General features: G+C 46.5%; 3 protein-coding genes across 5 annotated transcripts in view; all 3 read right to left on the minus strand.

The window, feature by feature from the left end:
* Positions 1 to 380: 380 nt before the first annotated feature.
* Kcnd1 (potassium voltage-gated channel subfamily D member 1) lies at positions 381 to 13,284 on the minus strand. The gene is given in 7 exon segments (XM_032890295.1): positions 381 to 607; positions 610 to 734; positions 4,569 to 4,819; positions 5,521 to 5,619; positions 5,711 to 5,794; positions 5,893 to 6,055; positions 12,018 to 13,284. Coding segments are annotated over 7 exon segments (1,950 nt in total). The 5' UTR covers positions 13,139 to 13,284; the 3' UTR covers positions 381 to 500.
* A 3,134-nt stretch (positions 13,285 to 16,418) lies between these two features.
* On the minus strand, positions 16,419 to 45,415 carry Gripap1 (GRIP1 associated protein 1). 3 transcript variants are annotated; one of them, XM_032889721.1, is made up of 26 exons: positions 45,334 to 45,415; positions 43,271 to 43,337; positions 43,090 to 43,151; positions 41,204 to 41,230; positions 40,394 to 40,501; positions 36,198 to 36,336; positions 34,979 to 35,163; positions 34,736 to 34,783; positions 34,091 to 34,122; positions 33,949 to 33,996; positions 33,710 to 33,809; positions 31,758 to 31,835; positions 31,452 to 31,544; positions 30,535 to 30,669; positions 26,329 to 26,424; positions 25,857 to 26,069; positions 25,605 to 25,718; positions 24,536 to 24,613; positions 24,338 to 24,433; positions 24,151 to 24,207; positions 23,964 to 24,063; positions 22,118 to 22,248; positions 18,861 to 18,983; positions 18,609 to 18,702; positions 17,644 to 17,798; positions 16,419 to 16,986 (listed from the first exon to the last, which is right to left on the minus strand). In XM_032889721.1, the coding sequence occupies exons 1-26, from the start codon at positions 45,373 to 45,375 to the stop codon at positions 16,894 to 16,896; spliced, it is 2,514 nt and encodes an 837-aa protein (XP_032745612.1). In that variant the 5' UTR covers positions 45,376 to 45,415; the 3' UTR covers positions 16,419 to 16,893. The 3 variants fall into 3 exon arrangements, with proteins under 3 accessions (XP_032745612.1, XP_032745614.1, XP_032745615.1); XM_032889723.1 differs by lacking the exon at positions 31,452 to 31,544; XM_032889724.1 differs by lacking the exons at positions 40,394 to 40,501; positions 41,204 to 41,230.
* Positions 45,416 to 61,283: 15,868 nt separating this feature from the next.
* The window catches only part of Tfe3 (transcription factor binding to IGHM enhancer 3), a 12,526-nt gene continuing 3,166 nt past the window's right edge, over positions 61,284 to 70,643 (minus strand). The window contains 9 exon segments of the mRNA XM_032890034.1: positions 61,284 to 62,568; positions 63,904 to 64,051; positions 65,360 to 65,396; positions 65,399 to 65,434; positions 65,604 to 65,660; positions 67,040 to 67,157; positions 68,599 to 68,703; positions 68,908 to 69,153; positions 69,680 to 69,980. Coding sequence (XP_032745925.1) covers positions 62,128 to 62,568; positions 63,904 to 64,051; positions 65,360 to 65,396; positions 65,399 to 65,434; positions 65,604 to 65,660; positions 67,040 to 67,157; positions 68,599 to 68,703; positions 68,908 to 69,153; positions 69,680 to 69,980 — 1,489 coding nt within the window. The 3' untranslated portion in view covers positions 61,284 to 62,127.

Here is a 70,643-nt window from a genome sequence, read left to right on the forward strand (position 1 = left end):
CCAAATCTGGGAAATGCTGGGCCTGAAAAGGACAAAACCTTGCCCCCTAGAGGCTAAATTAGAGTTGAGGGTTCTCTTCCCTGAACCCCCAAACCTGCGCAACACAACCAAAGAGAAGAGAAACTCTCAACTCTTGTCAGACCAGACCTCAAATGTCAGACTATAGAAAGCTTTAACCTGCCTCGGAGGGCCCAAGGGAAGAGGCATGCAAGAGGCCAGCTAGCAGAGAGAGGCCAGTCCCAGCATGCTGGGGCAAGGAGGCCAGGGACCTATGGAGTCCCATGCTTCAAGCTCCCACAAGAAAAGCTGTCTGAACCGAGGGACGTTCCTCGTTCCCTACTTCCCAATCAGATGGGCCATTCTATGAAACTCCATTGCATAGTTCTTGTCTGGGGGCATAAGGAGTTCCTGGGTCTGTCCCTCTTTGCCTCCCCAAAATATGGCTTTGGAAAGGAGTTCCCAAGAATAAAGAAGGCCCTCTGAATGGGCAGGCCCATTCCTCACAGGGAAGAGATCTTGACAGTCTCAGGGAGGAGGCACGGAGTAGCCAAGCTGGAGTTCCTGAGGGTGGTGTTAGCCGTGCCACCACTGCCACCGCCACCAGGGAGGAAGGTTGACTCTCATCTGGCGTGTTGGCAGGAGGGGTGGGGATACTGATGATGGCAGCCACGAAGTCCCGGCTCTCACAGTTCAGGTCAAGGCTGTCATGGGGCTTGGCATTGAGGCTTGAGCGGCTGTGAACAGGGGTGGGGAAGATAGGATACTCTTAAAAAGCCAGCTGGGTAATTACCATACAGTCTTCAGTCATTAAGCGCCTACTGGGTCCCTTGCACTGTGCTGCAAATTCTCTCTGCATCCTCAGTTATGGCAAGGGACATGGATTCTCGTGTCATTTGGTCTTAGGTTCAAATCACGATCATTACATCCCTCTTTAATTGTAGCATGGAAATAAAAAATGTTCCTCAGATAAAATAATAAATGAGACAAGGTGCCTCAACACAGTATGCACACACACAGTTTTGTGTGATGCTGAAGACTAAATCCAGAGCCTTGTCATGTTTGTCTATGTATATGTGCATTCCTGGTACACAAGGGAAGTCAGGACAGGGCATCAGATCACTGAAACTGGTGTGAGGGGATGTTATAGGTGCCAGGAATTGAACCCAGATCCTCTGCAAGAGCGTAAGTACTATGTATTTGTTTTGTTTCTTCCAGATAGGGTTTCTCTATGTAGCCTTGGCTGTTTTGGGGCCAGCTTCATAGACCAAGCTGGAACTCACAGAGATCACCTGCCTCTGCCTCTCAAGCGCTGGGATGAAAAGCATACGCCACCACTGCCCTGCCCAATAAGTACTCTTCAAGCACAGAGCCATCTCCACAGTCCCTCTTGTCATCTTTAACAATGCCAAAATTACTGCAAGAGTCTATACTAGCAAAAGGTAATGGTGGTGCCCACCAGAAATTCTGCCACTCGAGAGGTTAAGGCAGACAGATCCTGAGTCTGAGGCCATCTTTCGGCCACATAGTGAGACTCTATTTCAAAACAAACCAACCAAACAAAAAGTTTAAAAGTCTATGCTAGCCAGGCAGTGGTGGCATGTGCCTTTAATCCCAGCACTCTGGGGGCAGTGGCATGTGGATCTTTAAATTTAAGGCCAGCCTGGTCTACAGAGTAAGGTCCAGGATAGCCAAGGTTACATATAGAGAAACCCTGTGTGTTGGGGTGGGGGGAACAATGTGTGGAGAATGTCGACACTAAGAATAAAACTGAGTTCTCATTCCTTCCTGATTGTCTACTTTCCTGTTTGTCCCCCACTTTCTATTCTGTGAATAGTAGTTTCCTTGCCAGACTCCTGGTGTACTGAGGCCTCTGGACATTTGCATTGGCTAAACACTATCTGGAAAGTTCTTCTTGTAGTTACATGTATGTATGTATGTATGTATGTATGTATGTATGTAGTATGTATGGCTCACTCCCTTGCCTCCTTCAGACATGGACTCAGACACCATCTTAGAAAAGCTTTGCTTTTCTTTAAAAAAATTTTTAAGAATTATTTTGTGGGACTAGAGAGATGGCTTAGCGTTTAAGAGTACTGGCTGCTCTTCTGGAAGTCCTGAGTTCAATTCCCAGCAACCACATGGTGGCTCACCACCACCTGTAATGGGGTCCAATGCCCGAAGACAGCTACTGTGTACTTGCATACATAAAATAAATAAATCTCAAAAAAAAAGAATTATTTTGTGAATGGAAACTTTTAGTTTCTTTGGAAAGTTAGTCAAATGATGTTTTCCTGAGGCAGACACAAGTGAAAGGACATAGCAATCATGTGAGAGGACCTGTGAGGAAGGAGTATAAATATGACCCCACAGACAGTGGGAGACCAGCACTGAGCATTGGTTTGGTTTGCTTCAACTCCCTATTCTTCTCTAACAACATGCAGGTATTGGTTCATTTTAAGAGCACTGAGCTCAACTTGTGGTAATGCCTCCATTGAGAGAAACTTGAAAAGAACTGCTTGTGAGGTTCCTGGAGCCAGGTTATTTACTCCCCGAGCCCTTGCCTCTCAGGCCAGTTGGCGAGTCTGGTGGTTTCTTCAGGCTTGACCTGTAGCTGCTGGTTCGTGCCTGGTGTCTGCCTGCCTATAGGACTGGTCTGCAGCTGCTGAGTTGTACTTGGTGTTTGCTACGTGACTGAACTGGTGAGAAAGAAGATTAAGCACACCTCTGCTTGGTTGTGGGCTAGAGGAAATGTTGAACCCGTATTAAAAGTAAGTTGTGGGGTTGGGGATTTGGCTCAGTGGTAGAGAGCTTGCCTAGTAAGCGCAAGGCCCTGGGTTCGGTCCCCAGCTCCGAAAAAAAAAGAATAGAAAAAAAAAAGTAAGTTGCAAAAAATTTATGCCTACAATTTTGTTTTATTTCATGTGCATAAGTATTTTGTCTGCATGTACCACATGCATGCCTAGTTCTATGGAGGTCAGAAGAAGTCATCAGATCCCATGGGACTGGAGGTAGAGGTGGTTGAGGACCACCATGTATGGGTTCTGGGAATCAAACTTGGGTCCTCTTCAAGAGCAACAACCGCTCTTAGCCACTGCGCCATCTTGCTAGCCCCAGAAAAGCTTCTCTTGACTACACTACTACAACTGCATCTGACTACACATTGTTCAGTGACAGAGTATCCAACCTTTGTGAGGCCCTAGGTTCCATTCCCAGTACTAAAAATGGTATTTATTTTTTGAAATAGGCCTCACTATATAGCTCCGGCTGAACTTGAACTCACAGATATCAGGGTATATTTGCCTCCTGAGTACTGGGAATAAAGGTTTGTGCCACTACACTCAGCCTGGAAAGAATTTTTTTAAAGAGAAAACCTGAGGCTAGAGGAATGGCTCAGTGGTTGAGTACTGATCTAACAGAGGACCCACACTTGGCTCTTGGCACCCACATCGAGTAGCTCACAACCTCCTGAAACTAGAGCACCTGGGGAATCTAAGCCTAGGGCTTCCATGGGCAACTGCACTCCCATGCACATGCCCACACTGAGATAGTAATTCAAAATAAATCTAGAACTAACCCCCGTACCATCCTCTGCTCAGTATTCTTTGGCCTTTGTTCCTGATTTCCTTTTCTTTTTTCAAAATATTTTTTAAAGATATATGTATTTTATGTATGTGAGTACACTGTAGCTGTCCTCACACACCAGAAGAGGGGCATAGGATCCCATTACAGATGGTTGTGAGCCACCATGTGGTTGCTGGGATTTGAACTCAGGACCTCTGTAAGAAGAGAGCAGTCAGTGCTCTTTAGTGATTTTTTTTTTTTTTTTTTGGTTCTTTTTTTTTTTTTTTTTTTCGGAGCTGGGGACCAACCCAGGGCCTTGCGCTTCCCTAGGCAAGCGCCTACCACTGAGCTAAATCCCCTAACCCGAGCAGTCAGTGCTCTTAACCACTGAGCCATCTCTCCAGCCCCCGATTTCCTTTTCATTGTGCTGCCACAAATGTCTGACCCATTATGCAGTCTGGATTTGTTTGTCAATTGCCTTTTCCTATTAGAATGTAAGTTTCAGGACACAAGAATCCACCCTCTGTCCTAATGTGTGTGTGTGTGTGTGTGTGTGTGTGTGTGTGTGTGTGTGTGTGTGTGTGTGTTGGGGAGATAAAACCTAAAGGCTTCCACCATACCTAAGCAACATTCTATCACTGACTGACATCCCCAGTTCAAGTGATTCTCCTGCTGTAGCTTCCTGGATGGTTAGGGCTATGTCCTTATTGCTACTCCATCTAAAGTACCTAAAAGAATGAAGGGCAGATGGCAGTAATGTTTGCATTCTAGCACTCGATGGCTGAAGCAGAATTATCATGAGTTTGAGGCCAACTTGGTCTTAAACAAAGCAAGACCCTGTATTATAAAATTTTGAAAAAATGAAGCGTTCCCAAGACAAACTAAAGGTCCTTCTTGTATAGAGGAATTTGGGGTTGGACTTAACTTGCTAAGCCTACACTCACAATCTCAAACCCACAATCCAAATTCTTCCCAACGGTGGTCAAACAGGTGAGCCAGGTACTTACCTCTGAGGGGCAGGGCTCCTCCGAAGACCCGCTAGTGTGTCTAGCTCCTGCATGCTGCCACGGCTGACAGAGGCAGTAGAGTTGGCAAGGCGGATGGCTCTGCGCTCGACCCTTCTAGAGCAGCAGGATGAAAACAGGCTCCCAGGCCCCATTGGCTGGGATGATACTGAGGTACTGCGGCTGGTGCGACCACCCAGTGAGACAGCTCCAAGGGCCTCACTGAAAGTGAGCTCATCTGTGAACTCATGACACTGTGGGCAGAAGGGAAGCAGGAATCACAGAGTAAGTACCCTATGTCATGTACAACTCCCAGGTCTTTGCTTAAGAAAAGTCACTCCTTCCTGCTTCCTTGCCCATCCTAGAAGTTGCTTTTTGTTCTTTGTTTTGTTTTGCTTTGGTCTGGTTTGGTTTGAGACAAGGTGCAGCCTATGTAGCCTTGGCTGGCCTGAGATTCACTATGTAGACCAGGCTGGCCTGGAACTCAGAGAGATACAGAGATCATCTGCCTCTGCCATAAGACTTAACCTCTTGGGCTGGAGAGATGGCTCAGTGGTTAGGAGCATTGACTGTTCTTCTAGAGGTCCTGAGTTCAAATGCCAGCAACCACATGGTGGCTCACAACCATCTGTAATGGGATCTGATGCCCTCTTCTGGTGTGTCTGAGAACAGCTACAGTGTGTACTCATACAAATAAAATTTAAAAGATTTTTTTTTGGTTCTTTTTTCGAGCTGGGACCCGAACCCAGGCCTTAAGCTTGCTAGGCAAGCGGCTCTACCACTGAGCTAAATCCCCAACCCCTAAAAGATATTTTGAAAAAAAAAGATTCAGCCTCTTAAAGTATCATGTGATCTCTACGATTGAGTGCTACGGCTTCCATGTCAATGAGGTTGGTGTCAGGTGGACCTCCCCCACCCCACCCCACTACCAATGCAGCCTCCTGTTTGGCCTCACCGTAGTCTTCTCCAAACAATGCAGCAGATGGTGATGCTGTTGTTCGAAAGCAGAGCGGCTCCTAACACACAGCATCTGTCCCTCCCCACTGCCACTGTCCTGGAACAGACAGAGTAGAGAACAGGTGATGAGCCCCTTCCCCTCCTATCCCTGCTCACCCTCCCCACTCCCAGTAAAGGCCCATTCCCACCTCAAGGCCCCCATTTTGCTTATACTGCAAGAAGGCGTTGGTGGTACCACTCTTTGCCAACCGGATTCTTGCCAGGCGTACCTTCTACAGAGAGGAGACAAAAGGTCAGATAGGTGAGCCCAGGAGCAAGCCAGGCTTGGGTCGTCAGGAATGGCAGTGCTCAGAAGGAGAGACACAGTTACCTGCTGTGCTCGGCGCTTGTCAGCACGCTGGTTCTGGTGGTATATGCGGCTGAAGTTAGACACAATGACTGGTACAGGCAAGGCAATGACCAAGACACCACTAAGTGAGCAGATGGACCCAAAAATTTTGCCTGCGATGGTGCTAGGCACCATGTCGCCATACCTGGGAAAGACAGAAAGCACGTCAAGGTTAGAAGAGGTGTTTGGTACCCCCATTCCACCCACCCACTCCTGCCACCTACCTACCCCTGCCACCCACCCATTCCTACCACCCACCTCCCTGCCACCCCACCCACTCCTGAAGGTATCTCAATACACGTTGTAAGCACATACTTGAACTTTTTACAACTTCAGCTGCTTTCTTTCTCTCTCTCTTCCTTCCTTCCCTTCTTTCTTCCTTCCTTCCCTTCTTTCTTTCTATCCTCCTTTCTTTTAAAGTTTTATTGTATGTGAATGAGTGTGTGCCTATATGTACATATGTGTGTCACATGGATGCTGGCCGGGTACCTGACTAGGCCAGAAGTGAGTGTCAGATTCACTGCAACTGAACTTAATATGGTTGGGAGCCACTATGGAGGTACTGGAAAGGAAAACTGGGTCCTATGTAAGAGAAGTGTTTTTAAACATGAAGCTATCTTTCCAGCCCTAATTTCAGTTTCTTTCTTTTTAAAGATTTATTTATTTGTATGCATGTGAGTGTTTTCATATATATATATATATATATATATATATATATATATATATATATATCACCTTGATTGGATGCCCATGGAGGCCAGAAGAGGGTGTCATATCCTCTGGAACTGGGGCTACAGACAGTTGTAATGATCACGTGAAAGTCCTGGAATTTGAACCCAGGTTCTTTGAAAAAGCAGCAGGAGCTCTTAACCTCTGAGCCAATTTACTTAACCCCAGCTTGAGTTTGTTACACTAAAAAAATTGGAGAATTAGCATTTAGGAATTCCACAACAAAGGACAAAATGTGGAGAAAGACCTCTCTAGTGCCTTGCAGTAGAGGTCAAATGAGAGAGAAGCAGGGCTGCCTTCAGTTTCTATATCTGCTGTCCCTATGTAAGCTATGCATTGGGCATCACTGTCAGCTGGAAATCTACTAATACTAAGCAGAAAGGAAAACAAGAAATGAAGACTGGGGAGAGTCCCACCAACACAGGTCAGATAAGAGGCTCTGTATTCCAGGAGTAGTCCCTACATTTTCTAGAAAGGAGCTTTTCTTTTTATTTTATTTTTTACTCTTTTTCAGACAGGGTCTCTCTGGTCTTTGCTGTTCTGGAATTCTCTTTGTAGACCAGGCTCACTTCAAACTCGGAGATCCATTTAACCCTGCTTCCCGAGTACTGGGACTCTTAAAGGACTGTGCCACCACTGTCCGGCTTTCTCTTGGTAGATAGGTTGGCCTTGAGCTCACAGAGATCTGCCTGTTCCTATCTCCTGAGAGGAAGGACCGTTCCTCCCAGGAGAAGCCTTGAAAGAGCCTCAAAACTCCCCTGCCTTCCTCCAAGCCACCCCTCTCTGATGGAGGTAGAGCAGAAGCAACTGACTTGTTTTTGTAAAGAGGAAAAAATTGCTCTTTCTTAGCCTTTTGAGTTGTGTATAGTGTTGCTGTTGTCATTGTTTTGTTGGGCAGTGTCTCACATATCCCAGGCAGACCTCAAACTTACTATGTATCTGAGGATAGCCTTGAACTTCTGATCCTTTTGCTTCTACCTCCCAAATTCTGGGATTATAGGAATCCTGCTGGATTCACGCGGTGTTGGGAGATTGAACCCAGAGCTTTATAGGTGCGAGGCAAGCACTCTATCAGTTGAGCTTTCTCTTTATGTCCAGAGCTTTTCATTTGATCTAAGCATTCAGGACTCTGTTCCAAGGCCTCCATGACGTGAGCATTTCCAGCTATGTGATAAGTCACCTTGGACTAAGCCTCACTTCCGAGCCATGAGCTATCACATACTATCACAGTTGTTCTGAGGTCTGCATGTGGCAAAAGGCATCAAGATATCTACTGCCAACTCAACTGGTAGGACTCAAGATTCACTGATTTGATCCAATCATGAACTTCCAACCAAAATTAATCACTCCTTTGAGAAACTTTTTGTTTCTATTAAAGGCACTGATCAAATTCAGTCATTCATTCTAGGGATAGTGAATAGCAACAGCCTACATAATTCTAGTGATGGGAAGAATTTAGAGAAGAATCACAGCATCTGCTCTGCACAGTATCTTTATAAACACTGTAAGGAGGCTGGGTGAATGGCTCAGTCGGTAAAATACTAGCTGTGCATGCAAGTGTAAGGACCCGAGTTCAAATCTCCAGAATTCATGAAAAACACTGTATCATCAGTGGCATGGGCCTATAATCCCAGCCCTGGAGGGCAAAGATCAGCATAGCCCTGGAATTCACTGCTCAGCCAATCTAGCTAAGTGGATGAGCCTCTGTCTCAACAAGAGACCCATCTCAAAATATAAAAGTGGCAGACTGTGGTGGCGCGCACCTTTAGTCTGAGCACTTGGGAGGCAGAGGCATATGGATCTCTGTGAGTTTAAGACCAGCATGGTTGGGGTTGGGGATTTAGCTCAGTGGTAGAGCGCTTGTCTAGCAAGCGCAAGGCCCTGGGTTCGGCTCCCAGCTCCAGGAAAAAAAGAAAAAAAAAAAAAAAAAAGACCAGCATGGTCTTCTATATAACAAGTTCCAGGCCAGTTAAGGTCACACAGTTGAAAGCATGTGTTGTCAAAAATACATACCAACAGAGGCCAACAAGAAGTCCCAGCTGCAAAGAGCTTGCTTACCTTGCAAGGTTGACAACCTGATTTAAATCCCTGGAGTCCAGGTAAAGGTAGAAGGAGAGAACCAACTCTAAGAAGTTGTCTTCTGATCTCCACATACATGCTATTACATGTACATATGGCTGACACTCATACACCCTACATACTTACAATAATAACTTAAAAATACATACAGAGTGAAGGTACACATGCACACACAAATGTGCGCGCGCGCACACACACACACACACACACACACACACGGGTGCACACACATCATGACAGAGAGGAAGCTGTGAACTGTGGTACAAGCCTAGAATCCTGTTGAGAAGGATTAAAAATTTATATATAACTCTTTACATATTCTTAAAAATAGGGTCATGCTATGTAGCCTCTCTGGTGTGGAACTTGCCTCCCAGCACTTGAGAGACAGAGGCAAGAAAAGGATTCACATAAATCTGAAGCCAGTTTGGTGTACAAATGGAGATTCTGCCACAAAACTAAACACTATTTATGAGAGCTGGGACAGAGCCTGTGGATACTGTGGTGACATCTTGGGTTTAGGCTCCAATAATGGCCTCCCCTGCCAAAAAAAAAAAAAAAAAAATGAGCATGGCGAGATGGCTGGTTCCATTCACTGCATCTCTCTGAACTGTTTCCTCTCAGGGATTGGCAGTAAAAATTAATATGGATTTAGCCAGGTGGGTTCCCTGGGCCTGGAATCCCAGTACACAGGAAGCAGAGGCAGGAGGATGGTGAGGTTAAGGGCAGCTTGGCCTTCTCAGGAAGAATCTATCTCAAGGAAGAGAAAAGTAATGCTAAAAATAACTTCTGGAAAACATCAAGAATCACAAAGTCCCAGAGGCAATGCTTGCACAGCAGACGATTCTAGAAGGCTGACAGACTTGACATGAATCCTCAAAAAAAAAAAAAAAAAAAGTGATAGGAAACTGTGTATCCTGTGCCAGAAGTATTCAGAGAACTCACATGGTATCACTGAATCCTCCCCTAGTGATCGCTTCCCCCTTACAAAGGGGAACCTAACACGGTGCTTTGTGCCTACAATCCAAGTAGAGTTAGGCTGATGTAGGAAGACTGCTTTTGAGTCTGAAACCACTTTGGACTAAAAGGCAAGCCTGGGCTACATAATGTAACACCATCTCAAAGAGAAGGAGAAGGAACCTGAAAAATAAATTGCCAGGCAAGGGCACTTTTAAAAAAAAAAGAGGCTGGAGAGATGGATCAGTGGTTAAGAGCACTGACTGCTCTTCCAGAGGTCATGAGATTCAATTTTGCAACCATGGTGGCTCACAACCATCTGAGATGGTAATGAGATCTGGTGCCCTCTTCTGGCCTGCAGTCACATATGCAGGCAGAATGCTGTACATAAAATAAATAAATAAATCTAAAAAAAAAGAGAGAGAGAGACAGAGAAGGAAACTGGGACCCTCAGGAAGTAGGAAGAGAAAGAGTGACAAAGGTCCTAAACTCTAACCCAGAAATATCAAGGTATGATTAGTGCTGAGAATAATTCAAAACTTTAAATATAACTCCTTACACATTTTTAAAGATAGGGTCATGCTATATAACCTCACTGATCTGGAACTTGCTCTGTACTCCAGGCTAGCCTCAAATTGACAGCGATCTGCGTGCCTCTGACACTTAAATGCTGGGATCAAAGATATACCACCACACCTTCTGGCTTGTCTCATTTAATTTTAAGATGTATTTATTTTATAGCTATGATGAGTACACTGTAGTTGTCTTCAGACACACCAGAAGAGGACATCAGATCCCATTACAGATGGTTGTGAGCCACCATGTGGTTGTGGGATTTGAACTCAGGACCTCTGCAGGAGCAATCAGTGCTCTTAACTACTGAGCCATCTCTCCAACCCTAATTTATTCTTTTTAAGACGGGATCTTACTGTATAGTTTCAGCAGTAGAACTCAATATGTAAACCAGGCTAGCCTTGAACTCACAGAGCCCCCCACCTGCCTCTGCTCCTGGGGTGTTGGGACTATAGGTGTGTTCCACTAACCAAGTTAAATTTTATTTTTTTTAAAGATTTATTTATTTATTCTATATAAGTACATTGTCGCTGTCTTCAGACACACCAGAAGAGGGCATCAGATCTCATTACAGATGGTTGTGAGCCACCATGTGGTTGCTGGGATTTGAACTCAGGACCTCTGGGAGAGCAGTTAGTGGTCTTAACCGCTGAGCCATCTCTCCTGCCCCTAAATTTTATTTTTTAATATTGATTTATTTCACTTTACATGCCTGAGTGTTCTGCCTGCCTGCACAAGTGTGTACCACAGGCATTCAGTGTCGAAGGAGGTCAGAATTCAATTGGAACTGGAATTTCAGATGGTTGTTAGTTGCTATGTGGGTGCTGGGAACCAAACCAAGTTTTCTTAACCAGTGAGTCATCTCTACAGCCCCTTAAATTTTATTTTAAGAGATTTATTTTGCCAGACTTGGAGGCAACATACATTTAATGCCAGCACTTTGGAGACAGAGGCAGGCAGATTTCTATGAGTTCAAGACCAGGCTTGTCTATATAACAAGTCCCAGGCCAGCCAAGGGTGCATAGAGAAATTCTATCTCAAAAAAACTACAAACTAAAAAAAAGATGATTTATTCTTATTATTTTCTCTTATGTATATTATGTAGCTGTGTGCAGATATGTGCACAAGTGCGCAGATGCCTAGAAGGCCAAAGACATCAGATCCTCAGGAACTGGAATTACAGGCAGTTGTGAGCCATCTAACTTGGGTACTGGGAACAAAATTTGGATCTCTTGGAAGCAATGTATACTACCATGCCAATTCTCTAAAGCCAGCTCTCTGAATGGTCACGGATTACCAAACTAGAGCTCAAAAGGGGATCAGGAGACAACCATGCTGCTATGTATCTGTGATCCCAGCCACTTGGAAAGTGGAGGCAGGAGGATAATATGTTTGACTATACATAGCATGACAAACTTGTCACAAAAATGGGGTGGTAGAAGCTGGGTGGTGGTGGTGCTTGCCTTTAATCCCAGCCCTTGGGAGACAAAGGCAGGCCGATCTGTGAGTTTAAGGCCAGCCTGGTCTACAGAGATAGTTCCAGGAGAGCCAGGGCTACACAGAGAAACCCCATGTAGAAAATCAACAGTAACAAAACAAAATCCAAAGCAAACAAAAAGAGGGGTGGCAGGCAGAGGCAGAGCATGTGTTTTGTAGGGATGATGTCCATCACCATAGAAGCATTGAGTTCTGGCTCTAGCCTTCCTAATGTACCTTCCTAATGTTCCAGAAAGGGTATGTTGGCCAGCTCCCAGCTCAAGGTCTATACTTACCCAAGTGTGGTCATGGTGACAATGGTATACCAGAAGGCAGCAGGGATGCTTGTGAAGTTGGTCTTGCTGGTGCCCTTCTCAGCATAGAACATGACAGTGGCAAAGATGATGATAGCCATGGTGAGGGAAAAGAGGAGGAAGCCTAGCTCGGAAGCACAGCTCTTGAGGGTGTAGCCCAGAATCCGCAAGCCCTGGGAGTGCCTGGAGAACTTGAAGATTCGGAAGACCCGAAACACACGTAGGGTGACAAAGGCACCAGAGACATCATCGTTCTTGGGCACAAAAAGCCCAATGTAGTAGGGCAGGATGGCCACCACATCAATGAGGCTCATCACGCTACGCAGGAAGCGGCAACGGCTGGGGGCTGCGAAAAGCCGCAGAAGGTATTCCCCGGTGAATATGAGCACACAGGCCGTGTCCATACAGAAAAAGGCTGTAGGGAAGCGGTCACCACACGGCTGCTCTTTTGTGGGCCACCGTGCAGGACCACGGCATGGGATGGTCTCCACTACGTTGGCAATGACTGACACAGCTATAAAGAAGCCAGTCACATAGTAGAAAACCAGTGCTGCAGTGCTTGTGTGTGGGTTTTCAAAGGCCCTCCAGAGTCGCTGTCGCAGGGAGCTGCCTGCTGGAAGGGCTGGACCTTCCCCGGCCTGCTCAGCCTCCTCATCTTCTGCCAGGCGCTCTGCATTCTCCTTCTTGCGGTCCCTATACTCTTCAAGACAGCAGTCACCAACAAGCTCTGGGACTAAGCCATAGAAGGCTAGCTCCTCATCAAAGGCCTGGATGCACTCCTGCCTGGGGCAGTGCAGTCGGCCTGTGCGATAAAAGTTCAGCACGTGCCGGAACATGTCAGGGTCCCGATCAAAGAAGTACTCGCCAGATTCAGCATCATAGAAGAATTCCTTCTCTGAACTGCCTAGCAGTGTGTCTGGGTAGCGATCCAGCGTGTTCTTCCAGGTTTCAAAGCGCCGACCACTCACGTTCACCACCAGAACCTCATCCCCTCGGGATGCCTTCACCTCCGGTGCTGGGGGTAGGGGCTGCTGGGCTAAGGGCAGCCAGCCCACTGCTGCGGCCCTTGCAAATGGTAGCCATGTGGCCACACCTGCCGCCATCCTGCAGCTCCCCAGGCCCTCGGAGACTTGGGGGTGTTGTATTTAGGAGAATGTGGCTATCTCCAGGATGGTAGAGGCTTGGAGAGACCCAGAAAAGGAAACCAGTGTGTGTGTGTGTGTGTGTGTGTGTGTGTGTGTGTGTGTGTGTGTGTGTGTGTGTGTAAAGAGAGAGAGACAGAGACGGAGACAGAGACAGAGAGACAGACACAGAGAGAGACAGAGACAGAGACAGAGACAGAGACAGAGACCAGGAGAAGGAACTAGAAAAACAGACAGGAGCTTGGGGGGATATTTGGGAGGTTTCTAAGGAACTGAGAAGGGGTTGAAGTGCCAGAGAAACCAAGGAGGATCTTCAGGTCTAGAAAGACTGAGATGATTCTAAAGAAGTCAACACATTCCAGAGAGATGTCTGAGGGTGTCCAGAGGGACCAAGAAATAGGTTGGGAGTTGCTCACTCTCAAGAGATCCCAGTAATGGAGGGTCTGTAATCCTTCAGTTGGGTTGGAGAGGAGATGGGTAGGGGCATTCAGAGGGTTGAGGATGGAACCAGAGCTCTTTGAAAGAGGCCGAAGGGCTGTCTACACCCAGAAGACTTCCAGGAAAAGATCCCTGGGTTGGAGCCCCCTTGTAGATCACAAAAGGGGACTGGAGCATCTCAAGGGTAGCCAGGAGGTTGTAAAGATGCTAAAAAGTATCTCGGGAGTGACTAGCACTGCCAAGAATAGCCTGGAGGGTGTCTACAGGAGATCTAGGGAAGGCAGGAGAGGTTAGGATTGGGGGTGGGTGGGTAGCTAAAGTGGTGTATGGGACTGGCTTATTTAAGACGCTGGGAGACAGCCGGCAGAGAGGTTACCTGGAGGGGCTTAGGAAGTCTGGTTCATATCTGAAGAGCTCTAGGTGAGAACGAGGGAGTCTGGGGAATCCCAAAGGGCTGATACACAACTGTACTATAAAGTTGGATATAGCCCCCTAAGCACACAAGGGAAACTCAAAAGACTATGCTAAGAGGAAGGGGATTCCCTCAAAATAGGTTGGAGAGGGGGCGGGGTATTGGAAGAAAGTTGGGTGTGTCTTCCGGGAGAGGGGTTGCTGAACCTTGCAGGATTCTGGTAGAGAAGACCAGAAGGCTGGGTCCCACCGTTGAGCGCAGATCTGAGGTAAACATACACCGAGGAGCTGGCAGTGTGTACCCAGCCACAGCAGTAGCAGCAGTGGGAGCAGCAGCAATAACAGCAGCAGTAGCAGCAGCAGGAGGAGGAGGAAGAGAGCAGCCACAGCCAGGCCTAGGAGGAAAGGTGGCACAAGCGGGGGCGGGGTGGGAGACAGGGGGAGGAGGCTTCTGGGTCCTTGGAAGGAAGCTCTAGAAGGACAAGGTCCAGTGGGACCCCTGGGGACTGTTCCAGGATGACTAGGGCATGGGGACCGGACCAGGAAAAGACAAGGACAGAGCTATTGACGGTCCCCTCCCTCTCCCCACAGGGCTGTCCTCACCTGTGTCCCTGCTGCAGCAGCAGCAACAGCGTTGGGGCTGGGGGTACCAAATACCGGAGCTCCTGGCCCCCTCTGCAGAGCTGCTGAGTTCCTCCTCCTCCAGCGCTCTCTCCCCGCCCCTCTGGAGCTTGTCGGGAGATGAAGCGAGAGGCAGGGAGGGGCCACGTGGCTCCTAGAGCCCCCTCCCCTAGGACAGCTTGAGAGGGACCCTGGGGAAACTCCGCCTCCTTACATAGCTGGTTGGGCCTCAGTCGCGTCATCTGGAAAATGGGGGTGGCAGGGAACTTTGCCAGTTCTCCCCACCTCCTACTTCCTGGACTCCCCCTTCTTTCTGCCCAGTTCCTACCCCCACTGCCCCTAGGGGCCCTCACCCCCACCCGCCTGAATCAGCAGCACTTAGCAGAACCAATCGATGGGGAGGCGTCTGTTAATGGCCCCAGAGCGGAGTGCCATGGGGAATGATGCAGTGCTGTGTCCCCTCCCTGCCCCCAGGCTGTGGAAAGGCGGGGAGAGGTGGGGGAGGGAGGGACTGGTGGGGATGTTTCTTTAGATGACCAGGCCTCCAGATCTGCTCTGGAGGGAGAGAGAGCACCGGTCAGGGCCCAACTTCTAAAGCAGACTTTGCTTGTGGGCCTTCCAATTTGGAAATGCAAAATGAGGGGCAAGAGTAGTACCGATGGGGACAGTCCAGGTACCGCCCCCTACCCATAGGCCCCTTGCCAAAAAGAGCAAGGCTTCCCATCTGTCTGTATCCAATGCCCTCAGCTCACACCTCCTTTCCATAGAGGGCCCTGCTGCTGGGTATCAGAACACCAAGTACCAAATGCCTCTGGGAGAAGTCTGTAAGTTCTAACCCCAGCTTTGCCAGTATGTCCTTGATCGGGTGACTTGTTTCCCCAGTTGTCAGACTTATCCCAACTTGACAGTGTCCTTTAGAGCATTCACTGAAGTACCACGAACAGGGCTGGCGTTGGAAAGGCCTGGCAGGATGCCTAGTCTTAAGTAACTAAAGGTGTGTGAGGCAAGTGCAGTAAAGCGATTTACCCATCCATGCTGTTCACTTGCTTCCTTTCCATACTCCTGACTTGCCCCTGCTTTCACTCACCCACTCTTCCACTCACAAAACCAATGATTCTACCCATTCCTCTCTATCCCGTCCATCCAGAGTCACCTACCCACTCTATCCAACCATTTGTCGACCTATCAGTACTCATGTGCCTATCACTCCATAGCTTCACCCGGCATGGATGTGTCTAACTTTCCTCTTCCCCCTCACTCACATATATATATATCCAGAATTGCACTCCAGCCATTGACACTTCTCCCCAACCCATCCATAAATCCATCAGTCTACCCATATAGTTAATTCATCTGCTTATCCACTTGTCCGCCCTTCTAGACATCCATCTGCCCATTTGTATCTCCATCTATCCATCCCCACTCCACTTACTGATTCATCTACTCATTTATTCATCCAGCCACACATCCATCTACCTAGGCATTTATTTCCCTGCTGCACAACCACCCACTTATTTATCCCTCGGTCCATCTAACCACTTATCCAGCCTCCCATCGGTTTATCTACACCCTCAATTTTATGCACAGCCACCCACACAGATATATCTGTGGATATTTCTGCTCTACTCTCTTTGCGATGTCTGTCAGGAAGCAGGGGAGGTGAGGAGAGAAGAACTGCTATAGCCAGAGGTCACCTTTCCCATTGCCAGTGCAGTGACCACCCCGGTCCCAACACATCCCCCTCTTGGTTGAAAAGAATGAGACCAGACAGTCAGTGGGTGGGCCCGTCTGGCCAGATAGTATTTTGGCCACATAGCCTTTACACACACACTCACACACACATACACACGTTGCTGGAACAGTGAACATGGACTGCACCCCCACCCAACACCCCCAGTCCCAAATGCAGAGTTTAGCCAGGCTTCCAGACATAAATTAAAAAATAAAATGAAATGAAACACAGTTGGTCTCTGGGAGGGAGAGTTCATGCACAGTTGAAGGCAGATGACCCTGGGAACCAGAGCCAAAAAGGAAAACTCCCTGCCCTTCCCTTAAGATCTCTTCTTCCCAAGGGCCTCTGCCATACATCAGGGTCATCAACACCAGCCACATACAGGCCTCTAGCCCCTTTAATGCCCATCTCCCAAACTATGAGATTTGGTGCCAGCCTCCATATTTTCCCACCGCAGCCCAAGGGAGTGAGTGGCATTCTGGAAAGGACTGGGATAGTCGAGGCCTGTAGATCTTTAGTTGGCTTCTCCAGGTTCTAGGTCTGGGTCAGGGGACCCCACGCATTCCTTGCTGAGCCGCACAATTTCTTGGGATAGAACTTCCATGTCCTAAGAAACAAACGAGCCGTCAGGAGCTAGAGGAGTGGAACAAAGGGGCAGCTCTGTTGGCAAACATGAGGTGTTATCTGTAGTCAGATAGACTGACAGTGGTATCCGGCCTTGGGCAGAAGACCCACCACCTTCTCTTTATAACAAATGCGAGCTTGCTTCTTCACGGCAAGACTTGGCTATGACCCCCTCAGTGATGAAGGAGTAGTTGGGCGGGGTAGGGGGAATTAATGTGTGGGTGGATGTATGGCAGGCAGATGGTTCACAAAATGAACTTGGAGAGGACAAAGAAGGCAGGTAGGTGGCAGGTGACAAGTAGGTGGGGTAAAAGGCAGATTGATGAATTCATGAAAGACCAGTGCATTGGGAAGTGGATGGCAGCCTTGGAGATGAGAGTTTGACAGAGAGTTGGTAGAGCAGGTACATGGGGAAACGGGCAGCAAATGTATCCACGAGTGGGTGGAAGACAGATGGCAGACTGATAAGCTAACCAGGGAAGTTGATTGGGGGGTAGAAAAGGTGAACACAAAAGGGTGGTGCAGGACTGGAAGGTGGTAGTTGTGGGGGGGGGCAAGGGCCAGTTGGAAGGACACTGCCAGGGACGGTGTGGGCAAGTGGTTGGAGGGATGGGTGGGCAGGCTGGTGGTCCACACTCGCCTTGTGCAAGTGCATGTTCTTGGTGAGTTGCTCCTCCAACATGTTCTGCAGCTTCTTGTTCATTTCCCGAAGGTTCTCATCGCCGGGCTTCACTAGGTCTCTCAGGACACTGCCCAGCCCACTTCGGTCTGTGTGGCCTGCTGCCACAGACACATCTGCAAGGGTCCAGGCTGTGAACCATCCCCTCAGCAGAGGCGGGGTTAGTGGGGGGAAGACTGGGCAGAACAAAAGGAGAAAGGAGGAAACAGAGAGCAGGCAAGAAGGGGGAGGGATGGGGGGAGAGTTTGACATGGGAAAACCCAGCTGAGCTTAGGTATGAGACCCTGAAAAATAGGATAATTGCTAACTCACGTGCATGTGACACACAGGACACAGTAAACCCTCAGAGCATGTCAGCAGCTATTACAGGGTAGGGAATAAAAAGCATCAGAGAGCAGAAAAGGGATAAAGATACAGTGGATGGAAATGTATGGCTAGGTGGAGGCATGTCTACTTGGACTCCTAGTGCCTGGAAGGTTCAGGCAGAATTGCTGGGACTTTGAGGCTAGCCTGTGCTACAAAGCAAGTACTGGGCCAGACAAGGCTACATAGCAAAATTCAGCTTTAAAAAAAAAACAAGCAAAGAAATAAAAATGGAAATAGAACAATAGAGCTACAAGAGAAGATGAAGTAGGTGAACAGAAAAAAAATACACAGTGAATAGAAAGCAAGGAAGAAAGAAGTGTCGATGAAAAGGACAGAGAAGTCCAGGCAAAGGCACTAGAGCGTGGGGGAGGAGAGAAATGATGAGTACAAAGCAGAGGCCAGGCAAAAATGCGATGTTTCCCTCCCTGCTTTCCTCACCATGGCTCAGTGAGTCAGTAGTCTCACTGAGTTTCAAGAGGGGCAAAGGAGCAATGGAACAATGGAAAAGGAGGGGCAGGTGAAGGTTTCACTGGAGGTGAGGGCTGGAGTCGGGCACTGACCAATCCGGCTGTCCATGACGTAGGTCTCAATGATGGCACTTTTCCGGCAGAGGTCTTCCGCCATCGAGGCGCTGCTCACCTCCAGGTGTTTCACCTGCAAGATGGTCCACCCCATCTCAGGCCCCTCGACTTCCCATTTTCTCCTGTGAGGAGGGACTCAGACTACTCTTAGACACCCTTCCCCCGCCCTCCTTCCCTGCAACCCCACCCCAGGGCATTTCATGGGAAGACTAGCATGCAGCCCGACAGCACCTTCTCCTCCAGCATCCATTTCTCCTGCTGTGTCTCGGCCAGCCTCTGAAAGAGCTCAGCCACTTCCTCATCTGATAGCTCTGCTGGCCGAGGGGGCTGCGCCTGAGGACTGCTGGATAGAGACTATGAGAAAGAAGAAAGAGAAAAATCCAGCCGTTCTCAGCATGTGGTGGGAGCTGGAGGCACGTGGGTAGGTATAGGCTATGGGTGGAGGCACAGGCCACACACTTGGCACTCTCGGAAAACTTCACATTTCCTTTGGCTGAAAGGGAGGCGGCCAGTGTTAACACCACCACAAGAGCATTGCTGAGAGGACTGAGGGAAATCCAGCAGCAAATGACATCTAATTCCCAGATGGCAGGAAATGAAGGCAACAGTGGGAAGAGCTAAGTGGTACATTAAGAAGTGAGCAGGAAAAGCTAAAGGTGGGAGGGTTCCTGTAGGTCAAATGGTCTACTTTCCTCCACCAGCTGATGTCAAGAAGAGAGTACCAGAATAGACACAAGATACGTAAGGAACAAGCAAAACCAAGGTGTACTCCAAACGTGAATGCTAGCCGATACAAAGAAAAGACACTTTAGATGAAGTGAAAATTTCCCACCCCAGAGAAGGGAGAGCAAGCATCTAACGAAACCAGGGCACTCACCATCTCAATTAGCTCTTTTTGTGAACGAGATATAGTTATTTTTACTGTTTTTATTTATTCACATATGTGTATGTTGGTGTGCAATTAGGCCACACAGGTATGGGTGCCCAAGGAAGTCAGAAGCAACAGTTGGATCCCCTAGAGCTGGGCTTACAGGCAGTTGTGAACCGCCTGATATGGGTGCTGGGATTTGGACTTGGATCCTCTAGAACAGTCAGGGCTCTTGCTGCTGAGAGCCACCCTCTCCAGCCTCCCAGTTGTTTTTTTTTTTAATTGAAAAAACTGGTTTTAGCTGGGTGGTGGTGGTGTATGTGCCTTTAATCCTGTCACTCAGGAGGCAGAGGCAGGCAGATCTCTGAGTTAGAGGTCAGCCTGGTCTACAGAGCGAGTTCCAGGACAGCCAGGGCTACACAGAGAAACCCTATGTGGAAAAAACAAAGAAGTTTTCATACAATATATTCTGATCAGAAGTGGTGATTAAGATCACTTGCTGCTTATGCAAGAAACTGTCTAGAGCTCACTCCGAGCACCCACAGCCAGAGCTTCCTAACTGCCAATATATCCGGCTCCAGAGGATTCCGATGGCCTTTCCTGACATCTGTGGGCATCTGCGTGCCTATGCCAAAGTCTAGGGGCTCTGACACCCTCATCTAGCCTTGGTGGACACTAAGCACATGTGGTACACAAACACACGTGAAAGGAAAAAATAATGAATACAAATGGGGCTGGAGACACTTCCTGCTCTTCTCGAGGACTCAAGAGCAATTCCCAGCACCCACATGACAGCTCACAGCCATCTAGAACGCCATGAGGGAGCCTGATGCCTTCTACTGACCTATGTGAGCACAGGGAACCAGGCACAAATGTGCTGCGCAAATACTCATGCAGGCAACACCCATTCACAGAAAATAAGAAAAATAATTTTTTTAAAGATTTATTCACTTATTCTATATAAGTACACTGTAGCTGTCTTCAGCCACACCAGAAGAGGGCATCAGATCTCTTTACAGATGGTTGTGAGCCACCATGTGGTTGCTGGGAATTGAACTCAGGACCTCTGGAAGAGCAGTCAGGTGCTCTTAACTGCTGAGCCATCTCTCCAGCCCAGAAAAATAATTTTTTAAAAAGAACTAATACAAGGGGTTGGAAATGTACCTCAGTAATAGAATATTCACCTAAACTGTACGAGGACTCTGGATTCAAGCCCCACTACTGCAAAGAAAATATCTTTTTAGACAGGAACTCAGTATGTTGTCCAGGTTGGCCTCCAACTGCTGCGTTCCAGTGATCCTCCTGCACCCTAAAGAGCTGGGCTCAAAGGCATGTGCCATTATGCCAATATGAACTAAGAATTTATAATAATATTCTTTGGGTAGTGAAAATATGATACTTAGCTAGGTGGTGGTGGTGGTGGTGGTGCATACTCTAACCCCAGCACTTAGGAGGCAGAAGCAGGCTCTCTGTGAGTTCAAGGCCAGTCTGGTCTACAGAGTGTGTTCTAGGACAGCCAGGGCTACACAGAGAAACCTTGTCTAGAAAAATAAACAAGACAAAAGAAATCTAAACAAAAAGTGGTTGGCAAGGAACATGATGTGACAGATGGCAATAGTAACAGTGATCAAGCTACATTGTTGAAGGGAATCAGTCACCAGTGGCTTATGCTTAAAATCCTAGCACTTTGGAGGCTGATGGCCGGAGGATTATGAATTCAAGGCCGGCCTGGACTACACTGCAAGAATCCAATATCCAAAAGAGGGGGAAAACAATGAAATACGGACTAGAGAGGCGATGGCTCAGGAGTTAAGAGCACTGGCTACTCTTCCAGAGGACCCAGGTTTGATTTTCAGCAGCCACAATCAGCTGTTCTAACTCCAGTTCCAGGGGGACCTTTTGCCCTCTTCTGACCACTTAGGGTACTGCATGCATGTGCTACACCAACATCCACCCATTCTCATAAACTAAGAAAATCAAAATAAATATTTAAGGCCAGGCATGGTAGCACATGTCTTCAATTCCAACACTTGGGAGGCAAACGAGGAAGATCTCTGTAAGGTTGTCTGGTCTACACAGTGAGTTCTAGCACAACCAGAGCTACGTATAGAGATCCCGTCTCGTCCCAGGTCAACCAGGGCTACCTAGCAAGACACTGTCTCCAGAAAGTAATAATAAGCTGGAACAAGGGACTTCCTACAGGAGTAGGGCACTTCCCACAATGCCTTACTTTCCAGCACTAGGAGTGGTGGGATTAACCTACAGTTGATGAAACAGAGGGCCACAGAGAATAACTGAGCTGCCTCCTGAGTATCAGTCTCAGGTGGATGGGTCTGGGGGGAAGTTGACAGAATGCTTTTGTCAGGTGCTGGGGTTGCAGCTCAGTAGAATGGCATATATTGACACGTGCTTTGCATGTATGTATATGTGGAAGGCCCCAGGTTCAATCCTCAGTCTGAGAGAGACAGACACAGACAAGCAGACACATACATTTAAAAAAAAAAAACACAAACACATAAAGAGACAGAGAAAAAAAATGCTTGTCCAAAGGTCATTGTAGACATTTTGAAGGGAGGGGCAAATAGGGAACCTCCAGACTCACTTAGAAGGTGACCCTTACCCTGGCTGGGATGGCTGAACTCTCCTTTTCCTTCAAGATCTCCCGGTAGCTGAAGGAGGAGACGCTACTGCTGTCCCCTGTCTGGGTCCTGCTTGGTGAGTTCATCTCAGAGAGAACCAGCTCCTCAAGGCCTGCGTGTGGAGGAAAAGGCAACCTGGGTCTGGATCCCTTGGAATGACAGGGCAGCAACCAACAGGAAGAGACCTCATCCCAAAACTTGTCAGACAGAGAAAGAGGAAAAGAGACACCCCCAGGCAAGCAAGCTCAAGGACTGGACCAGACAGACACAAGGTTGGGAGTTCTGTTGGTAATCATGTCCAGTGGAAGAAAAGGAAGTGGGTGAGACTAAGGGAAAGGGCAAGGAATAGACACAAGATTCCAGCGGCAAAAGCACTCAAACCTAGGTGCAGAGAAAGGAAGACAGGGAGTTGAGAGCGCATGGTGGCTCACACTCACATGCAGGGGAAAGCACAGAGACAGGAAGTCAGCACATGGTGGAGACTGACAGAAACCACAGAGCACATTTGGAGCAAAAATCAGAACAAAGATGGAGTCAGACTTGTAGCCATTTGCCCAGCTGCAATCCCATGTAATGGATAGAAAGATGTATAATATAAGTCTAGGCCCAGCTGGGGTGGCACATGCCTTTAATCCCAGCACTCAGGAGGCAGAGGCAGGTGGATCTCTGAGTTTGAGGCCAGCCTGGTCTACAAAGTGAGTTCCAGGCCAGCCAGGGCTACACAGAGAAACCCTGTTTTGAAAAACTAAACAAAATGAAACAAAAGACAAGGAAATAAAATTCTAATCTATTCCCCACTTGTTAATCTATTAAAATGAGAAATTACTTCAGGAGGCTGAATGTCTCGGGAGGAAGTTGATTTGTCACTTCCATGTCAACTGAACGCTTGCTGGGCATGGTGGGACATAGCCGCAGGTAGATTACTGAGCCAACGAGGTCAGGGCCAGTGTGGGCAACGGAGAAAAATCCTGTCCCCAGAATGAACATAGCTGTTCCCAGATATCAGGGAAAGGATCCTCAGAAAGGGTGCGGTGTCTGAGTGGGCCCCATCAGCACCCTGGTTGACAGACAACTTCCTCTAAGTCTGTCTGTGATCTAAGCCAAGCACTAGAACCGTTGCTGAACTTGAGTTATTCCAATGTATTTACAGCTACTCCCAACCAAGAAAAGGTAGAAACAATCCCAGTTTTGTGTGGGCGAGTCTTCTGCTTTCAGTGGCAGAAGCGTTGTGGGATGACTTAGCTGGATCCAGCCAAACATGGTGTCGGGTGTCAGTAACCAAACGCCTAGGAAGCTAAGGCAAAGCACCATGACTTTGAAATCAGCATGGGCTACAAAGTGATGCTGTCTAAATAGTGATGATGACGACGACGATGATGATGATGCGACGATGATGAGAACTGTGTAGTGCTGTCGCCTATGGAAATCTGTCTCCCTTGATTCACTGTGAGTGTCTGGAGGCGGAGGATAACTGGGGGCTGGGGGTGGGGCTTGTATCACAGATCCTAGACTTATGTGGTGAGGATTTCCAGAATCCAAGAATGGAAACAGTCAAAAAGAAGAGAAATAAAGGCAGATACAGAGCAAACAGAAAAGAACACAGGCAGAGAGAGGAACAGAGAAAGCAGGAACACACGCACACACACACACACACACACACACACACACACACACACACACACACACACACACACAGGGGGGGGGAGAGCGCATAGACAGTGCAGGAGAGGAAAGAAAGAATGCAGGCTGGATAAAGGGGCCAAGCAAGGCTCAGGGAGGTATGGTAGGCAGCTCAAGATGCAGCTTCCAGCTGTCCTGCCCTCTCACCTGTGCGGCTCTTGCTGTTGGTCAGGATCTCCTGCAGCCGTTCCTGCAGCTTATCAGCCCGCTTCCGCTCTAGGTGCAGCTGCCTCTTAAGGTCTTTGAGCTAAAGGTAAGGGGCGGGGTGGAGTGAGAGCTGTGGCCTAGGGGGCCCATAAAGAAAGGGCAAAGGTCACAGGCCTCGCTAGCTTACCACAGCACTGCCTTTCTTTTCCAGGATCCGCTGCCCGTCCACTGTGTCCTTTACCTCCTGTGGTTTGAGAAGGCACAGCTAGGCAGCTGTTGGCACAGATGCCTACAGCATATCCTGCCACCCTACCCCGCCTCATTGGGCAAGTGTGGGCCATGCCTGTGTCTGGGACCACAGATATACCACAGACCTGCTTCAGGTTGCTGATGGTCTTCACATGGCCATCTCGCTCTTCCTGGGCCTGCTGGAGCTGATCTCGAACATTCTGAAGCTCTTCCTCCTTGCCCTGCAAAGCCAGCACCAGCTCAGGCCACTGCATGAGAAGTCCCTGTTCCCCTGGAGGGTAACCCAGTACCCTGAGTTAGGAACACCACCATGCGACAGGCACCTTCAGCTCAGCGGTGTGCTGCTCCCGGCACTGCTTGAGGGTTTCCTCCTGTTCCTGTTCTTGCTGTAGTAAGGATTCCTGTAAGAACAGTCCCAGGTCTGCTCATGGTCCCCAGAAGACAGCGTGTTCAGTTAAGGACAAGTAAATGTCAGCCAAGTTCTTTGGGTATTTATGAAAACACCTTTTTATTTTGAGTATATCGCCTGCGTTGGCCCTGAACTCTTAACCCTACCTCAAGGCTTCCGAGTGCTGGGATTTACAGGTAACTCACTGCCATTCCAGATGCAAAACATCTTGTAAGAAAACGCAGATGCCTTTAGGCAGAGATAGGAAGTGGCAAACTATACCATTCACAGAGTAGACTTACATTTAGATTTTCTTTATTTAACAAGACAACACTGCATGCCAGGAACATTCAAGTGGTTGTACATATTTTAAGTCATTTTCTATGAACTTCCTAAAATACCTAGACAGTAAGGCGTTATTGGCATCATTAATTTTGGTTTGGTTTTCGAGACAGAGTTTCTCGTGTAACAGAGCCTCGGCTGTCCTGGAACTCGATTTGTAGACCAGGGTGGTCTCGAACTCAAAGAGATCTGCCTCCCTCTGGCTCCCTGGTGCCGGAATTAAAGGGGTGTGTCAGCACGTCTGGCCCATCACGAATAGCTTTGCTGCTGGGAACTGAACCGGAGGCCTCATTCATGCTAACCATGTGGTCTACCAATGAGCTATGCTCTCAGTCTCTATCCCCTTTCTGCCAAAGATGCAAATGGGCCATAGAAAGACGGAATACATTGCACAAGACCACACAGCGAGGAAGTGGCCCAGTCAACATTCAAACTTAGGGGAACACCGGCTGGAGTGTGTTGTTCTCTGCTACAGAACACTGCCTCTTATTATTGTTATGAGTTTTCTAGGGAGTATAAATGTTCTTGTTAAAAAAATTAATATATTACCAAACATGGAAAGGTAATGTATTATAATTGTTTTGGGCAGAGGACACCATGAACAATCTAGGAGGAAGAATGCCTCTTCAAATCCACATCTAAGCAGCTTTGCACCAACTCACCTCAGCTTCCTTCAGGCGCCGTTCAAACCAGCCCTTGGCTCCATCCATGGAGTGCACCTGAGCCTGAAGTTCTTCCACTGTGTGCTGAAGATTTTCTAATTCCCTTGTTCGAGCCTGGAAGGAGAACACAGACAGGAGGTGGGCAGCAGAGGACTGGCCACCTTGCATATCACCTACCTGCCACCATATCACCGGCAGCGACGCCATGGTCCTGAGCTGTTAGAGGAGAGAGGGTATTGTTACCGCACCCACCTTCTCCTCACGAATCTGCCCCCGGAGTTCCTCCTCCTGCCGTTTCTTGTCCTCATGCAGTTCTCGAAGCTCCCGCTCATAACGGGCTCGCACCCCCAGCATCTCCTTCTCATGCCGTAACCGGACAGCCCCCAATTCTTCTTTGTGCTGGGACTTCTCCTGCAGTGTCTCCATGGCTAGCTCATCCAGCATGACCTTCCTTTTCTCAGCACTCTGGGGACCAGGAGGGTGGGCCAAGAGAGTGCCAATTAACTTTATCTCCCAACACCACAAAATGACCACTATTCGTTCTATGCCCAAGGAACTAGCCAACTCCACCTCTTCCCCTGCCCTTCCAACTGGCTGAGTCATTCACCAGTCTTTTTGGAAATGGTTGTTTTTTTTCTTCTCTTTCCACTGCCAAGATTTGGCCATAACACTTCCTACCCTCATGGACTAGGCCATCTCATTCCCTCTTCCCATGATGCCCCACCTTCCGAGCTTCCTGGAGATCCTGGATCAGCTGCTCCTTCTCCTGCCCCATTTCTTGTAGTTGTTCCAGCAGCCGGCTATTGGCCCTTAACGACTCCTAGTTCAGGAGAGAAGAAGAAATTGGGAAAGAGTCTCTGGTAGGTACCAATGAACTAGAACACTTCTGCTAGACCTTCCCCCCCGAATAAAGTAGCTATTACAATCTTAATCATAATGGGAGAAATGACAGACACTGCTACGCGCTCCTCAGTACTTTCTTCCCTGCTCTCTTAGAAACAGAATTTTTTTTTTCAGAGCTGGGGACCAAACCCAGGGTCTTGCGCTTGCTAGGCAAGCACTCTACCACTGAGCCAAATCCCCAACCCCTAGAAACAGAATTTATAGCTGGAAATAGGACCATCTAAAGTATTTCTCCCTTCACAGACAGGAAGGGCCATGTGACTCACTTCTTGCTTCTTTGTATTCTCTTCTTTTTTTGACACACGGTCTCACTATGTAGCCCTGGCTTGCCTGGAACTCTCTTATGTAGACGAGGCTGGCCTGGAACTCATGTGCCTCTCAAGTGCCAGGCTACAATCCTCTCTATTCTTTGGGACAAAATGTTCCGTCAAAAGTCTTTTTCTTGAGATAGGACTTTATTTCAAACTTGCTATGTAGCCAACAGTGACCCTGGACTCCTGATCCTGCTTTTACCTCCCAAATGTTAAGATCACAGGCATTAGATATCGTGTCTGGGCTTGTTTTCCCCTTCCTTCCTTCTTTGGTTTTTGTTTGTTTTGTTTTGTTTTGTTTTGTTTTGTTTTGTTTTGTTTTAAGACAGGGTTAGGGGTTGGGGATTTAGCTCAGTGGTAGAGAGTTTGCCTAGGAAGCGCAAGGCCCTGGGTTCGGTCCCCAGCTCTGAAAAAAAGAACCAAAAAAAAAAAAAAAAGACAGGGTTAAAGCCGTGTGCCACCATGCGACTCTTTCTTCTCTCTCTCTGTCTCTCTATCTCTCTCTCTCAACAAATAAACAAATAAGTTCTGGCAAGTTCTCTTAAAGAAAAACTTTCCAGGTTTGCGTTTTACCAATCTGTTCTAATATCAAAATCCCAGGGCTAATGAAACTAGTGCACATACTCTGTAATATTTTCCAGATACTGTACCACTGTAGTGATGGACGACAGTCAACATGGAATAATGGTATTCCATTTCAGATTGCCTCAAAGATGGGTACGTTGGAAATAATAGCTGATTTTATTTTTCCATGTTTGGTTATCTTCAGAGTTTGCTTGTATCCTAGCATGTACTTTCTGTTCTTCATAACAGAAAGGAGACTAGAGTTGACCAGCCCCAGAGACTTTCTGTCCTCTTTACAGCCACCATTGTTCTGCCTGAAGTGCAGGATAGCCCCCAACCAAGAGCAGCTGCCCAGGTGGTTGAGACCAAGAAATTTGTTTTCTTTTTTCCTTTTTGTTTTGTTTTTGAAACAGGGTCTCTCTGTGTAGCCCTGGCTGTCCTGGAACTCATTCTGTAGACCAGGCTGGCCTCAAACTCACAGAGATCTTCCTGCCTCTGTCTCCCCAGAGTGCTGGGATTGAAGGTGTACGACATCACATCTGGCTTGTATTTTCTTTTTTGAGACTGGATCTTGATTCCTTAATTGAGACAATCCTACCTCAGTCTCCCAAGTAGCTAGGAATTGAGGTGAGCATCACTGGGCCCAGCTCGGGTAATTAATTTGCATCTAGAATTGGTAAGTGTAACTTAGGTGTTTATTATTATGATTTTTTTGTTTGTTTTTGAGACAGGGTCCCACTATGCCTCCCTGGCTGGCCTAAAGCTCATGGAGATCTATCTGCCTCTGCCTCCTTGGAATGAAGGCCACCTGTTATTACTGGAGTTTTTGTTTTTGTTTTTGTTTGTCACCTAGGCTGGCTTCAAATTCACAATCCTCCTAAGCTTTTTATTCTTTAATTTTCCATTTATCTATTTTACATTCATTTTATGTGCACAGTCTTTTGCCTGCATGTTATGTCTGTGTCCTACATGCATGCCTGGTGCCTGTGGAGGTCAGAAGAGGCCGTCAGATGCTCCGGAAATGTAGTTCAGACAGTTGTGAGCTGCCAGGCAGGCACTGAGAATTGAACCTGAGTCCTCTGGAAGAGCAGCCACTGCTCTTCACTGCTGAGCTGGCTCTCCAGTCCTGTGTGAGCTTTCCGAGTGCTAGGATTATAGGCGGGAACCATCACAGTCAGCAGAGCATGCTCTCAAAAGAAAGGAAGGGGCTCCTTACTACCATTCCCAGCTCCCTTTCCTCTCTCCTTCCACATACAATGTACATATGAAGGTGACCATCCAGGAAGCAAAGCACAGGTCTGTGTGAAAGGCTGTACAATAGCCAGGGAGAAGAACCCAGGTTTCTGGTGGTTGGATACTCATAATTCAGGACAGGTGTGGAGGCTCATGCCTAGAATAGCAGTTCTTGAGAGGCCATGAGTTTGAAGCTAGCTTGGGCTACACATAAGTACCAGACCATCCAGGAACACATAACAAACAACTGTCTCAAACCAAATAAAGAAAAGAGAAAAAAGAATCCACCTTCATTGACCTCATTCAGCCCTCAACAGCCTACTTGGTGCATCTTCCTCTCACTTTTGACTTCATTTCCTTCAGCCAAGGTCTCTCACTAAATCTGTCACTCACAGTTTCTGGAGAATCTGGCTAGCCATCAAGCTCCAGCTATCCTGGCATCATTCTGCCGCCCTCCCAGCACAGGAGTTATGGGCACACTTTACACATGGTGTTGGATTCTGAACTCAGTTCTTCATGTTTGCTCTTGTTACTAAGTACTCTTGCCCACTGAACTAGCTCTCCAGCTATGCCCCGCCCCCTGCTGCCTCCTCCCCACACCTTAATATAAATCTCCTATGTAACCCAGACTGACCTCGATCTTCCTATGTAGCTAGGATGACTTTGAACTTCTGGTCCTCCTTATTTCATTATGTGTGTGTGAGATCCTAAGAACTGGGATTACAACATAAATATCACGGAGCCTGTGTTATGCAGTCCTGTGGACTAAATCCTAGTGTGCTTTGTGCACACTATACAAGTACTCTGTTAACTAAGCTGTATCACCAGCCCTAAACCTGTGTGTGTATGTGTGTGTGTGCGTGTGTGTGTGAGAGAGAGACAGACAGACAGACAGAGAGAGATAGAGAGACAGAGACAGAGAGACAGACAGACAGAGACAGAGAGACAGACAGAGACAGAGAGACAGACAGACAGAGACAGAGAGACAGACTTACTATGCAGCCTCTTCTGTCCTGAACTCACTACATAGACCAAGCTAGCCTCAAACTCAGATATCTGCCTCTCAAGTGTTGGTATTTAAAGACTGTGCTACTATGTCTGGCCCCAAATTTCTTTCTTGACCCAGTATTATTTTAATTTCTCCAGGCTTCAGCCTTTATCCTAAAATCTAAAATCTGAAACTTTTCTTGTTTCTTTCAGACAAAGTCTTACTATGTAGCCTTGGATAGTCCAGTATTCACTATGCAACCAATAGTGGCCTAAAGCATATGGGAATCCTCCTGCCTCATCAGCTACCTAAGTGCTAGGATTATACACATACACCAGTATATCTGGCTTAAAATCTGAAATTTTTTGAGTCTGTACATAACGCCACATATGGGAATTCCACACCTGACCACCAATGCACACCTTTGATCTCAGCAGTTGGGCGGCAGAGGCAGGTGGATTTCTGTGAGTTCAAAACCAGCCTGATGTACAGAGCAAATACTAGGACAGCCAGGGCTGCACAGAGAGCTCTACTTCATCTCAAACAAGGCAGGAGCACTAAAAAGTTTTATAAAATTACCTTCAGGCTATATGTATAAGGTATATTTAGATTTCGGTTTCATCCCTAAGATATCTCAGTAAATATATGCAAATATTCCCACATGAGACAAAATCTGAAGCAATCATAATAAGTATTACGCATGAGAGACGTTCAATTTGTACATTATGATACCAGAATGGAAACTGATTAACTGAGAAGGCTCAGTTTTGCAAAAGTAAAGTTACCCATGTTAGGACATATAGGTACCAGGATGTTAAGAAGCCAGCCAGCCAGCCAGGTCTTCCTGACTCCAAAGTCTCTCACTATTCCTCAATGGTAAGTCACAGCACTAGTGCCAGTAAACTACACGGCAGATCAGAAGACGCTTCACCTGGAGCTGGGAGTTGAGGTCGTCTTTCTGTCCCATAAGCTCTTCATAGTCAGCCTGTCGATGCTTTAACTCGGCTGCCAGTTCAGTGTTCTGTTCCCGAAGCATATTCAGTTCCTGTGTCTTTGCTGTCTGGATCTGGAGAATGTGGTAATGGGCAAAGGAATGGAAGGGAGCCCTAAAGCCCTGGAACCCCTGAATCTCCCGGTTCCGGGGAAACAGAGAAAGAGAAGTGTGAAGGGAGGAAGAAAGACAGGATGTTTAAAACAGAAAAGCAGGGAGAGGAGTGAAATGTTCGTGCAGTGATAAAGAAGTCACGCAGAATAGGGGTGAAGCTCCCAGACACAGGTACCAGAAAGCAAGCAAGGACAGAAGCGCATCAATTCTATTTAGATAAAGTTAAAGAACAGGCAAATGAACCTATATTGTTAAAGGTCAGAATACTGGTTACTTCCAGGGATATGCTAACTGCAAGGGTAAAGGAACCTTCTAACACACTGAAAAATGCTCCTGACCTTGATCTGGAAGGTAGCTACGCAGAATTCTAAAGGACACTGGATTTACCGAGTGTACGCTTAAGATTGTTACATTTCATGCATTTTATCAGAGAGAAACTTGAGTGCCAGAAAAGTAGGAGTAGATGGAGAAGAAGGCTAGAAACCAAGAGAAAGGAGGATCAAAAACAGAGGCCACAGAAGGGTAAAGGGTCCAGACCACAGGCAGAGAGAGAGAGAGAGAGAGAGAGAGAGAGAGACAGAGAGAGAGAGAGACAGAGAGACAGAGACAGAGACAGAGACAGAGAAGAGACAGAGAAAGAGAGAAAAAAAGAAAGAAAGGAAGAGAAAAAGAAAGAAAGAAAAAGAAAGAAAGAAAAAAAAGAAACAGGGAAAGATCAGCAAGGGCTCCCAGGTATCCTGTACCTGCTCCAGAGCGGCCAAGCTAGTCCTCAAGGCATTGTTCTCAGCCAATAGCCCTTCCACTTGTTCCTGCGCATCTGCACTCTGGCTGGACACCTGGCCCCACCCCCACGACAGGTGAGAGCAGGTCCAGAACAGAGGGACAGGACCTACCCGCAGTCAAGAAAAGAAAGGAAGACAGACACACAGACACACAGACCAGGACTAGGAAGAGCAAGACCCCTTGGGCCATGCTTGCCTGTAAGATACCAAGTCAGCTTGCTCACCGCCCTCAACCCCCAGCTCCCAAGCCCACCAAGTACAATGTACCTGATCTTGTAGGGCCCGCAGTGCTGCTGCATGCTCCAGACGCTCCCCCTGCCGCTGATCTCTTAGCTCTGCCAAGCTCTGTAGGAACAGGGATGTCAGATAACCCCATTCCAGACCTCATCCTTCCCCGGGCGGATGCAAATACACGGACTCCCTCTGTGACCACCTAAAAGCATGTGCTTGGCCCCTGTGAGTCTTGGACTAGCTGTCAGAGACTTCATGTTCACCCAGCGTCCAAGTGATACATACATCACTTATACATAGAGCTCTCAAACACATTCCCTCCCTCTTTCTCTGCCTTCGAGCACCTAGGACATACCTAAGTTCCTGAACCTAACTTCCAAGGGGTTCATACGCATCCAGATTCCAGCTTGGGAACACTAGGGGTTTCAGTCCCCAGGGACTGTAACTTTACCCATCTCTAGAACCTAAGAACCAGGAGTTGTTGATGCACTTAACCCCAATGTCCCAAGCGCAGAAGCCTCAGTTCACACAGACACCTAGCCCCAGATCCTAGAGATCTCAAACTCACAACTTCAGTTTCCAGCTCTTGAAGAAGCCTCAGACCGACCCATCTCCACCACCGCTCTGGTTTCCCATGACTGGGAATCTTTAGACCTAGATCACCAACAGCTCCTGAGGTTTTTATCCAGAATTGGGCCTGGCTCTCACACTGCAGTTTTCTAGGGTCCTTGCACCATATTCTCCCTTCCGAGAAACCTCAGGCTTGTCTCCTCTCCGGTAAAACCCAGAGGACCTCAAGCCTACACGACTCACATGGACAACTCACTTCCTAAACATCATAGAACCAGACCCTGAAGGTCTCAACTACCCCATACTTGAAAAAGTCCACTGTTTACTCAACCCTTACATCTTTGACCCCTAAGAGTCTCAAATGTACTGATATCCCAACTTTTTAGCTGTTTTTTGAAACCGGGTCTCATTATGCATCTCTGGCTAACCTCGAACTCACAGAGCTTCGCCTGCCTCTGCCTCCTAAGTGCTGGGACTAAAGGTGTGCACCACCACTGCCCAGCTGATATCACAGCTTTTAAAGGTTTCAACATTACCAGTTTCTTATCTTTTCTCTTCTCTTCTCTTGTCTTTCTTTCTTTCTCTTTCTTGCTTCCTTCCTTCCTTTCTTTCCTTTTTTTCCCCTAAGACAGGGTTTCTCTGTATAATAACCCTGGCTGTCATGGAACTCACTCTGTAGACCAGACTGGCCTTGAACTCACAGAGTTCTCTGTCTCTTGAGTGCTGAGATTAAAGGCTCATGTCACCACCACCTGTCTCCATCACCCAGTTTCTTTTTTTTAAAGGTTTATTTGTTTATACATGAGTACACTGTTGCTATCCTCAGACACACCAGAAGACGGCATCAGATCCCATTACAGATGGTTGTGAGCCACCATGTGGTTGCTGGGAATTGAACTCAGGACCTCTGGAGGAGCAGTCAGTGCTCTTAACCACTGAGCCATCTCTCCAGCTCCATCACCCAGTTTCTTTCTTTCTTTCTTTCTTTCTTTCTTTCTTTCTTTCTTTCTTTTTTTTTTTTTTTGGAGCTGAGGACCAAACCCAGGGCCTTGCACTTGCTAGGCAAGCGCTCTGTTAATCACCCAGTTTCTAATGGGAGAGTTCCGCAACTACATTCACCCTAATTCCTGATCCCAGACTCCAGCGAGAGTTCTGACCCATACAAACTTACATACAACCAGAGTCCTTAGACTCCCACTTCAGGAATCTCTGATTCATATAAACTCCTATCACAATTCCTGAGGCTCTTAGGTTTCTGAGTTCCCATTTTTCTAGCTCCTAGAGAGCTTACGCATACTCATCAGCTTGCTGTATCTCCAAAGCTCTAACATTCCAATCGGTCTCTAAAGACCTCATGCCTCCCCCGACTGCCAGCCCTGGTTCTCCACTCAGGGGATCTTGGGAGCCAGCCCCATCACCTGATTGGCAGCCTCAAGTTCCTGCTGTAGTTTTTGGGTGCGAGCCAACTGGGCTTTCAGATCAGCTTCCTTCCGCTGTTGCAATTCTTCAATTTTGTTCCTAAGGGTAATGAGGATAGGGGATAGGGTATATTAGGCATGGCTAGAAGCCCACTCTCCCATTTCTGCCCCTGTAGCCTTTGGTTACTTTGCCTGGGCATGGTCCCCGTTTTTCTGCTACAGACAACTCCAGTAGTTACCTGCTATCATTAAACAGTGTTTCCTTCTCTGTCTGTAGACGGCAAAAACTGGGCATAGAAAGACAAGACATAGATATGTCATTTCCGCAAGCCAACCCCTCTTTCTCTAGGCCTCCCAAAACCCTAGAAAAGAAAAGTATACCTTTCCTGTTTCTTTTTCAATTTCTCGGAGAGCTGAGGGAGAAAGAGGAAGGAGTACAGACAAATAATAACAGTAAGACTAATGACAAAATAAAATAAACAATAACAACATTTATAGAGACACCATACTGAGTCCTTCCTACAAGTCAGGCTTCACCTATATTCTTGCAGAATTCTCAGGACATCCTTGAGAACTGAAAACTACTGATTTTACAAATGGGTAAACTGAGTCTCAGAAGGGTTAAGCAATTTGATGGCTCAGTTGTCAGCAGCAGCAACGTCATCTCCAACTACCTCCCTTGGATTCCAAAGGTCATTATTTATGCTCCGAAAGTGGTGCCGATGGCAACATCACAGAATGGCTAGGCAGGTAGGCCTGGAAAATAGGATCCTGACGGGTTGTCTCAGCACGGGGCCCCCAGATTCTAAAGGCATTCTTATATGGATGAATTGGCAAAGCTTTGAGGCAACAGAAATGATGGGGCCTGCCATGCACAAGGTAGAATGGGACCACATTAGCTTATTCCACTCTGAAAGTAACTCTGAGATTTGTGAGCCTCTGTTTCACATTTGATCAAACTGAAGCTCTGAGGAGGCACAATGCTCCTCTGAAGTCAGGAGAAAGCCAGGCAGCGGCAAACCCCACCTTAGCAAGTTCCTCCTGGAGTCTAGAGGTTTCAGCTTGCTTTGAGCTCTGCGGGTGGTAGGGGGGGAAGATAAGGGATGGAGTTGTTATCAGCAAGGATGGAGGAAGGCCTCTAATTTTGCTTGTCCCGCCTCCCTTTAGCCCATGAGATGGTGATGTCACAGACATCTCCATGGGCCCACAGACAAGAGGTAAGGCATCTGCTGTCTCCCAGCATCCCAGTCCCTAGAGACCCAGATTTACCTCTAAGCCTTGTAGCTGTTCCCAAAGCAACTTTTTTTCTTCTCTCTCCATTTCCCACTTCAGCTCCACTTCTGCCAATGGCATGGGAGACAAGGAAATGGGGAGTACATCTCCTGGTGGATCCCCTTGGCCCTCACTGACAGCGGAGGGCCTCACGGCCTCCTTCCCATAGCGCTCCTGCAGTGCTGTTGAGTAGAACGAGAAAGTCTGATAAAGAGCATCATCTCTGAAGTCCCTTGCCACATCTCAAATATAAGGAGAACTATTTATCCTTCAGCCTTTCAGGTAGCACAGGACCCTGCCCCAAAGGAAGCCTCGTTCAGGTCTGTCACAAATAATTCTTAAGATCCACACACCTCATAAATCCTCTCTACCATGTTCCATACCATATTTACACATATAACCTTAATTCCTACTCATATTGGACCCAGCCTCATTCCTGACCATGGAACCGCCACCCACTACCACGTAAGCCCTACTAACTCACCAAAGGCTACGTGTCAGGCCCTGCTCACATTCTCCCAAGCTGCCTTTCTGCTTTTTCTTTTTAAAAGATTTATTAATTATTAATTATATATATTATATATAGTCACTGTCTTCAGACACACCAGAAGAGGGCATCAGATCCCATTACAGATGGTTGTGAGCCACCATGTGGTTGCTGGGATTTGAACTCAGGACCTCTGGAAGAGCAGTTGGTGCTCTTTTTTTTTTTTTTTTCGGAGCTGGGGGCCGAACCCAGGGCCTTGTGCTTTCTAGGCAAGCGCCCTACCACTGAGCTAAATCCCCAACCCTCAGTCGGTGCTTTTAACCACTGAGCCATCTCTCCAGCCCCTGCCTTTCTGCTTTCATCCCAGACCCTATTTACAATCTGGGCTCAGAATCTTTCCAGTGTCCTAGTTTTGCTTAGTTAGCATCTGTATCTTCTTTTCAACACTCATTCTGCTATTCTCTAACATTTGCTGTTTACCAGACACTGAACTAATGCAGAACGAAAGCACTTAATTGCGCCCTCTTCCTGGCATAGACACTCTGATGTACTGTGTAGGCGAGCAAGTTTAGACTCAGAGAGATAAAATGCCTTCCAAAACCCAAAATCATATGCTAGTTCGGGTAAGTCTCCCTTTGAAATTTCTTCTCTCTCCCACAAGAGGACTATACCCATCCTGGCTCTGCTCAAGACCTGAAGTCTCTCTATTTCTGGAAGGTCTCCATGCACCTGCCATGTTCTTCTGCAAGGCTGTGTTCTCTGCCTGCAGCCTCAGCAGCTCCCCGTCCACATGTGGTCCAGCTGCTCCAGGAACCCCTTCCTTGAGTTGTCGGTTCTCCAGCTCCAGCTGCTCCAGCTGGCTGCAGAGCTGAGCAGGGAGACAGAGAGAGACGACAGAGACACAGCAAATCAGAACAATAGCCACCAGAACACACATGGCATTTGGCCGCTCAGTGTAGACTTCCTTAAATTTCCCACAAGAGCCCAAGGGTGTGGTTGCCCTTCCATGTTGTGGATAAAAATACTGAGACATAATAACAACTTCCAATTTACACATCTGTTAAGTAGCAAAGGAAAAAAAGGGGGTGGGAATACTGAGAACAACCTTCCCTTTGCTGACTCCCAACCTCTCAGAGGCAAAGATCGTGAAGTTGTTATCACCATGGACAGCCTCTCCATCTATAGAAAAATAGCCCAGGTCCCTGGATCCAAGGACAGCTCCCTCTCGACCCAGGCATCACACACAGCTTGCACGACATTTCCGGTGTAAATATATCTTACACGTCTTATAGTCCCGTTCTTTAGCTTTGAAGAAGTACACATGAAAATGAAATAGAGCAGGCATACTGTTCAATCTCCTGGTTAAAACAATGGTTTCACAAGACAATCACCTGTCTTTGCTCTCAGATCGGACTACTGAGTGAGGCCCACAAGGAAAAATATTTTATTGTCTCAGATGCAATATCATTTCTTTCAACCATTTTTTTACCTGACTGGCTTCTATGCATTCTTTACCACTATGTCATCTTTCATAAGATTAGCAATGCAAAAAAAAAAAATCAGTATTTTACCACAGCATTCTCTGTTCCTCCTTTCTGACGGATATCAATTCCAATTAAATTTGTTGACATGTTTTATTTTATCTTACATGTTTGTGTGGGGATTTTTTGTTGTCATTGTTTTTTGGTTTATTTGTTTGTCTGGTTGGTTGGTTCTTTAACACAGAATCTCACCATGTAGCCCTGGCTTGTGTTGGACTTAATATCTTCTTGCCTCAGTCTTCTAAATGCTGGAATTACAGGCATACACCATCACCATGCCTGGCTAGATTTTGTTTTATAGCATGGAATCACAAAACATAGTTTAAAACTAGATTGCTTGGACATAAATTCCTACTTAACCAGGTGGGTGATCTGGGGACAAATTTACTTTACCTCCCTGGGGCTCAGTTTTCTTCATCCATTAAAAAAGGATACCTACTTGCACTACGTAACTGTATTGTGAGAATTAAATGAATAGTGCAGAGCAATTGAAATAGGAATAGAAGACATAGCATTAGTCAGCTATCGCTATTCTTATTTCTCCCCAGCCCACCCATAAAATATAAGTGTTCTGACCAGTTTATTGTCAACTTCACCCAAGCTAGGTTTTATCTGAGAAGAGAAAACCTTATCAGCTTATATCAACTTGGCACATAGTGGAGTCTATTAGACACCTTCTCGATGTTTTTAAAGATTTAGTTATTATATTTATGTGACTACACTGCAGCTGTCTTCAGACACACCAGAAGAGGGCCTTGAATCCCATTACAGATGGTTGTAAGCCACCATGTGGTTGCTGGGAATTAAACTCAGGACCTCTGGAAGAGCAGTCCGTGCTCTTAACCACTGAGCCATCTCTCTAGCCCATGATTAGTATGGGAGGATTCAGCCCACTGTGAGTGGTGCCACCCCTGGGCTGATGGACAAGGGTGATATAAGCAAACAGCCTGAGTGACCCACAGAGAATAAGCTAACAAGCAGGGCTCCTCCATGGTCTCTGCTCCAGTTCCTGCCTACAGTTCCTGCCTTGGATTCCCTAAAATGATGGACTGTGAACTGTCAGTCAAATAAACTCTTTCCTTCCCTTTCGTTTTGGGTCAGTGTTTTATTACAGCAATTAAAAATAAACTCTAACAGTAAAGTTACCCCAAAATTAAGACCATTCTGTGGGGTTCGCAACTTTATTTCTAGAACACAGAATATATAGCAGATCCTTTGATCAGTCAAAGGAACAACTGAGCTGAGGAAATGTCTTGGCAGGCTCTAGCAGCAGGCCTTCTGGTAAGTACCACCGGGGCCTGAGAGGAGTGGGAGGGGATTATGAAGGAACCCAGAGCGATGCAGAAAATCATTTCCAGTAGTTAGAAGAGCACCAGAGAGCTCCAGGGACTCAGGAGAGAGCTTCATAGCAGACAGTATTAATTAAAGAAACAGCGGGGTCAAATCTAGAGGGCAAAATAACTTCTATGAAATAGTGGAGTGGGCCAATACAGAGAAGTCCAAGTAAGGAGATGAGAAAGCTGCAGAAGCAGGGGAGATGAGAGGTGGTAGAGCGGTAGCAGGCCAAAATCACACAATGAATACAAACATGTCCCATAGTAAGCAAGCACTCTTCCACCGAGTGACAGTCCACATTCCTCAATATAACACTCCTCCCTCTCATTTACCTTCTTTTGTTCTCCCCATCCACTATCTATCTATCTACCTACCTATCTATCTATCTATCTATCTATCTATCTATCTATCTATCTGTCTATCTATCTAAGTATGGAAGGGATGAGGATGTGGCACACTGATAGAATGCATGTTTAGCATGTGGGATTCCTGGGTTGGATCTTCATTGTCATAAATGAGTCAAGACATATTCTAGAGGGAAGATGAACTAACGAGATAATGTCAGTAGTAAACAGTTCCATAGCTGATCCTATATAGGAGGCTTTAAGTGACTTACATATGTTTACCCATTGAATCCTCACAAAAGCCCAGTACGGCAGGTGCTTCTAGCATTACCATTTCCACATTCAACATTTGGGAATTAAGAAACAGGAGGCTCAGTGACACATTTAACATTCTACTTAGTGGAGTTGGGGATTTGGCTCAGTGGTAGAGCACTTGCCTAGCAAGCGCAAGGCCCTGGGTTCGGTCCCCAGCTCCGAAAAAAAAAAAAAAAAAAACCATTCTACTTAGTAAAATATATAGCGAAGATACTCAACTAAGCCTTCTGGCTCCAGAGTCACTACTTAGAATTACTGACCATTAAATCACCTCTCCTGGCATTGTAAGTGCTTAAAGATTGGTTTCTGTTGTATTTTGTTTTGAGCTTCTTTTAAGTATTTTTTTTCTCTAGTCTTTGATTTGTCATGTAGCCAAGTCTTGCCTGGAACTGCTATGTAGCTGAGGATGACCTTAAACTTCGGATTCTTCTGTCTCTAAAACCCAAGTGCTAAGAGGCCCCTTCACCCACAGCGTGTGCAATATTGGGGCTCGAACATGAATCGTTCCTGGGGTTGGGGATTTAGCTCAGTGGTAGAGCACTTGCCTAACAAGCGCAAGGCCCTGGGTTCAGTCCCCAGCTCGAAAAAAAAAAAAAAAAAAAAAAAAAAAAAAAGAATCGTTCCTGACTCAGGCACTCGGCAATAAAGCCATATCCCAAGCCCCTGGGTGGTTTCTGGTGTTATTTTTGACAATTTCTTACTGTATACACGCATCATAATCATATTGCTCATTTGGCCTTTTTAAGGCATTATATTCCCATCAGGTGAAGCCTTAGAAATAACACTCTTTTTTCCCTACAGCATATTTTTCCTTAAAACCCACTGAAAACTCACAAACTGTTCAACTACGGAAACAGAAGACTACTAGGAGAATAAAACAAAGGACTTCCAACTGCCCAGAAGGGTGTCAACCAGGATATTAAAATCAGTAAGGAGATAGAGTTAGCCAATCCAGGATGAATTACCTGGAAGAAGTGGAACCCCAGATTCATGTCAGATGAAGAAAAGAAAAAGAAAATGGAAGCAGTTCAAACACTTTTCCATCCATGTTAAACAATAAGAACCTTACTTAAAGCCCCAGAATACACTGGGGCTCCATAGCACCAGCCCAAACTATACAAATGGAGACTTGAACTAAATAAAAGGAGTGGCTTAGGGACCAAATAAACTCAGGGCTCAGAGGATCTAATTCCATGAAGGTATTTGGCCCCACCTGTCAATTTACTGCCCCCAGCAACAGACTATGGCCTGTTTCAGCACCATGGACAGTGCTCGGCGCCAGACCCTGTCCACCCTTTACTGCTGAGCTTTCAGCCTAGGTAGCTCTCGCCCATGCATACACAGGTGCACCATTCCCATTTCCCCCCTCAGCTATCCCGGGCACCAGCACCTTGCTGAACTCGGCCATAAGTGTACTGTTCTGCAAACGGAAGTCCTCCTCCTGGCTGTGCAGCTTTGCCTGCAGCATCTCTTTTTCACTCAGCAGTACCTCCACTTCCTGCAGTGGCAGACACGGGCCAGGACTCCAACAGGGGTAGAAAGGATGGGGACGTAGGTAAAGAAGGAGAGAGAAGGGAATAATGGTATTGGGTAGGAAGCATATAGGATAGAAAGAATGGGGCGATATATGGGAAGAGACACATACAGGGAAGGAGAGAGATAGAGAGAGCAAAAAGAGACATGGAGAAGTAGAGAGAAGAGGAAGGCAAATGTAGACAAGGGGATGGGGGAAGAGAAATAATGATGGAGAGATAAGAAAAGGGGAGAAGATGCAGAATGGGAGGTTGATCAGGAAAAAGGCAAGAAGAAAGGAACAGAGAGGTATCAACAGGGAAAGAATGGAGCAGAAAGGAAAGAAAGAAGGAAGATAGAGGAATGGGAGGAAGAGAAACGAGAAGTCAGAGGGGAGAACAAGGAAAGAGAGAGAGGTGGGGAAGAGACAAAGGGAAAGTTGAAGAGAAGAAGCAGAGAGCAAAGTAGGAGAGCAGACAGATTCAGCGTGGATAAAGAAAAAGGCGCCAAGATGCAAAGGATGCGAGACAAACATGGGGAAAGAAAGAGAGACAGAGAAACACACAGCAGTGAGGAAGTTGCAGATACATGGGTGTACATAGATAAAGGCCAGTACAATGCCACCAAACAGAAATATCCCCACTGTGACAGTCTTGCACACATATTCACCCACCAAAGACCCCCTTACCTGAGCTTTCTTGCTCTTGCTTAGTGCCTAAAAGGAAGGGTGGAAGAGAGCTAAAGTGAACAGCAATGGACCCCCCTGTGGGATACGGAGATACTGCAGCAGGTGTTAAAGTGAGGGCAATGGTGGGTTGTGGGATGGAAAGATGTTTAAACACAGAACTTGCATAACAACTGGAAGCCCACAGAAATAACAGAAGAAATGAGTGAAGTACGAGTGAGGATGCTGCTGCCTTTGCATCACAGCACCCAGAGTCTCCCTTTCTTCTAAGCTCTTGAGGGCTCGAGGGAGAGGGCGGAACTGTGTCTTGGAATGTAACCCTTTATATACTGTATCTCCAAGCTAATCAACTGTTGCTTCGCCACTCCATCTGTTCAGTGTGCTTCTCTCTCATGTAACATAGCAACTTCTACCCTTCTGCTTGGCAGCCAAGGATACTTTCAGGCTTTGGGAAGAAATCAACGCCCTATCAAAAACTCCCACTTCCTGACTGCTGGATTTTCCTGAACTCATTCATCCAAACGAATTTTTTTTTAAAAAAAAATCTATTTCTTCAGTATTATTTCGTGTGTCTGTGCACATGCGTATACATGTCACAGCTTACACATGGAGATCAGAGGACAATTCCCCCTAGGTTTTTTGTTTTTAAAGTGTTATTTGTGTGTGTATGGGTGCATGCACTACTCTTGGAAACCAGAAGAGGGCATCGTATCCCCTGGAACTGGACTTAAAGCCCTTTGTGAGCTGCCATGTGGATGCTGGGGATGGACCTCTGGAAGAGCAGCCAGTGCTCTTAACCACTGAGCTCCAGCCCCTCATCCAAGTATTAGTCAGCATGTACCATATGCAACACGAACACAGAGCAATGAAGAAGGATAAAAATAAGGATCTAGACTGCCTTTAGAAGCCATGCTAGACTCTATTCTATCTTATCTTTAAAGGATCCGAAAGGTGAGTTTGGTCTCATGTCACCAACAGGACCAGGACAAGTGGATGGGGTAGGAGCAAAAGGAAGCGGTGTAAGTGGAAGACAGGAGACAGACTCAAGGCAGATTTACTGATAGACCTGACTAATTAAAAGTTAATGAATGAAGCCCCATGTGGTATACATGCCTATAGATCCAGGTACTCAAGAGGTTGAGGAAGGAGGCCAGCTTGAGGCCAGGAATTGGGGGAGCAGCCTGAGAAACACAGCTAGACACCCTTTTCAAGACAAAGTTAATGAGATGTAGCACAGGAGTAGAGGCAGCTTAGAGCCAGGGGTGGTGGCTTACTCCTGTAATCCCAGAGCTTGGGAGTTGGAGACAGGAGGATGAGGAATAGAGGATCAGGAGTTCAAGGCCATATTCAGCTGAATATAAGCACAAGGCCAGCCTAGGCTTCAAGAGAGTCTGTCTTGTAAACAACAAAAAGATCACGTTTTAGCCTTTTGGCTAAGATCAAACATGGAGAGCTTGTCTAGCATGCATGAGATCCTAGGCTTGATCTGTAGCACCGCAAAAACAAAACAAAAAGTGAATGAAAATGAATAAGCAATTGCTATTAGACTAAATTAAAATCAATCAATAAATTAAGCAAAGCCAGGCATGTCAGCACACATCTATATTCCCAGCACTTGGGAGGCTGAGGCAGGACAATCAAGAATTCAAGGCCAGTCTGGGCTACATAGCAAGATCCTGTCTCAAAAGAAACACACGCAAAAATTAAGTAAGATTAGGTTAAAATTAGCCAACTGAAGAAATTTCTGTGAAAAAAAATACTTCAAATGACTATAAGAAAGCAGCATGTGACATTAGGTCTGCTTCGGTGTAGGTGTGTTCACTGGGAATGAGTCAGATGGATAGGGGCGAAGCAAGTGGTGGGTGGATGGGGTAGGCGGAGGGAGGTACCTTTTGAGCTTTACTGAATTCCTTATCCAGGTAGGCGACCTTCTGTCGAAGACTGGAAAGTTCTGGTGCAGGGAAAGCAGGGAATCTGAGCCTCAGGCGGTAACAAGGAACTGAAGGGTCATCTTATCAGGCCTCTATTCCCCCCAAAACCACCCCATCTAATGAGACGCTCTTGGCTCACCAACACCATTCTTCCGGAGTTCATCTGAAAGCTGGTAGTTATTTGTCCGGAGTTCCAGGAGCTGTGTCTTTGGAGGATCCAAGAAACAAAAATACTTGTCAGGAAAGCATTCCTACCCCTACATGAAGCAAACAAGCCCCTAAGTCCTAAAGATTGGACTGCTATCGCCTAAGCACTTCCTTAGTTGCTCCTTAAGATCTTTGGATACTGTATTCTTTTTTTTTTTTTCTTTTTTTTTTTTTTGAGCTGGGGACGAACCCAGGGCCTTGCGCCGCTAGGCAAGCGCTCTACCACTGAGCTAAATCCCAACCCGGATACTGTATTCTTAAATGGGCAAGCAAGCCCTGGACCCCAGCTCCACCTTGTTCAGCTCCACCTGTAACCACACTGTCCTGCCTAGACTCAGAATGCCCCTTTGGCCAGCAGTGGGGGCCCAATTCTTTCCCAAGGAAAGAGAATCTGATCTTTCTCCTTCCCAAGTTCCGTGAGTCAGGGGATGTTGCTCAAGGTCCTGTGGAACTGTCAAGGTTTTCAAAACAAGTGAGAGTCCCTTAAGTATAGAATTAAGAGGAAGTGCAGCATGGGCCGCCTCCCACACAGTCCATGTCCATCTTCCAACCTTGTAGAGCCCTGAATCTGATTCTTCTCAGAACAACCCACTGTCCCCTACCCCTGTTTCTATATCCCTCTCAAAGCACCAGCTCCACCTCTCTCAGCACACTGGTTTGCTCCAGATCAGAAGGCTCTTATAGGATCTTTCTTGTCCTGGTCTCCTCAAGACCCAGATATCATCTCTCCTAATCCTAGGCCAACTGGAATACCTTTCTACCCACCTTGAAGTCCCTCTCCAAATGAACCCAATAGTTTTTCCTTACACATTGCCCAAACAGGATAAATCTTCCATGTTCAAGTATCTATCTACCCACTCTTCACAAGATGTCTTCAGTCATGATCCAATAGGGGTGACATTATGTCTGTCCCTCAGGATCTTTCAAATACCCTTGAGTGGGCCAGTTGAACTAGTCTTATTCAGAATCTTCTGCAATTTACAGCAGTCCTCCCCATTTATGGTCCAGTGAGCTCACTCTTAGATCCTCAGTATCTCTCAAGTACAGCAGCTAACTCCCGGATCAATGGAATACTTCTGCTCCCTCAAGCATTCTGCCCCCAACTTACAGGACTCTAAGGCTTCCCCATTTCAGTCTTTCCCATTAATGCTCTCTCACAAAGTATCCATTCATTGTGCAGTGCTATCATCCCTCTCAGGATGCCCTGAAAAGGATCAACAGGTCTGAGTACCAGGTCAGACTACTCCCCAAACAGTGATGTCCCTTTCCTGAACTCCCCAAATATCAGTTTTTAAAAATATCCTCTGGTTCTTCCTCTAATCTGGGTTAATGGTATTACCCACTCAGAATGCTCTTCACCCCAGTTCTAAAGGAATCACCCCAGTCCATGAAATTATACCCCTCCCTCCCTCCCTCCTTCCCTCCCTCCCTCCCTCCCTCCCTCTTAGGATCTTCTACCATCAATGGCACAGCAACTCTAGGGAATAGATTCATAGACTTTCCCTACTCCCCTAGCCTAGTGGTATTGGTATCTCCCACAAACTTTCCACCTCCCACCAGTTCATGGTCTTGTCCTGTCAAATCACCAACCAGCGCCCCCCCACATGACGCAAATGGCCAAATGCCTGCTTCTTCTCTCTCCAGACAAAATAATTTCTCCTCGAAATCTCCATCCTTTAAAGTCTAAAATCATCACCATTTAATGGTATGCCCTACACATGAACCGAAAGGTCTCACCCCGAATCCGGACTGAGAAAGGATTCACCTAAAGACATTCTACATTCCCTACAAGGCTAACAGAATTCAACCTTCAGAACCCACGTAGAATCTTCGAAATCAATAAGATCGCCACCCAGAGCCTCAGTTTCCCTTCCCCAGACCACCCGCTTATACTTAAGACCCATCCCAACCAAATCTTCAGAGCCGACGGCATGTCTTCTCTCTACCCCGCCCCCAGTCTCCTAAACGGGTGGTCTTCCCCCCATCCAGCGGCACCTGCATCCGTTGAAACTCCTCTTCAGACAGAGCTTGCGCCATGTTCCTCCCCCCACCCCCCGCAAGCTTTGTGCGCAGCCGCAGCTTCTGCGGCCTGTCAGTGCTAAGGTCGGAGCGAACCACTGACCAGCAATGGAGGGGAAACAAGCTAATTCAAATGTTCAGCATTTTAGAGACGTAGAGAAAGCAATGATGCTTAAAGGTCATACAATTTTTTCTTCGGTTTTTATAAAATTGTAAATAGTTTGTTGTGGCTTTTGAGCATTTATAGATTACTCATTGCTATGTGACATTATGGTATCCCTGTATCATGAGTGGACTCGTCGAGAGGGAAGTAGTCCTCCGACAGAAAATTAACCTTCCGCGACGCTCCTTTAAAGAGAAAGTGACTTAATAACCATGGAAATGAAAGCGGAAGCTTCCTCGGGTCTTGTTCCGGCCCTCTTAGGGTGACCCCAAAGGGGAATCCCGCCTCACGTAAAGTCCTTGACCACCCACCCCTCATTTTTTTTAAAAAAACGATCTGACAATGATTTTTATTAACACAGTGCTCTATATCATGTTAGGGAAAAGATCTAGTCATTGAGAAAGCTAAAAATTCGTGAGGAGAACAGTAGCAAATAAAACAAAACCAGAAAACCCCATTACAAGTAAAAACTAGCTCCATGAAAAGGTTTGATAACACAGTCAAGGTTCTGGATGTGATCCCCAACACAAAAACAAAAACGAAAACATCAGAAAAAAAGTATTTAAATGTGTCCTAAGTATCTCAGATCTGAAAAACACTGTTGCTCATTGTATTCTTATAGAAATGAAATTGTTTTCCTGCTGTGGGAAATCTATTGAAGCAGGACCCTTGTAATTTGAAAGATGTTATTGATATATGCTGTCTCTCAATATAAATGCAGTCATTTAAAGGATACCATTCAATAACTGTTCTGTCGCCTATGTTGTCACAATCCACTCAATCCCCCTTAAAGGTTCTTTCATTCCACCCCTCCTCCTACAGCCAGAGCAACATTGTTTTTCTTTCCGGCTGAAGTACATTTGTCTATTGTAGAACTTCCTGCAGATAGAATGCGATACAATGTACTCCTTTTTATTTCCTCTTCTTTTCACTTTTGGCTCTCACAATTCACCCAAGCTGTGGTGTTATCAGATGTTTTTCTCTTGTCAGTGGATAGAATGTCCTATTATGCATATGCCACAAGTTGTTTATTCATTCTTTTAGTGTGGCTTAACTTGTGTTTTTGTTATGAATGAAAATGATTATATTTTCATGTGTTTAAGGACTGTTTTAATGTCATGTGGTGTGTGTGTGTGTGTGTGAGTGTGTGTGTGTGTGTGTGTGTGTGTGTGTGTGTGCTTCTGGGGGTCAACCCAAGACTCTTGCAAGCTAGGCAAATGCTCTATTTCTGAGCTAACTCTCTAGTATATTTTGAAGGAAAGTTGGAGTTTATTAAAAAACAGTTTTTAGCAAGAAAGAAAGAAAGAAGAGAGAGAGAGAGAGAGAGAGAGAGAGAGAGAGAGAGAGAGAGAGAGAAAGGAAAGGTGTGTGTTTAAATATAGATTTAAGCGCAAACACATAAACAGAGAGAGACAGAGGAGATGGCTTGGGAAGGGACAGTACTCATCCAGGACATGGCTTTGAGCTTCTCAAGAGAAGTTACTGAGAGTTTTGGGTTATCATTGTTTGCTTGGTTTTAGTAGTGATGAAAATCAAATCATTGGATGTGTACATGCTAAATAGGCCCTCTGCCACTGAGCTACACGCTCAGATGTACACACACACACACACACACACACACACACACATACACACGCACCGTCCCATGCTACTAATTGTGAACCTGTCACATAACAAACAAATTAAAATAAATAACATGTGACTTGGACTTTCTTACATTGTCTGTCCAGTCTCTGAATTGGCTTTTGGTCTCACACTTCAAGTTTCAAGAGTTTCTTGTATATTCAAGATGTTGAAGCTTTACTGCAATATAGTTTATATTTTTTCCCTCCGCTTGTGTATTAGTCAGAGTTCTCTAGAGTAACAACTTATAGAATGGATTCCCCCTCTTCCCCCTCCTCTCTCTCTCTCTACATATACATACATTTGTATAGTCTGGCTCATCCAACAATGGCTGGTTGTGAATAGAAAGTCTAAGAATCTAGTCCATGAAGTCCTTGAAGAAGTAGGCTCTAATGCCAGTGAAGGAATGAGCTTCTTAGGGAAGGTGAGAGCAAGCAGACAGAGAACTAGCTAGCTTCTTTCTCCCATGTCCTTTCTGTGAGTGTGGCTCAAATTAGAGGGGGATCTTCCTTCCCACCTCAAAAGATCTAGATTAAAAGTGAGTCTTTGCATTGCAAATAATTTAATGAAAACAACTACTCAGGTATGCCTGGTCATTTGGGTTTTAGTTAATTCCAAATGTAGTCAAGTGGACAACCAAGAACAGCCAGCACACTTTACCATTCATTTTTCATCCACATTTATCAGACTAGCTACACACACGCACACACACACACACACACACACACACACACACACACACACTGGGATATGTATCATACATACATGTCAACACATGTATGATACATATCTGTAATTATGTCTGTATGTACTTTCAACAAACATGAATAGTGATATTCTAGTACCACATACTTGATTTATTATAGACTTCCCTTCATGGATGCTCATAGCTACCTGTAACTCCATAGCTACTGTAAGGGAATCCAGGGCCTTCTTCTGGCCTCTCTGTACACCCACACATATACTCAACCCATACACACAATTAAAAATACATAATAAAAACAAGCAAACTGGGGGCTGGAGAGATGGCTCAGCGGTTAAGAGCACCGACTGCTCTTCCAGAGGTCCTGAGTTCAAATCCCAGCAACCACATGGTGGCTCACATGTAATGAGATCCGATGCCCTCTTCTGGTGTGTCTGAAGACAGCTACAGTGTACTTATATATAATAAATGAATAAATCTTTAAAAAAAAAAAGAACAAGCAAACTGTTGAAACACCTAGGTGTCCTTGGGAAATAGTAGCACTTAACCGTTAAGTGCTTTTGTCCAGTTGCTTTTGGCTTTGATCTTGAAGTTTCCACATCAGTTTCTTTTGTTTTGTCTTTCTTTGTTGCTGCTGGGTTTTTTTCTTTGTATTTTTTTCCAAAACAGTGTATAGGCCTGGCTGCCCTGGAAGTTATTCCATAAATGAGGCTGGACTAAAACTCACAGAGAATGTACTGACTCTGCCTCCCAAGTGCTGGAATCAAAGGCATGTACTAACCCACCCAGCTTCCACACCATTTTCTAAATGACTTGAACCAGCTCCTCTTTTGACCTCACCACCCCACTTCATGAGGTTTTTATTCTACATTTTGTAGTAGTTATATTAGACTCCCTTCTAATCCAGATCTTTAGGGTCAGAAGAGAAACCTTTAATCCAGATCTTTTGAGGTGAGAAGATCCACTTCTAATCTGGACTGTGCCTTCTGCTGGAAGCCTATTATCAAAGGACGAGGAAGGAGGAAGCTTTTGTTCTTTGCCTGCTGCTCTTTATTACTTTTAGCCCTTGCTAGCAAGTCCATTCCTTCACTGGCATGAGACCTTACTTTACCAGGAGCCGGCCCAGCCGGAAAGGGTTGAAGTAGAACACAGAGTTGGATGTAGGTCAAAAGATTGATGACCTCTGGCCTTTTAATTTTCTGTTCTGTGCTTCAGTAAGCGCTGGGAAACTTAACTCTTATTTACTTTATAAACTTACTGTATAATTCTTTGGCAATTAACATATGCTGTATAGCAACAGGGACTTCAGAAGAGGATTTATGGCTAGTGCTCCTTTTTCTGGCCAGGCAGCCAGAAGCCTCTTGCTGGCCAGGAAGCTCATTAACTCTTTTTGAACCAGAGAGAAAAAGGAAAGGAAAGATGTCACTCACACAGACACATACACACCAGGTGAAGTGGGAAATGGCTGTATTACCTTTCTTTATTACTTTTAGCTCTTTATATCCTTAATACAAAAAGTTCCCTATGTAAGAATGAATTACCTCAGAGCTGGAGAGATGGCTCAGTGGTCAAGAGCACTGACTGCTCTTCCAGAGGTCCTGAGTTCAAATCCCCAGCAACCACATGGTGGCTCACAACCATCTGTAATGGGATCTGATGCCCCCTTCTGGTTTGTCTGAAGATAGTTACAGTGAACTCATATAATAATAAGTAAATAAAATCTTTTTTAAAAAAGAATGAATTACTTCATAGATAAAAAGGGAGTAACAGAAGTATTCCATTAACAAGGTCAAATCACTGTTTCATTCTATGTTTTATCCTAGTGCACACCTGTGGCTTAATCCTTGGACTTTTCCTTGAACACAAATTTGTCCCAAGCATATTTCTCTCTTTAATGTGATTATGAAAGCCTATTGTATTTCTTATTTATGCAGCCTTTACTTACTATTATGAGGAATGGGCACATTCTATTCTTGATTCTAACTTTATTACATCTTTTTAGCAAAAGAACTATCTCTTCGGTTTTTCTTCCTAAGATCATTATAATCAAATCAGGAACTTTATAAAATCACTAATTCATCTAAACAGCATTAATTCATGAGAGTTCATCTTCATGTTGATCAGCAGGACATCTGATCAATAGGGGGGCTAACACCCAGGGATTGTTATATTGATTTAATAATGAGAGGAAAGGCATATCAGATGCAAGAAGCAATCCTGAAATGACATCTCTTTGGGACCTTGCTTCCTAGAGCTCACCCATTGCATACCATGCAAAAATGGTGGGCCACCTCCAGGAAGGTCATTTGCTAGTCTTAGCCTTCCATGGATGGCTCCTGACATTACTTTTTGGGGGGATTCTATTGAATACTGAAGATCAGCTGAGACATCCAGCTTTGTGTGTGTGTGTGTGTGTGTGTGTGTGTGTGTGTGTGTGTGTTCTATAAGTTCTATTACTCTAGAGAACTCTGACTAATAGAAATTTTGCTACCAGAAATGGCTCTAAAGCAACAGAAGTTTAAGGATAGATATGATAAGTATCTAGAATAGGCTTCCCAATTTACCAACACCTCTAGTTACCCAAGCATCTCCAGTCGCTCCCTCTCCTGGGAGCTTGGAGAGTTACTGAGAGCCTGTGGTGTGAACAAACTTAAAGAGGCAAATGCGTTTGCTTATCCTGATTCACCAGCTGTGAAAGACAACAGATTTGGTGTCTTTGTATAGGAAACTTTCAACAATTTGTGGGAAAATAAAGAAAATGATGCTTCTGGTCTGGTGCTTCTAGCATCTTTGGATAAGTTGACAAAGGATAGGAGTGAACTCCATTAGAAAATTAGCCAACTTCTAGAGTCTCAGAATATGGTGGAGGGAAACAGTGAGTTCAGTGATAGAACTGACCAGCTCCAATGTGCACAGCCTAGAGTTTTCTAAATGTGCCCTGGAAGAGAAGCCAGAGGCTCAAGTTGTGGAAAATCAAACTGAAGCCCTCATACAAGGTTGGCTGAATTAAAGTGAAAATTCAAGTCCTACCCTCAGAGGGTTTCCATGGTTAGAGCAACGACATTAATTGCCAAAGAATGGTGTCCAGGCTGGTTTTATATGAATTTGACATAAGTTAAAGTCCTCTGAGAGGAAGGAACCTCAATTAAGAGAATACCTCCATTAGATCAGGTTGTAGGTCCAGCTTTAAGGCATTTTCTTTTCTTTTTTCTTTTCTTTCTTTCATTTTTTTTTTTTTTGGTATATTTATAAGGTATACTTCATACAGCTTTCTGCCTACACGTATGCCTGCAGGACAGAAGAGGCACCAGATCCCATTACAGATGGTTGTGAGCCACCGTGTGGTTGCTGGGAATTGAACTCAGGACCTCCGGAAGAGCAGACAATGCTCTTAACCTCTGAGCCATCTCTCAGCCCAAGGCATTTTCTTAATTAGTGATCAATAGGGTTGGGCCCAGCTCATGGTAGGTGGTGCCATCCCTGGGCTGGTAGTCCTGGACTCTATAAGAAAGCAAGCTGAGCAAGCCATGGAGAGCAGGCCAGTAAGTAACATCCCTCCATGGCCTCTGCATCAGCTCCTGCCTCCAGGATCCTGCCCTGCTTGAGTTCCTGTCCTGACTTCTTTTAGTGATGGGCAGTGATATAGAAGTATCAGCCAAATAAACCCTTTCCTCCCCAGGTTGTTTTTTGGTCACGATGTTTCATCACAGCATAGAAACTCTAAGATAAATGGGATCCTGACACCTGGGATGGGGATGTGTGCTTGGATCCTACTGAAGCTGAGAACTTTGAATCCTGAAAGTCTGAAGGGCTTTTCTCACCTGAGGAAGTAATTTCTCCGTCCACACCAGAAGATGCACTCACAACCCCCACACCCTGTAATATTGCCCTTTTCACCTCTGACTGAGTAAATTAATCCTCCATTGTCTGTTCAACCAGCAGTGACTTTCTCTGAAGGAGATGCCAGGCAGGCAAGACAATACTGACGTCCCACAGTGCCCACCAACAGTTGCCTCTAGACCTATAACCAGATTAAAAGGGTCAACAGACTCCTAGAGGCAAGGTAGAAAGTGTAGTCCATGAGGAGACGTGGTACACTTCACTACGCTACAGTACACTAAAAGGCTTCATGAATTTGCTAATTCATTCAAGCAGAGGTCTGGGGATATGTGTGGAAATAGATTTGTTTGTTTGTTTCTTTGTTGTTTGAGACTGGGTCTTTCTGTGTAGCCCTGGCTGTCTTAGAACTTACTCTGTAGACCAGGTTAGCCTCAAACTTAGAGATCTGATTGCTTCTGTCCCTCGAATGCTGGGATCAAAGGCATGTGCTACCGCCACCCAGCATGGGAATGGATTTTAAGGGTGTGGGATGATGCTGGAAGGAACATAAAACTAGGTCAGGCTGAGCGAGATGCTAGTTTTAATATAGAAACTCACAGAGTTAAAAGGTGTTAAAAGACTGTGTGAATGGTTGGCTGAAGCTTTCGTCAAAAACTGGTCTACTGAGTTGGGTAGTGGTGGTGCAGGCCTTTAATCTTAGCACTTGAAGTCAGAGGCAGGCAGATCTCTGTAAGTTCGAGGCCACCCTTGTCTATATATAGAATGAGTTCCAGGACAGCCAGGGCTACATAGATTAACCCTGTCTCAAAAAACAAACAAAAATAAAAACAAATCAAAAAAAACAAAACAATAACAAGACAATACCCCACTGAGAAGGAGTTAGATATACCTGATATCCCTGGGTTTAGTGTTGATGGATGGAGTTTAAGACTTGGTGAAATGGCATTGCTAGAGCGGGTGCTCTGGGTAAAACCTAGTCCTCCACAGTGGGAAGACACAAAATATATGCCCTTCACTAATCCTATAAGACACGAAATGGTGAGATGGGTATCAGCACATTTGAAGACACATGCCTTTTCCCTTGACATTGGGGTTGGAGACACTGCTGCTCAGTTAGATGAATTAAACACAATGAGTTTAATTGGGCCTTGAAATAGTAGGAGCCAGGTGGCAGCACTGAATTGACAAAGGCAAGGCGATCTTAGTTATCATTATGGGCAAAACAATGTTCATGATGGAATGACCTGTAATGGTCACCACAGACAGTGAACTTTATGGTGGCATGACTCAAGTGGACCTTTGGTACTGGCTAATCAATTATGCCGTGGAATAGATAAGAAGTCTATTGCACTTTTGTTTGAGTTCTGTAAGTGGAAAGATTCTCAAACAAATTAAATTAAATATGGCAAAAGGGCATCTTGGCCTGTAAACTAATTTCTAGGCCTGAGCCAGTTTACAGACTCAGAACCCCTTGAATGAAGGTATAGTCAAGTTCCCCTGAGGAAGGGCCTTAATTCCAAAGAGTTTCACTCTTAGCCTTTCCCCAGTAATTGCCCAGAGGGACCTATAGCCTTTTACAAGGATGACTGTACACTGGGGGAAAGGAAACAATCAAATTTGCCATGGTGTGTTACATACTGGTTCTAAATTGATGATGATTCTAGGAGACCCCAAAAAACACTGTAACCTTCCAGTTAAAGTAGAGGCTTATAGAGGTCAGGTGATTAATACAATTTTGGCTGAAATCTGATTCACAGGAGGTCCAGTGGGTTCCGGAACTCATCCCGTGAGTATTTCCCAAGTTCAATAATGTATAATTGGGATAGATATACTGAGGAATTGGCAGAATTCTCACATTGGTTCCCTGACCTCTGTAAGGGATATTATGGGTGGAAAGGCTAAATGGAAGCTTTTAGAGTTGCTTTTGCCAGGAAAAATTGGTGAATCAAAAATAATATTGTTTCCCTGGAGGAATTTCAGAAACCAGTGCCACCATCAAGGACTTGAAAGATGCGACAGGGGTTGAGGGTGGTTCCCACCACAGTTTTCTTTAACTCCCTATCTGTCCAGTGCAGAAGACTTATTTCTGTAGGAATGGAGTCTTGTAGCACCCCTGTTGGGAAAAGACACTAGCAAAGAAGCATGTGCCACGTGCCAGCTTCATCTGGACTGTGGGATAGTCACTTTTCCCCTTCCCTAAGTTAGTTACAGAGTACAAGGGAGACAGGGAATGGAAATCTCACATCAAACCAGTAGTCTGTTTGTTTTTTTATGTCTATGAGTACTGTATCTCTATGTACACCCGTCTGCCAGAACAGGGCATCAGGTCACACTATAGGCGGTTGCTGGGAATTGAACTCAGGACTCTGGAAGAGCAGGCAGTGCTCTTAACGGAGGAGCCACTCTCCAGCCCCTGGCTGTTTCCTTTTTCTGACTCTGTTATATCTATTCTTTCATCGTAAAGAATCATGGCTACTGTCAAAACCGAGGGTAGTCTCTGAGCTGCTCAAGAGAAATACAGACATAAAGTCATGGAGAAAAGAGGAGAGATGGTAAAACAGTAACGTTGGGGATTGTTTTTTGTGACTTTTCTTACTAGTCTGAAATTATTTTAAAATAGAGGTGTTAAAATTGAGCGCAGTCGGGGGTTGGGGATTTAGCTCAGTGGTAGAGCGCTTGCCTAACCAGCGCAAGGCCCTGGGTTCGGTCCCCAGCTCGAAAAAAAAAAAAAAAAAAAAAAAAGAAAAAAGAAAAAAAAAATTGCGCAGTTTAGTGGGATCCGGTTTGCCAGGCCCATGGATTCCATGCCTAGTGTGTGTACACACAGAGACCCACACAAGAATTTTGTATCTATAGTTCAGGAAGACAAATTAGCTTTCTTGTAATGGCTCGCTCTGTGCTTAGAACAGACTAACGCTAGTCTCTTAGAATGAGTCAGGCACTCGCCTCATGTCTTCAATTTCCTGGAAAAGTTCACAGAGAATTGGTCTTATGTTTGAGTCCCCCCCAGGAGAGGGGTTAGAGTCCCCTCTGTGGTCACTGTGGGTCCCGTGAGGGGCTTACAGCTGTGACAGGCAGATGTGCTAGTTGTCACAGGCCACAGGTCCTAAAGGATGCTCTAGGAGGAGAAAGGAATCTAGAGGACACTCTGGAATCCTGTTGGGAGGTGGGGTCAGATAGTCCACCGCATCCCGGAAGCAACTAAGGTTATGCTGCAGTTTGGGCCAGGTACTGAAGGTATCAGGCATCTGTGGACATCATTTATAGGATGCTTTGTCTTGGTATTGTTTGTCTAGTTTGTTTTCTCTGGTACTGTTGGGTGTCTTTTGGCTTTTGTTTCGTTTATTGACTTGGACTGACGACTGTGTTTGAAATCATGGAACTGCCTGTTTTGTTTGTCAAAGAGTTTTACTTGGTCCTCTTGGTGCTTAACTTGAGAATAATTTGCTTGAGAGAAATTGTTTTCTGCCAGGGAGTTTTGTCTTTCTCTCTTGAGCCTCCTCCCCAAGGAGAGATGCCCCTCTCTTTGCTCCCCTTGCCCAGTCTAGCTGCTGTTAACAGTTCATCACACATGGATTCCAGGTTAGCAAGTGACCCTGTCTCAAGCAGGCATTAGCAAGAACCTGAAAGCTTTGCCTTGGATCCTGAAGAAAGGATCTCCCTGTTGCTTAGACGTTCACAGCTTCTAAGGAAGGGACAGCACAGAGTGGGGAAGTGTGGAGCTAAGGGTGGCAGGCAAGCAGGCCTGCTAGCAAGCAAGCTGCAGGCTGCACGTGGGCAGTGGCATAGTTCAGGCCAAGTCTGCCTAAGAGGAGTTTCAAGGTGATGAGCCCGTCTGGGGCTGACGCTTTAACAGCAAAAAGATAGTGGCGAGTTAGTGATTGTTTTAACTATTATGAGACTTTTGGCCCTGAAAAAAATTCCAGTTGCTGCCTTCAGTGGCCAGACCTTCAACACTTGCTCACAGAAGGAGAGCATTCATTAAGAGAAGTTCTTTAAGGGAGCCTGCCTTATCTGCTGGCCCTATTCCAAGAGAGGAGTCGGTCTCCAGCATTAAGTCACCTTCCCCATTAGTCATCATGGACACAGAGAGTACCTTTGATCCTATCCCTGCAGCAGTCAGTTCCTGCCCCTGTGGTCAAAATGTCCCAGGTTGGGGGGCAGGGGAGCCCCTAAAGTAGTTTCAGAAACAGTCTGCAGCAGACTGTGAGGAACTTTGTTTTGCCAGACAGAACAGGCTTTACTCTAGGATGATAAGAGGAGAAAGTCTTGGCACCAGCTCTTCAGCCTACTCCAACTGGAGGCTGTGACCAAGGCCAGGATAAATGTTTTCTTTTCCATGGCTCTCTAACCCAGTGAGACGGGTTGGTGAAGGACTACTACTGCAGTCCTGGAATTCAGTGGCACGGGGAGGGCTGTAGTTCTATTAAAGGTCAGTATTCCAGTGTTAGCAATCTCTTTATTGGATGTAAGAGACAGGAAGCCTGCTCAACTGTGACTCCTGCCTCAGGAATGGCAGCAGAAAGAGTCCTTGTAGCCAGTTATCTCTGACTATAGCTTCCTCTCTGATACCCGAGGCTTCAATCGGATCACACCCCCTGGGCAAGCCTAACTTCAACACACTAGAGGCTCAGATGCTATTTTCTCCTGGTCTTTTGGCTCAAGGTTGCCAGGAGTGTCTGACAGCCTGGAAGAAACTTCCCCGCTAAAGCGGACGAACCATACAATTCTTTTGTCAGACACTTGGCATCTAGCACCCAGGTCCTAACCATCTCTACATCCTTTTGTTATTAGTTCTTACTGGAAGCCTTGTGTCCTGCAGAGGTTGGGGCTCTTGAGAGGCAGAGCCACCCAGCTGACACTGAAGGGAGGTACTCCTTAAGGGAGACGCTAAGTCCAGAGAGACAGCCCATAACAGACTCCGACTGCCCCTCTGCTCGCCTTTCTGTTTCACAGGCACAAAGCTTGCATTTGTTTTTGCACTGGCCTTTTCATCCCAAGAAAGCTTCCTCGTTTAGCTGTGTGACTGAATGCTATATGTCACCTGATCTGGTTGTTCCACCAGCTCTCTCCAGGATACCCCTAGCTTTCTCGACTGGCCCCTTTCCCTGTTCTTAAGAATTTTACCACCTGGGGTTGGGGATTTATCTCAGTGGTAGCGCTTTGCCTAGGAAACGCAAGGTCCTGGGTTGGTCCCCAGCTCAAAAAAAAAAAAAAAAAAAAAAACCAAAAAAAAAAAAAAAAATTTTACCACCCTAATACACTGCATTGTCTGATTTATAATACACCCCGTCCTGCTAATATGCATGTCCCAGATTCCCAATGTGAAGGTTCTAATTCTTTTTTTTTTTCCGGAGCTGGGGACCGAACCCAGGGCCTTGCGCTTGCTAGGCAAGTGCTCTACCACTGAGCTAAATCCCCAACCCCGAAGGTTCTAATTCTAAAACAAGGGGATGGTGCGTCCCCCTAAATAGTACATTCAAATCCGCAGTTTGAAACCAGGATTGGACACATGGATATACTTAGGATCTTAGAATGTTTCAATCAGGTGCCGATCCACGGATTATATTTACCATAAAATTGTTAAAAAGAGCCTGTACATTCCTACTCCTTGGCTTCTGGGCACTGATCCAAAGAAGGAGCCCAGGGAGGCACTGAACACGGTACAAGGTACACGTGACTTTATCTACAGCCTGCACTCCACTGAGAGGAGCTGCTTGCTCAAAGAACTGCACCCCTTCGAGTCTATTGTCATCGCACAAGAAGAATTGGAAGCTCTGACACCCACTCCAGGACAGCTGAGATATATATTCTTCTACTTTTTTTTTTTTTTTTGAGTTGGGGACTGAACTAGGGGCCTTGCACTTGCTAGGCAAGTGCTCTACCACTGAGCTAAATCCCCAACCCCGAGATGTATTCTTCTACAATGTGATATCTTTCGTAGGGTTTGGCTTTTTGGATAACGCAATTCTGATTGTTGCAAGAACCCAAATTGAATTGTCTATTGGAATTATTTTGAGAATTTCAACAATGGCAGTCAACATGTTATCTTTTCCTTCTATGTATCAACATATTATTTAACTTTCAGTCATTGATACTGTACTGTACTGACATGGGGTTTGCTTTTTTCTGATATAACATGCATGGGATACCTATTTATGTTTTTATTTTTTTTCTGATGGTTATAATTCAATGTTGAGTTTTCACCAAATTATTTAAGATGTTTGATATCAGTTAAAATTGTAATTCTTTGCCTGGTGGCATCCCTTTTGTGATATTTCATGGTAAACATTTACAATCATATAAATTCATTCAATGTTTAAACTTCCACATCTATCAAAAATGGAGCAGTGTTTTAAGTATATCTGACTATTTTAATTTTGACTCACACTGTCTTTAAGAGTCAGAGGTTAATCAGAAAGAACAATACTCTGGCCCCTCTTTTACATAAACCATACAGGCTAACAAGTGTACTTATTTCTGATTGGCTTTTTCCCTTTAATTTTCCAATTTTGAGCAATCACAGTGAATTCTGGTTTATAAGAGAAAGGCAGTGTTTGTTTACTTCCTGTGTCTTAGCATATGGTTAAAGAGCATGAAAAAAGTCAGAAAAGGCTTGGAAAAGAGAAAATGAGAAAGAAAAAGCTGAGAGCTGATATCACAATTGGTTCTCCACCTCCCCTTGGTTGTCCACCCTGCTTCCCTCTCTATTGGGCCCCCTAGTAGGCCTTCTTTTGCTTATATCTTTTGGCCCTTGGACATTTAATCGTTTAACCAGCTTTATTAAACAACAGGTAGATAATATAGCAGCAAAACCTATTCAGGTATATTATCATAGGCTAGTTATGGAGGATGCTTTGATGATGGCCAAGCTCACCTACATCTCCTCCCAGCCCAGGCAAGGACATTTTTGTCCTTCAGCAAAATGAAGCCAACATTCTTTTCTGCCTGCTGTCCTGATGCCTTTGCTGAAACATCAACGAATCACCACCCCTGCGTACTGAGCTGGACAGTCAATGATGGGTAAGAGAGTAATATGTTCATGAATAAAGGGCCTAAGACAAGAGGGCCACCATTAGCTGCTGCCTTATCCCATGATGGACCCTGGCCACAAGATTCTCTTGACCATGTGACAAATATCACTCCAACCTAAGACAGACGCAGTTCCCGAGGGGCTCATTCCAGGACAGCATGGCCATTTGCTCACCTTTTCATTTGGCTATAAGGAAGGGGGAGATGTTGGGAGCGATGCCTTGAAACCCTCCATTATTGATGTTGTTATTATGATTAGAGTTAAGTATGACTGGGTTCATGGAAAATCCCCAGCCAGCTGCAGAAGACAAATAGAAATCTGGTGGTCAGGATGAATAATGATATGATAAAGTTCTGACCTTGCTGAGAAATACATCCAACGTCAAGACGCCCAATGTGATGACCTGTAACCTTTCTGAAAAACCAACATCCTGTTGACATCAGTTGACCACACGAATACTGTGTTCTTGGCCTGAGTAAATGTTTCCCACTTCCCCCCCTCTCTCTGTTACCCCTGTTATAGTATAAATTCAGCCTTGGGAAAAAAATAAAATTGTCGCCTTGATCAGACTCTTGTCTTGGCGCCCTTCTTCGCATCTCTTGTCCCCCATTCTCTTCCAGGTACCCTCAGCACCCTCGTTGACAGTTGGCCTTGTTGGTCATCATTGGGAAGAGAGACCGTTGGTCCTGTGAAGGCTGGATGCCCCAGTGTAGGGGAATGCCTGGGCTGGGAGGCCAGAGTGGGTGGGTGGTAGAGGGGGAAAAATAACTTCTGGCATGAAGCTGTTCAAAGCCGTTGTCCTCACTTTTATCAGTGAGCATTTATTAATTGTACATAACTGTCTATAACTCCATGATCTGATGCCCTCATACAGACACACATGTAGGCAAAACACCAATGCACATAAAATAAAAAAGTTATTATTCTGAACTTCCCAGTCTCTGATAACCTTTGTTTTACCTTCTCTGTGAATCGCATAGTGTACCTACCATATATAAATGAGTTACACAGTGTATATCCTGTGTCTAGGTCGTATCACTTGGCAGAACTGTTGTCTGTGTTGGTTGTGGCCCAGTTATTTCTCGAGCATGAGGCCTTACATCTTTTTTTTTTTTTTTTTTTTTTTTTTTCCGGAATTGGGGATGGAACCCTGGGCCTTGTACGTGCTAGGCAAGCGCTCGACCGCTGAGCTAAATCCCCAACCCGAGGCCTTACATCTTGAAATGTATTCTTCTACGTGTTTATTGATTAGTTGTTTTAAGGTTTTTGAGACAACATCTTGCTATGTAATCCAGGAGCAGGGCCTAGAACTGCCTGTGTTCAACATGCTCGCCTCAAACTTGAGATTCGCTTGTCTCTGCTTCCCAACGAGTGGGATGAAAGAGGTATAGCAGCATGTCCTTGTTCTCGATTTTTATAATTATCTCTATTTCTTTGCCTTTATTTTTGCAGTGTATTATGGAAGGTTTTGTATGTCAGTGCACCGCGCACATGCAGTGCCTGAGATAGCCAGAAGAGGGCATCAGATCGCCCTGGGACTGGGGTCCCAGATGCTCAAGAGCCACCGGGCAGGCAGGGTTTGGGAATTGAAACCCCGGTTCTTTGGAACGGTAGCCAGCGCCCTTCACTGCTGCACCATGTCTCCAGCACCCTTCTTATTTTTACAACGTCGTTCTCGAGGCAAGGTCTGCCGTAGATCAGACTGGCTTCAAGCTTGGGATGTAGTACAGGTAGGCCTCGAGCTTCTGGTCCTTCTGTCAATCACCTTCCAAGTGCTGAGATTCCCGGGGCTTTCTGTTTACCCCGCAGGCTACGTTTGTTATTGTGTGTGGGTTACATGAGAACACGTCATGACCCACATGTACACCATGGCTGTTCGAAGACAACGCTGTGGAATTGGTTCTCTACTTCCACCTTTGTGTGAATTCAAACTATAGAACTCCAAATGCTCAGGTTTGTAGCAAGTGCATTGTGCTCTCCCATTATCACCTGCCCCCTGGGCTTTTGAGACCCTGTAGCACAGCCTAGCCTTAAACTCATCACCGCCATCTTCTTGCTTCAACCTTGGGAATGCTTGGATATGCTCCAGCATGCCTCATTGGTACGGGACTTCCCTTCCTGCTTCAGCCTCCTAAACATTGGGTTTCTTCTCTCATGGAGAAGATGCAGTAACCAGGACTGGCCATTCACAGGCACCAGTCTGGTGGTGATGTTAAGCACTAAGTCTGATGCTTGTCCTGTTGATCAGTATATTGAAGAATCATTAGCTTTGAAGTGAGGTGTGTAATTGCACTCCTCAAGAGAGAGAGGATCGGGGGTTGGGGATTTGGCTCAGTGGTAGAGCGCTTGCCTAGCAAGCTCAAGGCCCTGGGTTCGGTCCCCAGCTCCGAAAAAAAGAAAAGGAAAAGAGAGAGAGAGAGAGAGAGAGAGAGAGAAAAAAAAAAAGAGAGAGAGAGGATCGGGCTGGAGAGATGGCTCAGCGGTTAAGAGCACGGACTACTCTTCCAGAGGATCGGGTTCAATTCCCAGCAACCACAAGGCAGCTCACAACTGTCTATAACTAAGTCTCACTTGATCTAGGTCTAGAATGTCAATCCACAAGATTTCGAAATCTGTTCCCTTCCTCAAGAATAAGGTCAGCACAGAGCCCTCACATGTCAGGTTCCAGGCTGGTCCCAGGTTAAGACAGGGAGCTTAGGAACTGAATGGAATGCTTGCACGGTATGTTGCTAAGGGTCAGGGCTGGGGCTGGAGCCTCTACGTGGGAGATCAGAGCCTAGTCATTCCTCTCTACCTGAAATACCTGTGCTGAGCTTTTCCTATGGAGAAGGGATGGGGCCCAGGGCAATGGGCTGGATCACACCCTTACTTCTGTTCCTTGCCAGAACAAGTCAGGGGTCATAAGGAAGGGATAGGGATCAACCCTCCAGGGGTGGGACACTATTTTTACTTTTTCTTCCTCCAGTGCCAGGAAAAGCTGGCCTGGCACTTCCCAGAGAAGGAATGGAGTGGCACCCTGGCATCTCCTTTCCTTGGGAGACCTTTATAAACAGGTTTGTAAGGGTCCCTAGTGACCAGGGGCATACCTTGTCCTGCCTCCTTCCCTCACCGAGGCAGGAGTAGGACCAGGGACAAGGGGTAAGGCTATGATGCTCAAATGATGAACTGACCTTTCCCAGTTCTCCCCTGCCTTCTCCCTCACAAATACCTGCATAAGGCAGGTCCTCTGGAAAAGTGGCAGGGCCTCACCTGATTCCTCCTCCTTGCCTAGTACAGGGTTGGGGCCTGATTGCAACTCCTCGTTCCCCAGATCTCCTGGACAGGACAGTGTCACAGGAGGGTAGGGTCTCATCCAGGCTTGTTCTCCTTCCCTGGGTGGGGAAGCCCGAGGGGAGGAGTGAGGCCTGATCAGGACTCGTCTTCCATGCTGAAGCTGCTGCGCCGGCTGCTCGACTTGGAAACAGCCGGGGATACTGAAGAAAGCAGGGGGTCGGAAGCAGCCCGCAGTGGGGACAGGGCACCCCCTGACAGTCCTCCCACCATCCCCTCCTCCTCCATCAGAATGTCCTCTAGCCCTAGGTGGAAGGGGTCCCCCAGGTCCCCCAAGTGGTCGCTGGGAAAGTGCAGGTCCAGAAGGGCATCCGAAGGCGGTGCCGGAGGCTGTTGTGGAGGAGCATTCTGGGTAGGCCCCCCTGACACATGAAATGTTGTTGTGCTTGGCCTGCCCTCCTCCTCAATGTCCAGTTGTTCCGGCTTGAGGCTGTCAGAGACCGAGCTGGTGGCTAGGGAGAGCAGTCCTGGGTTGGGAGGGACCGGCAGACCATGGATCTGTGCCTGCAGTTCCAGCTCCTGCAAAAAACGAAGGGGAAGGTACAGAGTAAGGCAGGATTCAGAGCCCCTCCCAGGCAGAAGAGTCTTTATTGAAAGGGCAGGCTCCCAGGTTCCAATACAGCCTCTGGCCCTCACTATGTGCCAAATGTCATGCTTAGTCTCCACGCGCCACTCTGCAAAACTATACAGTAATGGTGGGTTTTCTCATATGGCTGTTCTGGGAATTAAATGAGTTAATGGGCATACAGTTCTTATTACAACACATGAGTCAACAAATACTGTGCACGTTAGACTATTGTTTATTTAGAGAATCTCTCTTTCCTCCTCCCCTCCGCCCTTAAACAGGGTTTCTCTGTATATCCCTGTCTGGTCTTGAACTCAGAGATCTGCCTTCCTCTGTCTCCCTGGAATTAAAGGCATGTGCTACCGTGCCCAGATGAGACTCTCTTTTTTGTAAATATCTGTTTTTGTGTGCATAAGTGTTTTGCCTTCACATATGTGCATTATGGGTGCAGTGCCTGTGAAAGCCAGAAGAGGGCATCAGATCCCCTGGAACTGGAGTTCCAGAGTGCTGTGAGCAGCCCTGTGTGTACTTTAAAAAAAAAAACTTTGGAAGGGTACTCAGTGAGTCATTAAACCATCTGTTTTGTTTTGTTTTTTTTTTTTAATATTTTTTTTTTTTTTTTTCGGAGTTGGGGACCGAACCCAGGGCCTTGCGCTTGCCTAGCAAGCGCTCTACCACTGAGCTAAATCCCCAACCCCTAAAAATATTTTTACACACACACACACACACACACACACACACACACACACACACACACACACACACACACACACACACAGAGATACTTGCACCTTTCTTCAGACACACCAGAAGAGGGCATCGGATCCCATGACAGATGGTTGAGAGCCACCATGTGGTTGCTGGGATTTGAACTCAGGACCTCTGGAGGAGCAGTCAGTGCTCTTAACCTCTGAGCCATCTCTCCAGCTCAAAACATCTATTTCTTCTTTCTAATTTTTTTTTTTTTGGTTCTTTTTTTTGGAGCTGGGGACCGAACCCAGGGCCTTGCGTTCTTTCTAATTTTTAAAAGCAGAATCTGGCTCTGGCTCTGGCTCTGGCTCTGGCCCTTGAACTCATAGCCGCACTAGCCCCTGCCTCCCGAATGGTAGGATTCAGAGTGCAGTAGAGAACGTATGCTGCGCACGCGTCCTAGCTATTCTTGCTAACGGTGTGCTAATTACTTATCTCACCATCATGAACTGGGTTGCCTAAAGGGAAAACTGAGCAGCACTTTGCCTGCCTCCACCTGCAGACGCGCCAGACACCCTCCCGATTTTATCCCTTCAAACCTGGATTCGGAGCTGCAGGCTTCGGTTGGCTTGCTCCAGGGACCGCTGCCGGCTCTCCAGGTCTTTAGAGCGCTGCTGTTCCTTCTGTAATTTGCGGATATAATCCACAGATGCCTTCAGGATGGTTCCCTTGTTCCAGCGCATCTCCCTGTGGGGCCGAAGGAGGAAAGACAGAGTGCTGCATATGATATCGCTCAGGGGGATTGTACCAGGTAGACGGAACACCTGACCATGTCAGAATTTGAGGTAAATCAAAGGGTTAGAGTGCTTAACGTAAACCCTGTGCTTGCAATCTTCCAGTGGTGACCATTATATCTCCAAACCCGGAAGCCCTCTTGACCCTTTCTGGCTCCTTTTCCCCAACAATAGCCAAGTCTGGCCTCTCAAGTGTTAATGTAGGAAACTATTTTCATCTCAGGCCCTCCCTGTACTTGGACACAGCCCTGCACCTAGAGTACTTTCTCTCCACCATGTGGCCTCCTCGATCTTCCCCATTCCTGTTCTGTGCTTATATACAGAGCTCCATCTTTTAGACTCGCTATTCAAGCATTTTCTTGTCAGCTGAGGCCTGCTCAGCCCTACTCTGCTCGTGGCCAGCTAGCGTCACCATTCCAATCCACTGTGCAGGGGTGTTTGCTTGCATGTATGTGTACGCAGCGACAGCACCTGCCTGATGCCCATGGAGGCCAGAAAAGGGTATCAGATGCCTTGGAACTGGAGCAAAACCCAGGTCCTCTGGAAAAGCAGTCAGTGCTCTTAACTGCTGGGCACACTCTTCAGGTCCCGTGTCCTTTTTGTTGTTTTGAGGCTGTCCTCAAACTCTAGCTCCTCCTGCCTCAGACTGCTGAGTGCTGGGCTACCAGGCATACACCAGTAAGCCCAGTTCCCCTCTGTTCACTGTGTTCTCCAACCCTCCTTAGAAACGAAGTCACGGATTTTCTTTCATCAGATCCAAAGGACAATGGAGGTTTTCCCTTTGGTTCCCTCTGCTATCCTCAGAGCCTAGCAGAGTACCTGGTACAAAGCAAAGGCCCAATAGTGAACCCTAAGTATGCGAAAGAAGTACAAAATGAACAGAACGCTTGTGCTTATGTTCCACAGGGTGTAGATAGGACAAACACTGTGGATTCAAAGTCGGAGGGTCTATAGTCCCCCAGCTAAGAATAAGACAGGGAGCTCTTTTGCGGGGGACATAATGTTTTTTTGATGCAGAGTCTCACTCTGTAGCCCAGGATAGCCTAGAGCTTACTATGTAGCCCAGGCTGGTCTTGAACTCATGGCAATCCTCCTGCCCCAGCCTCCCCAATGCTGGGAGTACAGGTGTGAGCCTCAGCACCTGGCTCAGAGAACTTTTGTCTGGGCAAGACCACATGGCAGACACACCAAGGAACAACTTCCCTGGTCCAGGGTGCTTGTTCCACCTCCCATTGGCCTGGGGTCCCCAGCCCAGACTCACGGATCATTGGACTTGGGGATGAGGGTGCCCAGCTCTTGATCCTATCGTTAATGTTGAATCGCCTGCGTCGTTCAACTTTCAAGAGAGGGGGAGAAAAAGAAAAGAGTAGGAAAGAGTCATCAATCGGTGAAGGAAGAGAGAGGAGCAGGGGTGCTGGGAGGTTCCCTGTGAAGGCGGCCCTTGAAGCAAGGAGCACGGCAGGGCTGTGTGGCAGGGGGGCAAGTGCACCTGCTCTGGGGCTTACTTAGGTTGTGATTGTCTTTCTTCTGTCGCTCCTTCAAAAGGGCCTTTGCCTCGGTTTCTGGAAGAGAGTGAGGGTGGATATCAGGGCTTCTGGGTATAGGAAGCAGAGTCCCTGCAGATGCAGAGGTAGGGGCTAGTGGGAGAGGGACAGAAGCTGAGACTTAGAGATGGGGTCTTGCTTTCTTGTCCAGGCTGGCCTTGAACACCTGACTTAAACCATCCTCCTTGATAGTCTCCAATTAGCTGCAACTACAAAGTTTGGCCACGGAGCCAGACTTGAAAGTGATTAAAAAAAAAAACTAGATTTATTTTTATTTTCTGTTTATGGATGTTTTGCCTTCATGTGTGAATGCACACCACATGCACGCCTCGCACTCAAGAACTCAGAAGAGGGCACTGGATCCCCTGAAACTTGAATTACAGATGGTCGTGGCCACCATATGGATGCTGGGAATCAAACCCAGGACCTCTGGAAGAATAGCCAGTGAGTGCTCTTTACTGCTGAGCTGTCTCTCTGGCTCTGTTGTCATCGTCTTCCTCTTTTTCTTCTTCTTCGTCTTCTTTTGATGTTGCTGTTTCTCCTCTTTCTTCTTCTTCTTCTTCTTCTTCTTCTTCTTCTTCTTCTTCTTCTTCTTCTTCTTCTTCTTCTTCTTCTTCCTCCTCTTCTTCTTCTCTTCTCCTCTTCTTCCTCTTCTTCTTCTCTTCTGTCCTTTTATTTAAAAGCCAGGGCTTCAATATGTAGCCCATAGTGTCTTCCAAGTGCTGGGACCACAATCATGCACCACGATACTTCTGTTGACTGTTTTAAAAGATGTCTTGAACCAGGCCTGGTACTTCATGCCTATAAGCCCAGCATCGTGACAGAGAGGGAGGAAGATTGCTCCAAGTTCAATGCCAGCCTGGGCTACACGGGGAGTTCCAGAGCTGGGCATTTGTGCAGAGCTCTGTAGTTTCAGCACTCGGGAGGCCCAGGCAAGAGGACTGCTGGGAATTTGAGATCAGCCTAGGCTACAGAGTGAAACTGTGTCTCAAAAAATAAATAAGTAAATAAATAAATAAATAAATAAATAAAAATGGCTCGGCTCTCTTTGTTACTTTTCAAAATGAAACTGTGGTGGTAACAGGCCTTCTGTTACACCCAAGATAAGGGCAAGTCAGAGAAAACATGGTGAAAGTAGGACCAAGAGCCATGAGATAAAAACAACAAACAAACAAAACCAAACCAAAAAAGGAAAGCAGCTCCCTTCGTTTCTCTTCTCTGTGGTGCTTGGATGGAGCCTACTGTCTTGCAGATGGTAAGCTACCCTCCCACCCCAGCCTCAACCCCCGACTGAAAAATTCAAACCCTTCCCTAGAACTAGATTGAACTCCAAGCTCAGGTTGTGACAGGGCAGGACAGGGTGGGACGAAAGGGCTAAGACCCTGGCTGGCACTTACCGGAGATCTCCCGTTTGATGTTAGGCAGCTCAGCAGGACAGGAATTGCTGACAGTGATGGCTGGGGTGGCCACACCCTGACTGCTGTACACATCAAGTAGATTTCCTGACACAGGCAGCTGTAGACAGCAAAGGCACAGAACAGCCTCCTCAAATCCACGTACTAAAAGCTAGCACCCTCTACTGCAGTGTCTGGGGGATCCATGTCTTCTCTTTCAGGGAAGTCTCACATGATACTTAAGAGCGAAACAGAACCAAGTGAACTTTCCCTGGTTTGTGGGAACTGGGTGGGGGGAAGAGGCACACCCACTCAGCCCCTCAAACATCTCAGTGGCTTCTGAAGCCCTTCTTCAAAACCCCAAAGCTGGCTCTGAGAAGAACTATGCTGGAGGAAAAAAAAAATCACAATTCTCAGGTTCTCTGTCAGTTCTGCTCTGCATTCCAGGCCATTAGCTGCTTCCAGCATAGCATTCCAGACCAGCATTCTCGGAACACTCCAACTCAGTCTTTTCAGACCTTGGTCAACTATCATGGCAACATGCCATCCAAAATCTGGCTTTCTGAAGCATTCCAGCCTAATCCCCAGCCTCAAGTGTGATCCCTACTTTAAAAACCTTGAGCTCTTCCTGTCATTTACCAAGGTCTTGACTCTAGATCTACCCACACATCTTGAGATCTCAGATTCACTAGTCTAAGTCTTTCTCAGCTACTGCTGCTTTTATAGCAGCCTAGATTTTGTCTGGCTCTCTTCCTATCCTAGGTACACTCTGGTGCAATACACTCATATAGAAGTGCACCCCATCCTGGCCCTCAACAAACTGTCAGATACTGAAATCCCTCAGAAACTCTAGTTATGTCCAAACCAGTGAAAAGTTATGAAGTGGACCTTTTTGTGTGTGTGGCACTGAGGACAGAACCTAGGACCTCACCCACACGAGGCAAGCACTCTGCTCGGCTACATCCCCAAACTACTACCATTTTTATACAAGGTTCTATCCTTTCGGGATGTTGGGAAGCTATGAGATAACTTGCAAGTAGTGAGGGTTTTCGGAATGTTCCAGAATCAGATTGTTATAACAGCAGATCTCTTGCTCTGGAAAGTCATAGCCATTTTTTAAAACAAGGATTGAGCCTCTTAGCCCAATTCACTGCAAGGGACCTGGCACATTCTAAATAGTACAAGGTCCAACCACTTATACTAGCTTTTGGGTTCCAATTATTATAAGATGGTACCTGACTCTCTTGGCATGTTAGAACTGCTACATGATCTCCACTTCTTGGTACTTAGCAGAGCACAGCCTAAGTGCCCAGGTAATAGTATATCTATAAACTTCCCATATTATATATACCCAAGTCTACCAGGGCCACCTGTCCATGAAGTCTTAACAAAGGCCTGAGGGCAGTAGCAGCCTAAGCCTCATTCTCAATATAAGGCCTTTCTCTCTATCTTTGGACAATGCATGGCAAGGGTCGCTCATATACACACAGCCGATTCGGGTGTGGTCTTAGTGACAGAAGAATGCCATAATGTTCAGACCACCTCCCTTCTTAGGGCCTCACCGTGCTGGGGAGCTGCAGCCCTGCAGTGCCTCCGGGAAGATAGCTGAGCATCTCATCGTTGTAACTGGACTCCAGGCTGATGATCTCATCAATGACATCATCAATCTGGGGGAAGAATAGATACTGAACAGGGTTAGCAGAACTGGAAGGGGAGGCTGGGGTGGGAGTAGCTTAATAGTAGAGTGCTGGCCTGACACGGGCAAGGCCCTAGGTTCTATTCCCAGCATCTCAGGCATTCACACACACCAACAAAACAAGAATAAACAAAGTGGACGAAGCGTATGAGGGAGGTTAGCTACGGCCTCTTACCTCCTTCTCTGAGCTGGACCCAATGGTGAGCAATGCCATGGGGCTGTTAGGAGCACTGCCTGTAGGGCCGGTGGCATGAGCAGTTTCAGGGGCAGGAAGTGGCTGAGCACTGGAAGGTCCTGGTGGTGGGGTGAGGGCCTGTGAAGCCAGCTTGGGCCCAAGTGTAGTGGACAAGTACTGTTTCACCTGTTGCCGGCGAGCTTGCTGCAAGTGGTAGCGTGTAGGGTTCTCTAGGTGGGTCTGAACCTGTGAAATAAAAGACCGTGCGGAAGGAGAGAAGGCACAAAAGAGCTCAGAGACGGAACTCTGAGCTCCAGCCTGTAACTCAACTATTTTTAGGCTCATGTGAACTAACGGGGCCTGGAATTTGAGAACATCTCAAAATTCTTAGTGGATATCCCCAAAACCCCAAACTTCTTTTCCCAGAAATCCTTTAGAGCCTCCAAAATCTACCCAGGGCTCATAAGTTCCCTCAGTTTCTAGATCACCTTGTCAGAGTCTTCAGGGCTCCCTGCTACATCTCTGACACCACTCACTATAACCACATATGCCTTCCCTAGACATATCCCAATGGCCAAAATATTCCTCACGAATATAGAAGAAAGCCTAAGAAACCATAAACACCCGGGGCACAATGGCAGATCATTTAAACACAATCATGAATTGTCCTAGAACACACGGCTCCGTGGCCCAAAAGCCACGAGGACCCTGGGTGATGATTCCTTAGCTCCTATGAGTCACTGGTTCCCAGAGTTTCTGGATCTGTCCTTACCTTGAGTACCTCCCTGGGCACCTGAGCAGGGGGTGGACGACTCAATGTGTGGCCACCAGCAGACACACCAATCACCGAGATGGCTGGTGAGGCGGGTGCAGGACTGGGGAACGGAGCGGCCGCTGCCTGTTCCCGCCGCTCACGCCTTTCCTGTTCCTGTGCCTGGGCCCTCATAAGCTGCTGCCGCAGCAAGACCCGTGAGGAGGAGGATGACATGGCAGGGGTCCGGGAGCCCCCTGCAGAAGACGATGCAGAGAGTGTAGCTGGGGTGGTCGGAGTGGCCTGCAGTGATATTGGAAGGCTGTAGAATGGGAAAGACAGGGCCACAGGTAAGCTACAAGTCTCTTTCCAAGCCTAAGGGTCACAGTGTGCTGGACTACATCCAGAAGCAGTCTTGGTCTAGGTGTTCTGAGACCATAATGTGTGGGTAGGAGACACAGGTACCAGGTCTGGATGTGGGTTTTTCAGGACACGCTGGGACCAGACACAGTTCCATCACTCAAAGGTCACAGTCTGGCCAACTCCTCGAGGGGAAATAAGATTGTAGCCTTTGGCCATAATGGTGAAGTCGCACTTTGAGCGGGTTCACAGAGTGACTAGATGTTGGCCTCTAAGAAGAGTTTTGCTTACTAAAAACGTCAGCTCAAGTGGAACGGAAGCTGCACGGTGAAACGTGAACACAGAAGGTTGCTAAACCTACGCTGGAGCTCCTGGAAGTGGGCATCGACTCCATTTCCTCCTTGCCCAGCGCTCCGCTGCCAGGAGCTAGTTAGTCTAGAAAATCTCAGAGGTTTCACAATCCTCTCATCCTGCCCCTCTTCCAGGTCCCCTCCCCTCTCTTAGAGCCCGGGCCGATGACTCAGCACATTTAGGCTTCCACCCACTAGCCTGGACGCCCCAGAGCCGCGGGAGGGTGGGTTTGCCAGGTGTGAGGAGGGCAGAGCAGGGGTTGCATGGCCCCACC

The sequence above is a fragment of the Rattus rattus genome, chromosome X (assembly GCF_011064425.1).
Source record: "Rattus rattus isolate New Zealand chromosome X, Rrattus_CSIRO_v1, whole genome shotgun sequence".
Taxonomy (NCBI): domain Eukaryota; kingdom Metazoa; phylum Chordata; class Mammalia; order Rodentia; family Muridae; genus Rattus; species Rattus rattus.

Bases quoted from the DNA above. Each gene is read 5' to 3' on its own strand.
- Gripap1 (XM_032889721.1), bottom strand. From the start codon at position 45,375: ATGGCGCAAGCTCTGTCTGAAGAGGAGTTTCAACGGATGCAG. The intron at 40,502-41,203 runs GTAAGGGGGTCT...CTGCCACTGCAG, and splicing joins GCAAGAGCAAGAAAGCTCAG to GAAGTGGAGGTACTGCTGAG. The intron at 30,670-31,451 runs GTACAGGATACC...CACATTCTCCAG, and splicing joins GCTTGGCCGCTCTGGAGCAG to ATCCAGACAGCAAAGACACA.